Here is a 60,948-nt window from a genome sequence, read left to right as displayed (position 1 = left end):
TCAAGGGCACAACTGTCTTCCCAGTCCCTCAGGCTAGAAAGCTTAGTGTAGTCCTAGACTGCACTTGCTCTCACTCTCCGTATCCAATCTTTGGCCAAGGCCTGTTGTTTCTACCTTTGCCACATCTCTCATACACAGCCTCTTTTCTCCTCTGACATTGCCACTATGCTGGTGCAGGCCCCTCATTGCTTCACATCTGGAGTATTGTGATAATTACTTTCTGAATGCTCTCCCTGCTTCTGGTCTCTCTCCCCTGCAGTTTGTGCCCCTACTCAATCACCAAAGTAATCTTCCTAAAGCACAGGTCTGACCATGTATCTCCCCAAAACGCCCCACAAGCTCGAGTGGCTCCATATCACCTTCCAGGATAAACTATAAAATCCTCTGTTTACACATCTTCCTACCTTTCTCAGTTGCATTTGTTTTCTTAGACCCTAGGCTCCAGTGACACATCCTTGCACAAGATACTGTACCTCCTGACTTTGGTGCCTTTTCACTGGCCTTTGAAGCCTAAAATTTTCTTCACCTCCTGGAATCCCTGGCTTTCTGCCTCAGCTCAAATTCCACCTTTTACAAGAAGTCTTTCTTGATCGCCCTAGAACTAGTGCCTTTCCTTGGAGAGTGTCCTCAATTTCTTTTATGTGTATTTTGTTTGTGTAGAGCTACTTTCACATTGTCCCTCTCATTAGACTGTGAGCTCCTTGTGAGCAAGGGCTATCTTTTACTTTCCTTTGTATCTCTACAGGTAACACAAGGCCTGTCAGCTTGACAGGTCCAGCAATGACAAGGGCCTATTTACTGAGAACAGTCACTTGTTGCAGCTAAAATTTTTTTCTATTTTTAAGAGACCATTACTAAACAATATCATTTAATACAAACCCTAATTAAAATTTTCAGCCAGAAAAATATAAGGCATTACCAAGTGCTGAAGTGATAAGAAAACGCTATTGTAGGTTTTTATCCACATAATGTTATATGAACATTATCCCCTTATACTAGAAGACAATTATGTGGCTAATGGATACAAAGGAATCTGATCCCAAAAGGCACTGTTGTTTTAACTGCTGGTTTGCAATCAGTCATAACTATGGAGACTCTTTTTTTCTTTTAGAGTATTTACTGACAACTGCCACCCAAGTAATACAAAAGAACCTGTCATCAGGCAGTAGAAGGAGTGCTAGATTTGGAGTCAGAGGACCTATGTTAAAGTCCTGCTTCTGTAAGATTTTGGGCAAGTCACTCAGACTTTCTGGGCCTCTGCCAGTTTGGCTGAACTGTTTCAATTCTAGTCTTTTCCACCTATAACTCTGCTACACTGTAACAGTAAAGCACAGTAGTGATTTGGCATACAATCAGAATGTGAATCTGAAAAATGGCACATGATTATCATTTATGTCATTATGGCATGAGCACAGTGGTTGGAAAGGGGAATCCCCTATACCTAAATTAAGCCCTTCTCAGACATCAACTAAGTCCGAGTTGGCAAGAACAAAAGAAATAGGAAAAGATATTCCCAGGAAGGACATGTGTACATCAGGAGCAAAGCTGAACTCTTTACTCACCATTTTAATACTGCTGACAACTCTAACAGATGGAAATCTGTACAGACTGACAAAATAGAGGTGGGGATGTGGGGGAAACCCAAATTGCAAGTTTTGGCAAAAGAAGATACTGACTCAAGTTTACTAGAACATCACTACATCACTACTACAACGGCAAACAGGGATTTGGCACCACGCTGACAAAGCAAAGGCATGCACGGTTAATACAGATTGGATGTCTCTCAACAGAAGAAAGGCCATGGCAGATGGAAAACAAAGCGCACCTTTTACAAAACTCCCCCACTAACTTAAGACAAACACACAAGAATCAAAGTGGTCAATTTAGTAGATGTTTAGCAACAAAGTCTTTCTTCCAGTTTGAAATTTAGCAATGCGTCTCTCTAATCGGCAGCTGTCCAGGGTGTTCCTATGCCCAAGAAGCTGGCTTCTGCATACTACAACAGTCTCAATCTGAAAAGTAGTAATTTGGTAATCAGCATAAACCTCAACCATAAATTTAAAAAAAGAGCTATAATCCTAATACAGAAATCTTCAATATCATTTCCTTTTAGAAATTATTGTGGTCCTTGGAAACAGGAGGGAAACACAAGCTTCATTCAAAAGAGCCATCATTGCCACAAGAACTCAATACAACTTCCAGCTGTGGTCCCATTAAATTCTGACCATCCCAAGAGTTAAAAACAAAGAGTTCCTACTAAGAGGAATATTTTCAAAATGATCTGGTCATATCATGTGCATAGTTAGGTGTTTGGTTTTTTTGCTGTAGTTCTGTTTTGTTTTTTAATAAAGTTTCTTCTGCAAACAAGGAAATAAAATTTAGTAAAGTTATATTTCTTAGATGGAAAAAACTTTAAAAATGGACTAGTGGTGGTTTGCTAAAAGAAAAAGAAACAAGAATAAGCTACTTATTGAAGTTGTGGAATGCAGCACCTCAAATTTACACCAGCTGTACACGCCTGAGATTGTGAAACTCTCATGCTGTGATGATCAACTCATACGTTAGAGCTGCTCCATTTCCAATGTCTGACTTTAGCATGTCATGTCAATCAAGAGATCCCTATTACAGAAGATTGTTATAGAGAATGTGAAGATTCTGCATGTTGCTGTCACTCCCCTGGTCCCGTTCTTGCTTGCACAGCTGTCTCATGAGGCAGCAAAAGAAGTCTGGTTCTTACATTCCACACCATAATCCCTGGGGAAAAAGAATATTATTTTAGACAGCGAAGATTTATCAAAGCAGGCCAAAGTATTATTCTAGTATGGATACTAAGAACATACACTAGAGTTTTACCTTTACGAATTCTATTTAATAAAGCCCACATTCCTTTAGGTTGTTTTTAATGATGACATCTGTAACAGCATCAAAAACAAACTGCACATTTTTGGTGTCCGTGGCACAGGTGAAGTGGGTATAGATCTCCTTGGTGTCTTTTCTTCGGTTTAGATCTTCAAACTGACACTGAATGTACGCAGCTGCCTCCTCATATGTATTAGAACCTGAAAAAGTACGAGATACTTGATACTTCTAATTCATGCTATTGCACCTACATAAGCTCAATTAAATAAGACAAAACTTCTAAATACTATTACCATTTATTTGTAATATTGGAATATAGGACACAACATCAAGATGGCAGTCTATCTTTTTGTGAAAGGATCGTGTGAATCTGAATAAAATGTAGATACCATTAAGTTTTTTGCATCTACTTATTAAATTCAGTTTGTTCAACACTTTGCTAGAAGTCAATAATTTTCTCATTTATCTTTTTTGTTTGATTTGTTATACTGTGACAGTTGAATATTGAAATAATTTATCGCGATTTTCTATATGTTCTTAAAACTATCGCAACCTATTCCTTTACAAATTTGTCTGATATTATTTGGTGTGTGTTTATTTAAAACTGGTAAGTTCATTCTGAAAAATACCTTCAAATACATTATGATCTCCTTGTTTCTCTCTTGTACGTATTTTTTTGCACTGTTAAATGTTTTCTGTAGACAATATTACTGGGATTCAGATTTTTCTTTAGTCTATTCCATAACTCTTTTCTTTTTATTAAGAAATTAAATTCATTCACATTTAGAGCTAGAACTGCTAGTTTAAAGCCTCTACTATTCTTAAAAAAACACACTTTATAGATACTTAATTTTCAATGTTGAGAATCATTCTTCTTTAAATTATTTTGTCAAAATGAAAAACAAAAATCCTTTCTTTTATTTCTACCAGTAAATCAAAAATAGTAAATCTTTTTAAGGCTATTTTGATCTACTTCATGAGTCACCATAACCAAAGAACTGATCACCTACAGGCCAATCTAGAGATGTGTGTCTCTTTACTTGGCTAGACTAGATAATGGTGTGTAGATATAATCTATTTCCAAGATTAAACAAAATCCCTATATTCTATATTAAACTCTGTGAGTCTCTTTAACATTTGGATGTCTGCTCCTTTGTCAAAAATATGAGTTTTCCCTTGAAACAGTTGTTATCTTATATTAGCTACCATTCCCCCAATGCCCTCTTTTCATCTTTTCCACCTTTTGTTAATCTGGAATGTCTCGGTCATCTATATATTTTTTAATCAAAAGGGTTGATGGAATTAAATAATCAAATAAGAAATTCTATTAGAATAGTAACAGGCTATAATAGATATGAAGACTTTAAGCTACTAACAATTACTACAACCCTACAGTCTCTAAAAAGTGAAGAAAAACCCTTACATAATAAACAAAAAGGAGAAAAAAATGTGTGTGTGTGTGTGTGTGTGTGTGTGTGTGTGTAAAATTGCTTCAGATCTAGGGGAAAAAAAACTGGGAGATTGGAAAATGGTATTTCTTGAGTACCAGTTTACCCACAATCAGAAAATTCAGTGCTGTGCATAAGTGTATATGTAATAAGTCTTTCCCAGTATTAATAACAAGTGAATCAAAACTAGTTTCTAAGTCATGCACCCCACCCCCACCTTCAATGCTCAGTTTAGCTAGTACTGGAGCCTTATGTTAATTGAGGAGAAGTTTGATAATTCCTTATTTCAGTCACACCTCCAAGTCCTACACACAATGCCTCTGTTACATGTTCACTACTTGTGGAGTCATGACTACAGTCTGAGAGTCAATGAAGATCAACCTAAATATCAAAATGATGTTTCACTGTAATTTTCATCACAAATGGTGTGACAAAACACAGATAAATAATTTTATAAATGGGATCATATACCAAAGGTAGAGAAATAAGCCACAGTGCAGAAGGGCAGTTGCAGTGCTCAGTAGAGGTTTATGAAAGCTGGAATTCAAGTTCTATTTAAGACAGAAATGCTTTAAGAACAAAGGCTTTCAAGAACAGAAGGAAAAAACTCTGGGGAGCATTAACTAGGGAAGATCTTTCTCAAGGTATGAAAAGAGCTTGATAGTGGTCAGAGGGAGACAGCTGAGCACACTGCAGGGCCAACGAGTCAGGGCAGGGAGTGTCCATATGCAACATGCAAGCAATATTTAACAGACACTAAAGTCCATAGACAAGAATTTGGATTTAATACTACAGGTGACTTCTTTGACATATTTATAGGAGAGAAACGATGTGGTCTGAGTGGTGTCTGAAGAAAATTATTTTGCAGCAGTGTTTTGGATGCCTGGAACTGGAAGGAGTGAGGCTTTGATCTGGATAAGCATAAAGCAGTTGCTTCTTGAAAGAAGGCGAACTAAAGTCTCTAAGAAAGTTTCCTGAAATTTCTGGTCATTCATACTGATGGATATCCAAAATTATAAAAACTCTACAATCAGTTCTGAGCTGGTTTTTTCCAACATGTTACACTTGGCCTGATATGCATTTGGGAGCATGTTTAAAATACAATGTGATGCAGAGTGAAGTAAAGTTTTATTACATAAAATGTAAGAGACCATTAGATGCATATTCTGAAATAATAATAAAGAAACTCTTGAAGAAGAAATGGAGATTTGGGGGGGGTGGGGTGTAAGGGTAATTGAACCATGTGATGACTACTCTCTTCTCAAAGAAAGAACACCCATCATCTAAGTCTTACTATATGTTTCCTGGAGGGCAGATACGTTGAAAAAGGTGGGCAAGTTCGAAAATCTAGACCTAATGGAAGAAATGGATTATAGTCAGTTGGAAAATGACCCCACCACCTAACCAAAACTTCCCTCTCCATGATCACCATAAAAGTTCTAACCTAATAATCCAAAATGGCCCTTCCTCAGAATCTCCTTTTATCTTCTGATATGGCTGACTACTACCTCCTCTTGGACACCCTCCCTTCCATGACATTTATCTCTCTTCCTACTATCCTACCCTCCTATCTCATCATTCCTTCTTAGTCTTCTTTACTGGACTATTGCTCACATCCTTCTCCTAAATTCCAAGGCTCTGTCCTGGGCTCCCTTCTTTACCTCTCTACATCCTCTCAACTGTCTGTTGCCCATCTTTTCCTGGATGTCCTGTAGACATCTTAAACTTCTTTAGATTTAAAATGGAACTCGTTATCTTTTTCCACTAACCTTTCTCCTCCTTCAAACATTTCTACTTCTATTGAGGCCACCACCTTCCCAGGCTTCTAACCTTGGAATCAGGCCTGACCCTTTTCTCTCCAACCTTCACAGTCAATTGTCTGACAAATCTTATTGCTTCTACCTCTGCAAGACCTCCAGCACCTATCCCCTTTTTTCTACTCAGCTATACTCACATCTCTCACCTAGAATGCTGTCACAGCTTCTCAACTAATCTTCCTGTTGCAGTCTCTCTTCTCTATAACGTTTCCACGTGACTATCTAAACAACTTTTTTCTAAGGCATAGATCTTACTTTGTCATCAGCTCCCCACTGCTTAAAGAAAAAGTCCCAAAAAACAATTCTTTTGCCTTAGCATTTAAGGCCTTCATACTCTTGTGGCTACCCACCTCTCCATATTTACCTACTTCATATTCCTCTTCTATATTAACTCTATATTCCAATCAAACTGGAATACTAGTTATTCCCCAAATCCAATTCTCCGTTTTCTACCTCAGTGCATTCTGCACAAGCCATCCCCATACCTTAAAGACATTCCCTTCTTATTTTTAGTTCTCAGAACCCTCATCTTCCTTTAAAGGTTACCTCAAGTGCAACCTCTTCCACACAGACTCTTCTGAAATCCTAGTGGTTAATATTTTCTCCTCCCTCCATTTTTCTTTTTACTATATGTTTGTTTATGTAGATTACACATCCTGACCAAAGGATATGCAGGTTCCTTGAGAGCAAGGAATGTTTCATTTTTATCTTTGTATCCTCAGGGTCTAACACAAAACTCTGAACATGGCAGATATTTAACAAATGTTCAACTGAATTGAATTATTGAAGAAACAATTAACCAACTGGAATATATGAACATATAGAGTCACTGGTATACTGGAAACAATTATTAATCAAATAAGGTAACATTTATAAAGCGCTGTGTAAACGTTAGCTATTCTCAGTAGTAGTAAAAATCTCCAGTCAGGGCTACATTTACATTTTTAATATTTACATTTATTAAATAAAAATGTCTGAAGTAAAGTTTACTCTGTTTATAGCACTTTTATGCTTCTTATTAAGTGATAATGAATTTTAATTTTCTAAGTGTTTTTCACATCTGTGACAGGTAATCTACGTTCATATTTATACTGTGTCTATATTTTATCAATGTCCATTCACCTCAAGATGGCAAATTTGCTGAAAGTAAAGATTATGTATAAAGTAAATCAGTGAACTCTACCATGCCAAGAATAACACCTTAAGGGGTACTTAAAAAGTGCTTGGTGTTTTCAATTGCACCAACTACTGCCCCCTAGATCAGGAGACTTTATACAAAAAAGCACATACAGAATTCACAATGAGATGTGGTTCATATGATCGGAAATGCTGACCTAAAACTATTCTTTTGAAGCTAGTGTTTTACTGATCTTTACCTGTATACTCTGGGTAACAGATAGTTAGTGGGCTCCTTTTTATCTTTTCCTCAAAAAGGTCTTTCTTGTTAAGGAAGAGAATGATTGATGTGTCTGTAAACCATTTGTTGTTACAAATGCTGTCAAACAGTTTCATACTTTCATGCATTCGGTTCTGGAAAATTAAACACAGGATAACATATCACTTAACAAAACAGGCAAAAAGTTGACCACTTAGCAACTTAAAAATAGTATTGAGTTTTAAGAACACAGACTATCAGAGAATAAAATTCAAAGGAATTCAAGTCAAGCAACAAGTTACACTAAAGATCATTCCCCAATTACAGAAATTCTTCTGCATTTTTGCAATGAAAACAGGATTTAATCCTGTCTATATGCTGAATGCTATCAAATTTCTCACTAAATATTACACCAACAAAACCAATCTTTGTACTAGATAACTTGTAAAACTGCTTCTAACTCTGTAAATTACGGTTCATATTTAAAACTTAATCTCACTGAGCAAGAAAAAAAGTGTTAGAATATGTTACTGACAGTAGTGAACAATAATGCTTTCTGAGCAGTTAACACTATGGGTTCTATGCGGAGAAGAAGCAGGAGGCCCAGGCACAAAATTACCAATGATAAAAGGGAAGAGATGAAGAAGCGAAGCCTTTAGAAGTACAAAAGAAGAACAGTCAGAGAACCCAGAGGCATCAAAGCCTTGCTGATTAGAGAATGCTGTAGATGGAAGAGAAATAGAAAGAAAACATAGGTATCATTCATTCAGTAGTAGATTTAGGGAAAGGTTAAAGACTCTGATGGTCACTGCCAAAATAACTACAATTAGCAGAATTTATAGTATTATATGTATAGACTATTTACCTGTTAGTAATTAATAAAAGTTTGTAATTGGTAGGGCACAATCAATTAAAGCTAAAGACAGGCCTCATTCCATTTGTTATATCTGTATTTCAATCAGTATAGAATGGTAAAGTGAAAAAGATGCTTCAAAGGGGAGTACCAGCATCCCACTCAGGCTCACAACAAACAAAGAGACAGATGTGAATAAACATCATTATCTACATTTATTTGTTCAAAGGGATCCTTGCATAGCACTGAAGACCTATACCTGCTCAGATGGAGCAGATTATCTAATGTTCACATATTTGACAAGGAGAGGAAGCAGAAAATGCATAATCATGTGGCCGAGTCTCCTGCTCTTCGAAGTTTAACATAAGGGCATTAGTCTTCAGTTCAGTAAGAAATTTATACACATGGAATAACAGAGGTTCTACATGAGAGAAGACTTTTAAAAATATTCTTTTCCTCCTCTACTCTTCATGCCTTACATTTTGGCGCTACTTAGAAGCTTATTCACACTGTAATTTTCTGCAACATACCATCTCTTCATCTTCAGCTAAGACAAGGTCATAATCGCTGAGGGCCACACAGAAGATGATTGCTGTCACACCTTCAAAGCAGTGAATCCACTTTTTTCGTTCTGATCGCTGACCCCCCACATCAAACATCCTGAGAGAGGATAAAAAAGAATTCAGTAGAGTTACACACCACCCTTGCCTAGATTTAAATGGTCAGACAATTTCCCAATGAAATTTTCAAAAATCTTATTTAAGGGAAAAGAAGACCAAACAATGAGCTAATGAAATACAGTCAATCCCAATTATCTAAGATTATGGAAAAAGGGAATTGCATAAGAAAATGAAATGCAAAAATAATCCCCATGCCTAAAATGGTATTTTTGTTACATCTACCCACTGCTCTTGATTTGGTCCTCTAGACCCAAAAAACATAAATCTAATTTCTCCTTGATATGACAGCCCTTCAAAGAATTAAACACAGCTATCACATCCCATCAACTCTTTTCTCTAGACTAAATTTTTCTGGTTCCTTTGACCCAATCCTCTTATGTTATGAACTTAATTCTAAATTCATTTTACCATCCTAGTTGCCAGCTTCTGGATATTCTAAAACTTAAAAATGTTTTTCTTAAACTGTAGAGCCCATAATTAAACACATTACTCCACATGAGATCTGACATGGGCAAAGTGCAGTGGGATTATCACCTCCCTATTCCTGGAAGCCATATTCCTCTTAATGCAGCTCAAAATTTCATTAGCTTTTTTTGGCTGTCATATCATACTGCTGACTCACAATGAGCTTGCTGTCAATTATAAGTTAGATCTTTCTCAGAACAGCTACTGTCTATCCATGCCTAATCTTATATTTGTGACATTGATTGTTTTATACCCAAGTGTAATAAGACTTTACATCTACCCTTACTAAATTTCATCTACTAGATTTAAACCAGTGTTCTAACCTATCAAGATTCTTTGGATTCTGACTCTCCATTATATTAGCTATCCATCCCAGTTCTGTGTTGTTTGCAAATTTGATTAGCATACTATCTATATCTTTATCCAAATCATTAATAAAAATGTTAAACAGTGCAAGGTCAGGCACTTAGACTCCAATGCAGAACTCTTGCCACACTGACACTGAATCCTTAACAACTATTCTTTGAGTATGGAGACTCAAATAGTTTCTGAATGTGTCTAATTATATTCTGATTTTTTCCAGAAGAATAATGAGATGTTTTATCTTTGCTAAAGATTTGCTAAAATCTAGGTAGCTTTAATTGACAGATGATGTCCCTCCTCTATAAGAGTTTAGTTTTACAAGAGTTTAGTAATACTGTCAAAAAAGGAAAAATAAGATTAGTTTGACAAGGTAAAGCCATGTAGGCTCTTTGTAATCACCATTTCCCTTTCTGGGTATTCACAGTCAATCTCTTTAAACATTCTTTCTATAATTTTCTCATGAATCAAAGTTTTCTCACCTGTAATATGCAGATTCTACTCCCTTTTTAAATTTGAAAATCAGGATATTTTCCCTCCTTCAATCTTGCTTTTCCTTTCCTATTTTTCAAATATCACTGTCAACGGCCCCAACATTTGCATCAGTCGGTTCCTACAGGATCCCAAAATACCTTTATCTGATCCTGGGTATCTTGAATTCATCAAGAGTGGCTAAGTGTTCTCTTCCTACTTCCAAAAATTATCTAGAGAGTCAACTTCCCGTTGGTCATTTTTTTCCTGTCATTTCCAGTACAAAGGTAAAGAGAAAGCAGAAACAAAAAAGACTCAAGCAGATTGACTTTATTGTCTGTTACTATTATCCCCTCTACTATTGAGTAATTCTGCATGGAGGGGTGGTCCTTTCCCTGGGAAGCTCACAAATCTACTACAGCAACACACTATGTTATTCCTTGCTAATCAAATTCGAGAGAAAAGCTGCCTTGCTTATTCCATAAACATTCAAGTGAGTCACAATCTTACCAGCAGGACCTTTCTAAATTTCATACATTTCAAAATCACAACTAATGGCTAACAGTCCCAAAAAGCCTTCTGTAAACTCTAAATTCTACAAAGGAACCAAAAAGCTTTTGTTGTAATGATAACAGAATTGCAGTCTCTTAAAGTGGGACTACGGTGGCCACTGAATCCGGCCTATTTCTGAAAAGGAAGCCCTACAATAAATCCTCAGCAAGCAGTTATTCAGCCTGGAGACCTCCACTATGGGAGAATCCATTCCCTCCCAAAGTAGCACATCTCACTCTGGGATAGACATAACTGGGAAGCTTTTTCTGACTTGAAGTTGAAATTTGTCTTTCTATGACTTCCACCTGCTGCTCCTGATTCTGTATGCTGGAGTCAACAGACCAAGTCTAAATCCTCTTCTACTTAAACAGCCTTCAGATTCTTAATAATGGCTAATACGTCCCACTAAGTCTTTTCTTCTCCAGATAAAATATGCCCAGTTCCTTCAGCCTATTCTCATCTGACATGGACTCAAGGCCTTTTAATTAGGCTGAACTCCTAGCCTCTCTAGTCTAATGATGGTCTTCTCAAACTGTGGCACTCAGAACCAAGCACGATACAGGACTCTCACCTCCTTCTTCCCAGAAGTTCTACCTCTTTCTCCCTTTCCCTCTCCCTCTCTCTCTTTAAAATGGCAGGGGAAGGGTGGCACTGTAGGGGAGGAGAGTGATTACAAAATGACTAGACAGAGAAAAAGAGACACATACACAAAAGAGACAGAGAAGACAGCTTTAGTTTTTCTATTAAAAAAATTTATATTATTTCTGGTATTCTTTTCTTTTAAAAATTTGAGTTCCATATTCTCTGCTTCCCTCCCAATCCTCCCAAGCTCTGTCCTTTAGTGCAGATAAAATTGGATTAACTTTCTTGGCTGCCACATCATGGCATTGTCTCCTACAGAGCTTGTGGAAGAGCTTCCAGATCTTTTTCAGACAAATACTGCTGTCTAACCATACCTCTCCAGTCTATTCTTGCGAAGCTAATTTTTTTTGGACCCAAAAGTAAGGCTTTACATTTATAAGATTTTTTGGATCCTGACTTTGTAATACTGTTAGTCTTGTATCATTAATCACATAAAAATAGGAAAAGTATGCCATCAATGGCAATCTAAGACTTCAAGGGAAATTATTTCATGAGGTATTATGAATTAACTATCTTATACATAGTAAGCATCAATAAATGATTTTTTTTATTCATTCATTATTGAAGAAAAGAATTCTACCAATAGACAACAGCTTAATCAAAATCTGCATGTTAAAACAAGAAATTTATTTAGGAGTGGAGTAAGAACTGCATTAAGGGTGAAAAGAAAAGCATAGAAAAAGTGACTTCCAACCTTAGAAATAAAGAATGCAAACAAAAAAGGAACCAAAAGCCAGTTCTGACACATATAAAAGTTGTATAACAAACTGTCTAAATCTAAAGTACCTAAACTGTTTGCACTGACCTACTTTATGCAAAACTACTGTATTAGACTAAAAAAATTTTCTCCATCAAAATTTCCCCTTTCCCCAAAATAATTAAACTCTTAAGCTATCTCAACATATTGTTGGAGAACTTTGCCACACATGATGCCGTGCATAATATCAGTCCAAGGGCCAAGACAATATCAGCTCCATTAGAAGTAAAGGAAAAAATGCCGAGCAAACAAGAAAAGGATAAAACAACTGGCAAGAAAAAGCACTGATCTTATAAAAGCAAAAAGGCAGGACAATGAAAGCTAAATAGTTAAACCAGAGAACTGATAATCAAAAGTTCCCTTTAATATTTTTACCCTGTGAAACAGCAAACCATTCAATACCTGTATTGATGATTCCAACGAAAAAGCAGCTGAAAAGATTAAAATTAAAATAAAATAAACTAGTATTCACAGGAATAATTCTACTTATAAATTTAAATTTCATTAACAACCTAAATCCAAAGAATGAAGTTATTTGAAGTTACCTGGAGGTAGAATAAGTAATGAATGCCTGCTTCATTCAGCATCATGAACAGAATGAGAAGTAAACTGCTGATTGATAATTATAAAAATAATATTCAAACTAGGTGAGAATATCCCCTGGAGAATTTTGCCCCCAAATAAAAACTATTCAACAGGAAATACAGTCCTGGATTTAGCACACTCAGGAAAACAAAAAAGTCACTTACTTGAAGTACAGGTCTTTGAAAGTGAAATGAGTCTCAACTATGCCTGTGGTTTTCACTCTTGTCCGTAGGACATCTTGTTGAGTTGGAATATAGCTGGTTTGGGATATTCTATCCAAGTCATTTAGGTAACTAAATTAAAATACAATATACTTTATTTTTAATTTGTGACATCAACCACATATCAAACAAGTTAACAGAAAATGCTAGCAAACTTGTCAACCAGACAAAAGCATTCTTTCTTTATACTTCACTGAGGCAGAAGTACAAATGATGTACTTTAGTGTCTCAAAATTAAAATAAGGGAGGCTAAAGCTCAACTGTGGGCTCATTTGCAATCTTACATCATTTTGAATCTTGAAAGTGAATTTCATGATGCATCAACTTTACTCAACACTCACTACCTCTCTTTCATAAGTCATCCACTTGTGACCAAGATTAGGGATAAGATTTATTTACAAGCGATTAGTACAAGTCACAGAGAATGGTCAATGAGAGAAAAAGAAAACATAATGATAATTTCAGTCCATAGCTGGCTGTTAGTGTGAAGCGCTGATACGCAGCAGTCCTTAGTGAGCTGGAAGATAGCCAAAATGACCCAGCTACAAGGGATTTTCCCCTCCTCCACGTGTTTACAAGAACACAGAGGTTGTATTTTCACTATGTCAACAAGCTTCCCTTCATGCTCGTGGAACGGTTCTACAACACTAAAATGAAACAATTTTCATGAAGGATGCTATATGGCTTTTCTAAAAGATGTCTATTATGCAGATTTCTCTTCAAAGATGAACACTGGAACTTCTCTAGGGTTCGGAGCCATAGTTATTTCCTCATAACATAGTTACGTCATCATCAAGGAAAATTACTTACTATGAGGCAGAGTCATTGAGCTGATATTCCCTTGATCTGCTAAAGCAGGCTTGCACCCCACCATCTCGCCATAAACGTTTAATTACTCCTGCTAGTTCTGGAGTCATGACTCCCTCTTCAGCACTACCAGCTAAAACAAACAACTGCCGAGCATCATCCTGAGGAAAAGGGTTTAAGGCACAGAGAGAAATAAATGTTAGGTGAGTCTTTTATTTCCTAAAATACTTCAGAGACAGGTTCAAGTTCTATATAGAATAAGATTTGTCTCACTGAATCAGAAAGGTATGAAACAGATCATTTGCCTCTTCTTCCCTAGGAAGACAGTTTGAGAACTTGAATCCACTTACCTTGCTTCTCATAAATCAGTTACCATTTCTACCTAGAAGATATATTGCCATAGGGAAAAATCTTGTGCTGAGTGGAGAAATGATGATCTCACTAAAAGGGAACCAGACCCATGGATTCCCACTGTGGTCATTCAGGGTTATTTATATGATACAAAACAGAAAGACTGAAGGCTCAATATGCCCTCTTCCATTTTGCTAGTGGGAAGCAAGTTTTATTTTTTTTTGCAACAAGTCTCCATGCAAAAACTGAAACAGAATCTCCAGACCTCACGAAAGGGCTAAGTAAATTTCTAATAAGATGAGAATACGTCATGGCTTTCAGGTAGTTTAATAACTCTTAAGTTATCTCTCAATCTATTTTCCAAGCCAATTTTTCTTCCTATGAGATATTTCATATTTTCTTCTATTTTTTCAGTGTTTTGACCTTGTTTTTTATATCTTGATGTCTCATGGAATCATTGCCTTCCACTTGACCAATCCAAATTTTTAAGAAATTATTTTCCTATGCAATCCTTGTCCTGAAGAATAAAAACTATTTAAAATTGGTACCATAAAAAAAAATTATTTTCCTCAGTGAGGTTTTGTAGTATCTCCTTTACCATCTGGCCAATTCTGATTTTTAAAAAGTTATTTTCTTCAATCTTGTTCAATCTTGTGTGTGTGTGCACATACTCTTTTACCAAGTTATTAATTTTTTTTAACAATTTCCTTGCATTGCTCTAATTTTTTGTCATTTTTTTCTCTACTACTTTTATTTGATTTAAATTTTTTTTTTTGCTCTTTTAAAAAATCTCTTTAGCTCCTGTAAAAATTCTTGTTGGGCTTGTATCTAATCTGCATTTTTCCTTTTGAGGCTTTGCTTGTAGATGTTCTCTAGTAATTTGTCTTCCGAGTTTGTCTTGAGCTTCCCTGTCACCATGGTAACTTTGTAGGATCAGGTTCTTTTTTTTGTTGTTTTCTTATCGTTCCAGCCTATTTCTTGGCTGCTCAACTGGTGGTGAAGGAGATTAATGACTGGTCTGAGCTTTGATTCTATCTTTCTGCTTTCACAGCTCAGTCTGGAGGTCTATAGGTTTTTGGTGCCTTCAAAGTGACAGGAGCCAGGGAGCTGTCTGCTCAGTGCCCTCTTGGTGTGCATTTCAGTCCTTACTCAAGTAGGGCCCCTGCTCCCATGTTACTGTTCCCACTCCTCTCTGCCCAGAACTGTGTGACAGCCAAGCCAAATGCCAAATGCCACCTGATCCTATTCCCAGTTCTAATACAAGGGTCTCCTAGGATCTCTTTCTGACCAAGTATTTGGTCCCCAGGGTTGTGTCTCCCTGTCGATGCTACCTCATCTGTTGTTCTCAAGGCTAACCTCAACCCTGGTGTCCACAGATCTTTCTTTCTGTCTTCCTAAGCTTCCCTGGGCTAGAAAATAACTCACTGTGACTTTTACTTGTCTTTTCCGCTCAGAATTCTGTTCAGTGTTTTCTGTGGTTGTTTTGTAGGAGAGGTTTTGGGGGAGGTTTGGCTGCATAATCCCTTACTCCACCATACTGACTCCACTCCCCCATAGTATGGGAATAGAGAAAATTTTAAAAGAAATAAGACACTACAGCACTACAACAGATCCACGTAAACTGTTAATTCCCCTTAAAGAACTCAAGTCTAGAACACTTAAAAGTAATGAGACCAGAAAGAGAATACTGTGATGATAATTTTAATCTCATTGCTTTGTTCCTTTCCTAAATAAACAGACTTTCAGAAGTTATTTCCCTAGTTAATAGCCAACACTTTCCTATATCAGAAAGAATAATGTCTAACTAATCTTAAAAGTATACACAGGATTCTCAGAAAAAATATTATGCACTAAGAAGAATGGGTATAGGAAGGAAGGCTGATTTATATCTTTTATATATAATTCTAAGAGAAACATGTTACTCGTTTAAGAGTAACACGTTCAGAAAAGGCATAATCAAGAATGGGAGTTATTGTGACTTGCTTCTTGCAAAAGTTCATCAAAATTACTTCTAACACCAACTTTTCCTTCTCTTTCTATTAGTACATTACAGTCAACTGCCAGATTCAATTTTTGCCTTGATTTTTTTTATCTATTATAACCTCCCTCCTCTTCTATGTGTGAGTTCCTGTTCCTTGTTTCAAATATTACTACAAAGCCCCTCTCTTTCAAAAAAAAAAACAAAAAACAATAAAAAAACAAAAGTTCTCTGATACTTGCAACATATACTTTCCTCTTTGTGTTGATAGGGAAAGTTGGAATGAAAGTATTAATCATTAGAAATGTTGAAAAACCAACCTACAGTCTCAAAATACTATGCATTTACTGTTTTCTTCTATGGGTATGGTGTTGTACCTACACTATGAGGCTTTGAGGGGAAAGCCCCTCCCCCACTTTGGAAAAGTTTGAGCCATTCCCAAAACAGTTCAAAATATGTTACAAATAAATCTTACAATCATAGTATTCTATTTTAGAAACTGACTGTAAACACTTCTCCTTTACTGTCCACCAGCTCCCTTCTGGCTCAGTAAGACTTCTAACTACAAACAGGCCCCTTCCAGTACAAGAAACTCCCTACCTGTAAGAAGATAAGCAAGAGCAGCCCCATCCTGCAGCTGGCTTCACTCCTGGCCTTCTCTCTTCCAAACCAATCATAAAACAGCCCAACTTCTGACCTCTTTTAGGCAGAGTTGGGCAGCCAACAGGGAAGAACAGAGAGAGGATAGAATAACACTGTGTGCATGTATAAAAGAGAGAAACATTAAAAATAAATTATAAATGACAGCAGGGAGTACTCTGTGTGTGCTAGAGAGCTTAAGAGGCATACAAAGTCTAGGAAGGATTAATGGTATCAACAGTGTTTGGTGAAAAGAGTGGCCCACAGATTAATAAAAAGTAATTTGATCAAGTTGAAAAGAATGAGAAAGAGAAAGGGGTGAAAGAGATAAAGAAAGAGATGAATAAAATCGTGGGTGGAGAGGAAGAGATGGTTGTTGTGGCTCAGCTGTTTCAGTCATGTCTGACTCTCCGTGGCCCCATTTGGGGTTTTCTTGGCAGAGATACTGCAGTGGTTTGCCATTTCCTTCTCCAGTTCACTTTATAAATGAGGAAACTGAGGCAAACAGGGTTAAGTGACTTGCCCAGGGTCACAGAGTTAGAAGTGTCTGAGGTCCAAGGTCACATTTGAACTCAAGTCTTCTTGACTCCAGCCCCAGGAAAGGGAGAGAACAAAAGGTAAATACAGAAGAGGAAAAGGGAGTGGGGGTGATGAATCTACTTTGATTACTCTGATCATGTAAATTTTTTCTTCTTTTATGAGTTTAGAAAATGTGGTGTCTCTTAATGTGATACCTACCTCCTGCAAAAATGGTTATTCTAATTAGGGGGGAGGGAGAAGGAAAGGGAACATATAGCGTCTACTACGTATCAGGCATTGTGCTAAGGACTTTGCAGATATTATCTCATATGATCTTCATAACCCTGGGAGACAGTAATAACCAGTAGCTAACAGGTACTGGAGTCAGGAAGACTCATCTTCATGACTTCAAATCTGGCCTCAGACACTTCCTAGCTATGTGACCCCAGACAAGTCACTTAACTCTGTTTGCCTCAGTTTCCTCATCTGTAAAAATGAGCTGGAAAAGGAAGAACAAACCACTACAGTATCTTTGCAAAGAAAACCTCAAATGTGGTAACAAGAGTCGGACAGGACTGAAAGGACTAAACAACATTTGTATAGTGCTTACTATGTGCTAATTTCAGTGCTAAGCACTTTACAAATATTCTCATTTGATTCTCAAAATGCTGAAGCAGGTGCTCTTATCTCCATTTTATAGATGAGGAAACGAAGGCAAACAGGTTAAATGACTTGCCTGGGGTCACATAGTTAGTAACTGTTGAGGCCAGATTTGAACTCAAGGCTTTCCAAATTCCAGGTCCACCACTCTATCCATTGTGCCACCAGCTATCACCTAATGCTTAAGAGTACAAATGTGATTTTTCCTTCCATTTATTAAATCTGTCTCTGTTCATATTTGTTCTTAGCACTAAACTCTCTGGTTCGTTCTTCTCCCCTTCCCACCTACCAAAAGCCTGCTTTGACCACTTGGTTATAATTGCCTTTCACCATCTGCCACCAGCTCACTCTCTCCGTCTGCTGCATTTATAACCGTTTTACCCGAGCTACACTCCATATACACTGGCACACTTGCTGTTCTCCACACACTATCTTCTCATCTCTACCTCTCAGAGTCCCTGGCTTCCTCTAAAGGTGAAGTTTAGGTGCCACCTCCTCTTGTCTATTCCCCCAGAAATTACTTTGTATTGACTTTTCTACATTTTGAACATTTTGTTTCCCCCTAATATAGACATCCTTAATCTTGGGCCCATGAACATATTTTAATAAGAATTTTTGATAACTAAAATATAATTTAGATTCCTATGTGATCCTATGTATTGTCTTCTATGCATTTGAAAACATTATCCCAAGAAGAGGTCCAGAGGCTTCACTAGGCTGCCTGAGTGGGCTACAGCACCCAAAAGGTGGAGGAATCCTGCTCTAATTAACAGAACGTAGGATACCTGAGAACAGGAAAGGTTTTGCTTCCTGCCTTTGTACTCCCAGAGCCCAGCATCATGCCTGGCACACAGAAAGTATTTAATAAATTCTTGCTGAATGAATGAATGACTACTAACCCAACCTGACTCAGACAACTTCTTTATTTTACCTCCCGTCAGCAATTACATACTCAATGTGTAACTAAACTGTACTTTTTGATGCAGTGCTTTGTGGGGTACATATTCTTAAGTCGTTTCATGTATACAAGTTATGCTCCAACAGACTCAATGTTAGGACAGCAACTCAAATAATGCTGACTGACCATCAGTTTACAAGGGGTTATTCCAACACACCCCTGTCCTCCTGAACAGCTGTTTCTAGCCATCACAATTACTGAGGATGTCAACAAAGCCCCACACTAGAATGAGGACATTTTGATTCAAGACTCAGACTGCAAAATCCCAGAGCTGGAGTCAGAGATCGCAAAGTCTAACCTGTGAAAGTCTAATCCATAGTCTGATTCCTATAGGAATCTTTCCTATATAAGATCCCCAGCAAGTGGTTATCCAGTTAATTTGACCTCTAGAGATAGAGACCTACCACCTCCTAAGGTTAAATTGCTCCATTTTTTAGTAACTCTAATTCTTAGGAAGTTTTTCCTTACATGAACTGAAATCTGAATTGTGCCCCATTAGTCCTAATTAGTCCTAATTCTACCCTCTTGCTTTATTACAAATAAGTAATCTCTCTTACATGACAGATCTCGAAATATCTCAAAATAAAACTTTCATAGCCCTATAAGTGTTCTCTTTTCCAGACTTAATGTCCCCAGTTCTTTCGATGGATCCTCACATGACATTATTTTCAATTTCTCTCTACAAAGCTGCTCTCTAGAATCCCAGCTTAATATACTTCTTAAATATACTCCTTCCAGAATTGAACACAATACTTATGTGTGTTTTGACTAGTAAAAAGTAAAGTGGGACTCTCACCCAAGTAAAGTGGGACATTATACTTTTATTAATGTAGCACAAGACTTAGAGCTCATTAGTAAGTCAATCAATAGATTATGAATGCATAATATAGTCTAAAACGTAACACAGTACACTACTCTTAAAGTCCAAAATTTTCCATTAAAATTTAGTTTTATTTGTGTACTTTTCAAATTTAGCCCCAATCTGTCTTTTCCTAGAGATCAATTTTTACCTCCACTGCCTCCATTCAGAAGACTGAGTGCTAACACTTCCTCAGATGACAAAATTATTAAAAGAGGTCCCTTCAAATAAAACGAAGGCTGACCATGAAATGAGAGGAATGGTTGAAAAAACTGGTTAGTTCAGGGTGTTGGAGAGGTCTGGTGCCATTCTAAGAATTACAGACCTTTGGGACACCTTGCAGTGAAACATCCATTTGCACTTTTCAGTCTCCTCTTTGTAGCTGGTGTGTGGCACCAACTATGCTGGGCTGCTAATGCTTGCCAGGTTGCCACATACTCCCCACAAGGCCAATGCTATTGCTTCAATTCTTTTTCCTGACAGATGAAGCAAGCTCTACCTCTCAATGAACAGGACCTACTGAACAAGAGGAAGCTAAAGAAAGTGAGAAACACTCACGGCTCTGGCAGCTTCCCCAAAGTCAATCTTTAGTCGTCCCATGGCTCTTATGATAGCAATGATGGACTGGATGGTGTTGCTGTAAACAACTACTTTATATTGTTTGCATTCTTCCTCGGAATACCCATCTTCATGGATGATTCTTAACAACGAAAAAAGAAAACCAAAACCCATTACTACTGCGAAGATGAAAAAAAAATGCCATCAATTTTTAAAATACTAAGTGAGAAAATTTAGCTTTACATAGTCACATTCTAACTTACTTCATTTGTTTCACAATCGTGCTTTTACCAGATTCGCCAGCACCTGAAATACACAGAAGATATACTTTAAATTTCTCAATTATCAAACATTTTAGGTATGAAAATCTTATTCAAATTATCTGTCACAAAACAATATTTATTAGACTTCAGTATGTGTGGTTCACTCACAAAATTCAACTTACCACAGTGTCTTAAGGCCCATTTCTTGGTTATTATTAGCAAAATATATATACTTGCACATAAAAGTGCTACCACAGATAAGCAAATAATAGTGGTTCTAATCTGCATAGCGCTTGAAGCTTTAAAAAAACAACTCACACCAACTTTCTGAGATAGGTAATCTAAGTGTCATTGCTTTAATTTTACAGATATGAAAACTGAGACCAGTAAAATTAAGTGATTTGCCAAGGGCAATAGCTAAATAAATGTCAGAACTGGCATCTGAATGCATGTCCTCTGACTCTATCCAATGGTTCTTCTACTACACCCGAAAATACTATTTTCTATGCTGGTCACCTTTACCATAGTCAAGTCTACTACTACTGTATGACCTAAAACTGAGGAGTCCCTGACTCCCAAGCACCTCTGTTATTCACAAGTGGATAATGAGTCCACAAGTGACCCAATTTAGGGTAAGACTCTACTGTACTCTACTCACTACACATTTAACACCACTGCCCCAAGTCAAGGCAATGCAATCACTAAGGTTCATGTTAGTTATAGGTATCTGCCTCAGTTTACCCAACAGAAGAGATAACAACTCAAGAGATACTCTTTTGTCTATCAGTACACACACATCTATCTCACCCTGTTCTTGGTACTCAGAGTTCTGGAGTTTAGAAGTTAGGAATTAAATGACAAGGCAGAATAAAAAATATCCAGCACAAAACGTGTAAGTAAGTTAATAGCATAGCAGAATTTAGAGTTGAATGGGATCATCTACTTCAACCTCTTCATTGTACAGATAAGAAAACTGAGGCTCAGAGATGTACAAAGACTTGCCCACGTAGCAAAACTAGTATTTGAACCCAGGTTGTGTAAGATCAAACCCAGGCATCTTTGCACCATCCGTAACACAAGGCTTCCCTGCTCACACACTCTCATCTATTTTTCTCCCTGATGATCACTAAAAATGAGACAGATCACAAGTTGTTCAGTTCTCTGATATCCAACAATTTGATATTAAGAGTGAAAGGGTTCACTTTAATATAGTCAAAACACCATGATGTATTTTTGTACAAATATGTCATGGTTATAAATTGTGTATTTTTTCCCCTAGTCTTAACTATAAGAACAATATGCAGTGAGAATGGTTATCTCATTACAGCACTCAAATTTAGTAGAGAAAGAGTGCTTCCCATAAGTAGTGTTAAACTCAAACAGAAACACCTCCAGCACTAAATATTGATTTAGAAAAACCACAAATTAACATTATTTTTGTATTTTTATTTATTTGTATTTGTATTTTTTATTGTGTTGTATTTTTATTTATTTTGTTAATCATTTCCCAATTACATTTTAATCCAGGTATTCAAGAACCCTGTACTTCTGTCTTACACTATTTATTCTATGCTAGAAAACTATCAGCAAAAAGAAGAGTACAGATAAAGCACACAGCTAGCATCATCAGAATAACATTTAAGGAGCATGTGGTATACGTCTAGTATAGCTTCAATCACTACTTTATTATTTTCTGGCAAAGCTAGTTAGTTACCTTCTGTATATATAGCCTTAAGACCAAAAACAGCGAATTTGATTAAAGGGCTACAGAATACTCAAGTTGCTGCTTACCTATTACTTTCCGGAACAGCTTGGACCACTTCACAAGTCTATCAACAGTCCATTAGTGTGTCTGTCTTCCTAACAGTCCCTTCAAAAGGTGCCATCTTTGCCCATTTGATGAGTACGACTACTGATAGTATGCATATCTTCTTTTGAGAAATGCCTGCGCATACCCTTTAATCATTTATTTACTGAGAAATGGCTCCTGCTCTCAAATTTTAATGAGTTTCTTCCATATCTTGGATATGAAATCTTTATCAAAACAACCTGCTGCAAAAGTTCCTTTGTGGGCTCCCCCATCCCAAATTAACTGTTTCCCTTTTGTTTCTAACTTCATTCATTTGTTTGTGCAAAAAGCTCTCTCAATTTTACCTAATCAAAGATATCCATTTTATTTTTCTGCGATCCTTACTATCCCTTTTTTGGTCAAGAACTGTTCCCCTGTCAATAATTGCAAAAGGTTATCTCCTTCCCTAACACTCTACTCTGTTTATGAGAGGAATTTCTATATCTAGGTTGTAAGTCCATTTGGAGTTCTCTGTGATATATGGTGTGAGACGCTGGTCTAAATCTCATTTCTCCCAGACAGCTTTCCAATTTTCCCCACAATTTTTGTGTGACAATGAGCCCTTACACCAGTAATTGGTCTCACTGTTATTATACTCAATGACTCCACAGTCAGTTCACTTTTTATTATGCTACGCTACATTCCCTCTTTTTCTACTTTTCCATTGGCTCCTCCTATCTGTTTATAAACTCACCTTTCTTCTCCTTTTCAAGGACAAACTTCTTGAAAAAGCTGTCTACACTAGAGGCTTCCCTCCACTTTCTCATCCACCTACTACTGTCTATTAAACTTTTTACAACTGATTGTTCATTTCCACCACTGAACTTAAATTGCTCTTTCAAAGGTCACCAATGACTTCTTCACTATGAATGTAACAGCCTTTTTTCAGTCTTTATCCTCCTGGATCCTTGGTAACAAAGGATAGTGCAGACCACTCCCTACCTAGGCTTTAGACACCACACTCTGTAGAGTCTCTACCTCTCTACTAGTCCTACAACTCCTTACAAATGTGTGTTCCACAGAATCTGGCTTTAAGCATCTCCTCATTTTTCTCTACACCCTCTTCTATGGCAATCTCCTTCATTCTTACAGCTTCAAAGACAGATTCAAATTAGATGCCTCCCAAATCTGTATCTCCAGTCACAGACTCTAGACTTACATCACAAAATATAAGAATAGAAAAGTATTGTCGAGGCCATCTAGCACAATCCAGGAACAAGAATCCCCTCTACAACATTTTGTTGTTCAGTCTTTGCCTGAAGACTTTCAGTGAGAGAAAATCCACTAACTCCCCAAAATGTCCATTACCCTTCTGGATAGTTTCATAGTTGAGTTTTTACTTAAATCATTCCTAAATCTTCCTCTCTGCAACTTGCTCCCAATGTTCCTAGTTCTATGCTCTAAAGCTTTGCAAACTAAAGTACAATCCCTCTCAACATGAGAACACTTCAAATACCTGAGAACAGCTCACACAAGCATTTCTCCTATGCTTCCTCTTCTTCACACTGAATATCCCCAGCTCTTATCTAATAACAATAAAAAATAATGAGGAATTATACAGCACTTTAAGGTTTGCAAAGCTTTAAATGTGTTATTTCATTGGAATCTTACAACAACCTTAAGATGAAGGTTATTCCCATTTGACAGGTGAGGAAACTGAGTCTGGAAGAATTAAGCCCTACACTGGCTGTCCCCATGCCTGGAATGTACTCATTCCCTCAAAATCTCTAGCCTCCTCAGCTCAATCATGCAACCTGCATCTGAGGTCTTCTTGATGCCAAACCCAACATTCTTTCCATGCACCACCTTGCTGCCTCTGCCGCCTGAATTTCATCAGCATCTCACACTCCATATATCTAAAGGTGAGCTGATTATAAATCTTTCCCCCTAAGTTGCTTCTCCTTCTGACTCCAATCTTTCTGACTGCAGCAGAGTCGTTCACTGAGACTCTCACACTCATAACTTCAGTGTTATCTCTGACTCTTCATCTACATCACTTCTCACGTGTTTGCTACTAAATCCATCTAATTCTGTTATTCCACATCACTGCCCCACCCCATATCATCTCTTTATTTCCAAGTGTACCATCCTAACACAGATCCTCCTTATCACTCACCTGCACTACTGCAATAACTTCCTAACAAATCTCTCTACCTTCCATTCTTGTCACCCTCCAACTCACTCACTCTTCTGGGCTATGTCACTGACAGGCTAACTTTTCTTCTGCACAGATCTAGTCATACTACATGTCAGCTAAGTGGCACAGTAGATAAAGGCCAGACATGGAGTCAAGGGGACCTGAGTTCAAATCCAGCCTAAGACACTTACTAGCTGTGTGACCCTGGACAAGTCACTTAATCCTGTTTGTCTTGATTTCGTCATCTGTAAAAAGAGCTGGAGAAGGAGATGACAAATCATTCCAGTCTGTCTCTGCCAAGAAAACCCCAAATGGGGTCACAAAAGTCAGAAAACTGAAATGACTAAGCAACAACAACCACAAAGTCATATTATTTCTCTGATCGATGATATTCTACTTTCTACTGCCTGCCAAGTGAAAATTTCCTTGCCTGATACTCAAGGTTCTTTGGGATCTCCTTACCTTTACAATTTATTTTATATTATTTTCTTACTATATAGTCTATATTTCAGTTAAGCTAGACTACTACCTGACCCCTGAATGTGGCCTATGTTATTTATGTCAAGTATACCACCACCCTTCCAATTATCCAGGTTTATTATCTTAATGTTATCCTAGACTCCTCACTCTACTTCACCCACATTTTGTTATTTCTACATCTACTTCTCTTGTATCAATCATTTTCTCTCCCATCACCCAGTCATCACCCTAAATTCAGAACCTCATCAACTCTCCCCTGGCCTACTGCAATAGCTTTCTAATTGGTTTCTCTGCCTCGAGACCCTCTCCACTCTACTCAGTAATACACGACACTCTGATCTCACTCTCAGTGTGCTCTTACACTGGCTGTCCCCATGCCTGGAATGTACTCACTCCCTCAAAATCTCTAGCCTCCTCAGCTCAAGCACCATCTTTTACATGAACTCTTCTCTAATCCTCTCAGCTGATAGCAGCTCCCCTAGTCCCTTGGATTAACTTACATTTATTTTGTACATACCTGTATACGTACATGTCTCCTCTGATAGAATGTAAGCTATTTGAGGGCAGGGACTAATTCACTCTTGTTTCTATATTATCAATATCTAGCACGATGCCTGGTACATAGTAGGCACTTAATAAATGTCTGTTGCTTGATTTTGCTCTTCTGTCTTTACTCATCCTGCTCCATACATTTAGTACGTCTTCCCTCTTCTTCTGTGTCTGTTGAAACCTTACCTATCCTCAAAAGCCATATTTCCATGAAACATTCCAGTTACCTTTTCCCCAGCCTTGAATACTACTTTACTTTGTACTGCTCCAATACACTCATTACGTATTATTGCATAATTTTATCTGTACGCATCTTATTCCCTCAACTAGAAAGTAAACACCATTAGGACAAGGACCATAGCTTATTACTGAACTCTCTATCTCCCCCAGTACCTAAGACAGTACTCTACATAGAATAAGCACTTAATAAATGCCTAAACAAATTTCTTTATCCCTTTATTAGTTGTTCATTTCCACCATTCATTAAGTCAACATCTCCAGCTACCTGAGGATTTATTTTCAAACTACATCCCATGACAATTTAAAGATAAATTATGCCTTTTCCTTTATCCCCAAAACTTTTTACCTATTCAGCTTCTTTCTTGACACAGGAAATGCCTCCATCAAATTCCTTGTCCTTTCAAGCATGAAATCTAGTAGTCATCTGTGACTCCTCACTTCTCTTCTTTCCTTACAGCAAACTGTAACAAAATCTTGCCTCCTATGTACACTTTGCTTATCAATCCCCTCTTCTCCATCACTCTGCCAAGTCTCTGAGCCAGGCTTTGGCCATACTGTATCTTGTACTACTGTAACCTTTTAAATCTCCCAGCCTTACGTCTCCCTCATCACTTCAATAATGTCACTATTAAATGAGTTGAGCTATTTTATTTAAATAATCATTCTCTAAATTCCTTGAGGGGTCCCCAAAAATCCTCCGCACTAGATTCAGGCTCCATTTTTATTTTATAGAATTCCAATGCTTCCCTTCCAAACTCAAGTCTTTGCCCAAACTCTCTGCCCTATGTCTACTTTGTATTGCACATTTATTTACCTCTCTTTCAAAACTTCCTACAACACGAGAACATTCTCCTATTTCCTAGACTCTAAACTATTCCTCAGGTGTCTAGAGATCTCTTTAACTACTTACCCAATTTCCTCCTCTTAGCCTTTACTCACGTTATATTCTCCTCCTGCTTTATACCTGACATATTATTTCAAGCAGCTCCAAGACTTTTATCTTTGTCAGGATATTTTCTTAAACAAATCCGAGGGAATGCATTTTTCCCCCATCCCTTAGCCTGCCTTATAAAACTCTAGTAACTTATAACCTCATTTCTTACTGTTTAAATATGGTTACTCTTACTGTACATAAAGTATAAATTCTTAAGTCTATTTAACAGGGTTCAGTTATTTAATTCCTTATCTAGTTCACTTGGTTCACTCAAGAATGCATCCTGGAAATGAGACCTTTATCAGAGAAACTTGATGAAAAAATCCCACTCTCATCTGTTTCCCTTCTGATTTTTACTACATTAAATTATGTAACAACTTTTTAATTTTATGTTGTCAGAATTGTACATTTTATCTTATGTGATCCTCTTTCTTGAAGTATACCATATCATCTTTAAAAAAGATAATACTGCTTTTTCTTTGCTTATGTTTCTTTTCTCAATTTCTTTTTCTTGTCTTATTTCTATAGCTACATTTGTGGCACTATATTAAATAGCAGTGATAACAAAAATGCTTGCATTTACAACCCTGATTTTACTGGAAAGACCTTTAACTTTTCTCCATTTACATGAAAGGTTTGTTTTTCTATTTAGATAAATACCACTTACTACAATTTAGGAAATGTCCTTTTATTCTTGATTTCAAGTTTTTAATTATCGAGATTTTTGTCAAAAGTCTTATCAACATTTATTGACATAATCATTTGCTTTTTGTTATTTTTAGTTAAAATGATTTATTATATCTATAGTCTAATATTGACCCAATCTTGCAATTCTGGCATAAACCCAACTTGGTCATAGTGTATAATCCTTTAATGCATTGTCATAGGCTTCTTGCTAATATTTTATTTAACAATTTTGCATCAACTTTCATTAGAAATATTGGTCTGCAGTTTTCTTTTTCTTCTTTGGTTTAAGTATCAAGACTATATTTGTATCACAGAAAGAGATCAAAAAGGTTCCTTCTTTTCTTATTAGTGCAAATAGTTAAGATAGTATTGCAATTAATTTTTCTTTGAATGTTTGATAGAATTCACTTATGAACTCCATCTGGTCCAGAGATTTCTGCACCTCTCCTTCTTCACTTTTGGAATTCATTTATAACTTGTTCAATTTTATTTTTCTGATGTTGAGCTATTTAAATAGTTTATTTCTTTTGTTAATCTTATTAGTTTATATTTTAGGTATTTATCTATTTCTTGCAAATCATAAGTTCTGATGGCATATAATTGGGGAAAAATCTCTAATAATTTATTTCTTTTCCAACTGCTTGAAATTCTTCTTTTTCATTTTGATACAATTTGGTTTTCCTCTTTTTTAAATCAGGTTAGCTAAGTATCTATTTTATTAGTTTTTAGACCTCTAATCTTATTTATCAACTCAATATGTTTTTTCCCTTTCAATTTAATTAATCTCTTATTTAATTTTCAGAATCTCTACTTGTTATTTATCCAAGATTTTTTAATGGTATAACCAACTACTCTCTCTCTTTTGTTGACAAAAGTATTTAGAGATATAAATTTCCCCCTAGGAACTGCTCTATTTGCATCTCCTAACTTTTTGTAGTTGTCTAAATATTGTCATTTTCTTTGACAAAATTTTCTATTGTTTCTATACAATGTTTTTAAATGTATAAAATAAAATGCACAGGATTACAAAGAAAATCAATTGAAAGACAAAATCTTAAAAATAACAAGTTTCTCTGACCCCCAGGTTAAGAACCCCTGCTCTATTCTTATACCAGGCTTCCTTTAAGATCTGGTAGTAATGAGATTAAAGTCAATCGATCAACAAACATTTATTAATCACCCACGTGCCAAACACTGTGCTAAGCACTGGGCAGACAAAAAGAGGCAAAAGACAACACAGTTTTCAAGGAGCTCACATAAAACTTCTAAGACCACTAAATCTTTGACTAGCAATCTCCCAAGTGAAAGAAGTGTGTGTATGTTTAGACAAACTTAAGACATGCCTATAAAAACAAACCCAAGCACATGTTGGAAATCCATTGGTAAATCATTCACAGACAAAGGAATATAAATGAATGATCTGGACATTCTCTCTGCCTTGGTATAATTTAGTGTTGTGTTACTTTATAAGCACTGTGAGTGTTAGAGACTATTTAAATAACTCTGAAAAGACCTCATTCTTCCACATTCTTCCTCATTCTTTCAGACAGTATTCTAAGCACAATATTCTAAATACTCTATTGTTCAAAAAAATTTTTTTAAACCATTTATTAAATGCCTACTATGTGTAGGTACTATAGTAGGCAGGGTTACAAAGCTAAAAATTAACAAGTATCTGCCTTTGAATAGCTTATGGTCTGCAGAGCAGAGGTGTCAGGTGCCTGCAAAACTTCTGAATTTAGGCAAACCAGGTTAAGAAATATTTAATTGGGAAATATTTAACAAAAATAAATAAAAATATAATTCAACATATATAACATTAATATGCAGTTTTCTAAATCAACAAATGTCCTGAAGAGATTTATTTTTATTGGAGTTCCACACCAACACCCTAGTACAGTTAACTAAAAACAAGGAGGAAGAAAGCACTAAAAACTGAGAGATCAGGGAAACTTCAAAAAGGACATGAAAGCCTAAGCTAAGTCTCCATGGAATTTAGGTTGTGAAGCGATGGGAGATGGAATGTAGGATTTGAGGAACAACTAATATTTCAGTTTGACCAAAATGCAGTGTCCATGTAGAGAAGTAATGCAAAACAAGGCTGGAAAGGTTGGCTGAAACTAGACTGTGGAAAAGTTATTCACTCACCAAGCTTTTAAAGGCCATCTGCTTGTAAGGTAACATACCTGATGTAAAAGGACAAGTACCTAACTAACAAAAGAGAAAAAATTTAATGAACTACAGAGGAGAATTTTTTTTACTATTGTCATAACAAGTACCAATTAAGTTTCCTAGGCAGATGAACATCATGTTTTTAAAATATGAATTAAACAAATGATTTGCAATTAAGATTTAAATTAATGACTAGGCTTCAATGATCTCTTCTTTATGCAATCTAAAAACATTTTATAAAAAGCCCATAAAATGGAATTCTTGGAAGTTGGTTAATTGAAAGAGAAAAAAAATTCCATCCATCTGCTTCCAGCTACTGCTGAACTGCAAGATCACTTTAGGCTTTGCTCTCAACCCGAACCTTCTTTGATTCTAAAATGTTAGCAGCACTCCTTCACATCTCAGTTCTGAGCTCCACTTGTACCTCCTTGCTCTAATTACCAAATAATTTTCTGGCCCCTAAAGCTACCTTGTATCTCTTTAAAACTTTAAGGAGTTTTCCATGCCATACCAACCAAAAGATTACTTCAGGGAGTTAGGAAAAAAAAAATGAAATTTGGAGGAAAGAAGGTCAATAATCTCAAGGAAAATAACCAAAAAAAGTAAGAAAGAAGGGGACTTAGCAGTACCATGTATCAAAATATACTGCAAAACATTAATCATTAATCATCAAAATGATTTCATACTAGTTAAGAAATGGACAGATCCGCTAGTGGAGTATATTAGGTACAAAACCTATAGAAGGAAGTGAGCCCAGTAGTCTAGTGTCTGATAAATCCAAAAATCCCAACTACTGGGGTAAGGAATCATTTCTGACAAAAAATGCTGTGAAGAGTGGAAAGACAATTGTTTGGTAGAAGTAAGTTACAGAGCAACATCTCGTGTATACCAAGACAAGCTCCAAATAGATAAATATCAGATATACTGAGCATTCTCTTCTTTGTTTTGTTTTCATTTTTTTCCAATTAGCAAAAATTTAATTTTTGTCCCTTTCCCCAATCCAGTGAAGAAAACAACACAAAATCTTTTTTTTAAAGCATTCATGTGTACATATTCAAGCAAAAGAAACTCCCACATTGGCTACATCCAAAAAATGTTTCTCTAACTGTATCATAAAAGATGATAAATTAGAGGAACAAGGAGGAAACTGTCTTTTGGATCTATGAATAAGGGGTTTATGATCATGACATGATGGAGAGGAACACAGGAGATAAGATGAATAATTATGATTACATAAAATTTTTAAAGTTTTTGCAGCTAAAATTAGAAGGGAAGGTGGTTACTGAGAAAATATCTTGTACTAAGTTTCTCTGATAAAAGTTTCACTTCCAAGATATATGAAGAACTAATTCACATTTATAAGAATAAGTTATTTCCCAACTGATAAATGGTAAAAAGTTATGAATAGGCAATATTCTAAGGGGAAAATCCATGTTATTAATTACCTATATAAAAAATGAACCCTGGCAATAATTAGAAAAATGCAAATTAAAGCAATGTTGGCAAAACTGATTTAAAAAAAGAAAATTACTATTGCTTCAAGGACTACAGTAATATAGGCACACTAATATACTGATAGTCAAGTTATGAATCAGTCCAGCCATGCTGGAAAGCAACGTGAAACTATACCCTATACTCTCATACTTCCTTAGAGCCGCTGTTCTAGCACTTCTATGGTAATTAAAAAAAAAGTCCTATTTCACTTTTACAGAAGTTCTTAACAGTTTTGTGTCATGATAGTTTGGTGAAACCTATGAATCCTTCTCAAAGTAATGTTTTTAAATATATAAAAGATACAAAGGATTATAAAGCAATCATACTATAACATTATCAAAAGTTCACAGGCCCCAGAATAAGAACTCCTGGTTTAAGGAGAGACTCTGAAATCTCAGAAGTCTCCCAGAAATGCTCTAAAACCAAACTTTAGGACCTGGGACATAGTATCAGCTATGTGCAGCTCCTATTTTGACTGGCACGGTGAAATGAAGCCAAAATTGTGCCACTTCAAAAGTAACCAAGAGAGATATTAACAGGAAAAGATCTTTTAAAAAAGGCATGAAAATTTTAAGGATCTTCAGGGGAAGTTTTGTGGATTTTCAAAGCAATGAAAACACGAGAACAGGAAGTCTAAGTCTTAGGGTGGGGGAAGGGAGTTGATTTCAGAATCAATAAATCAAAACATGGTGAGGAAGTGTTTTGGGACTTAATTATATGACACTTAACAAAGGCAAAAACATTTTATTCCCATTGAAAATTATTCCCACTTAAGAAGAATTTGTTTTGATCTTTTGTACTATGCTACTACTTCAATATTTAAATGACTTCAAGAAAAATCATTCTTATAATAACTAGTACATAGTATAAGAAGAAGAATTTCTGTTTTGACTTTTAGGACTATTACTATTTTGAGACATTAAGTACTTTCTGAACCTGATGCAGAGGTTAGCCTTGATATAAGTTAATGCCACTAAACAAAGAAAGAATTCAGTTTTAAAGGCTGAATCCTCCTGAAACATCTAAGAAAAGAACTGGGCCATAATTCAAGAACAAGCCCAACACAAATTCTTTTGAAATCCTTTGCTTAGTTCACATCAGATACATTAACTCCTATTACAGCACAACAACATGTCATGGAAAATAGGACATTTCATTTATATAGGGCACTGTACCAAAACCAGAACAGTTCAACAGTGATCCTAACACAATGTTATTCAGCTCAAGCAGCTTGAATTACAGAAATGATATGATTGGTCACTAAGCAGGTAACAGGATAGCCAGGGATAGATACAAGGGTTTAAAGATGACTAGTTGTTGAGTGCCAAAATAAGAATACACAAACTGAAAATAGAAGGAAAAATGAGAGAACAATCAGAGAACACTTCTCCTATAAACACAAAGTTGACAAGAGAAACTCTTCCAAAAAAGGCATTCCTCTTATGAACTCTAAAATTATGCCTTAGCCACTTTTTAAAAAAATCATCAGGTTTTAGAAAGCTCCTTAATAAGGAGCTTTGTAAGGAAATTACCACTAACTAATAAAGAGTCTAGGAGACTTGAAGTCAGGAGAACCTCAGTTTAAATTACAGTTCCCAAATCCTAGCTTCTTCCTCTGTTGATTATTTCCAATTTATTTTGTCTCTATCTTGTTTGTACATAGTTTTTGACTACTTTCTCTCCCATCAGACTGTGAGTTCTTTGAGAAAAGGGACTTGTTTTTTGGGCTTTTTTAATATTCTCAATGCTGAGCACAAAGCATATGCTTAAAAATGCTGTTTGATTAACTTTTCTTTGACAAGATGTGTACCATGGGCAAATCACAACCTACCTTTCTCCTTTTCTGATCTATAAAATGAACATAATTCTCTAGAATCTGTTTAACAAGGTTATGAAGATCAAATGAGAAATCTGTTGTACAGGAAGTCCTTTGCAAACTAAGGGGCCTATGTAAAAGTCAGTTATTTCTATTACAGATCAAATTCGAGCAATATTTTCAGAATCAAGACATCACAAAACAGATTTCAATAATAGCTAAATCTAGTTATAAATATTAGACTTATGAAAATCATAGAATTTTGTCAGTGAAGGGGGCCTCAGAGACCTACTCCAATCCCTTCCCCACATACTAAACTACAAGCCATGAGGTTAAACAACTTGTTCAGAGTCATAGCTAGTTAACAGTTGAGTTGTAAGAAAGAATGCAATCTCCTGACCTGCAGGTCAGTTAATGCCACAACATGACGTCACCTATTTAGAGGACAACACAGCTTCCAAAAGATGCTCAGTCTCTGAGTTTGAACAGACTACTCAATCTGCTGTATTTTACTGGACTTGGCAGAAAGACAAACAAAGTTTTAAAAACAAACCAGCATAACTGCAGAAAGTCAGTATCTCTATTGCTTTGAATATAATTAGCAGTACAGCTATAACGCTTTATAAGCACTTTTTTTTTGTTGTTCTGTATTACTATTTTATTCTGTATATATGCCTTGACTACTTAAAGACTCCCAGGTACAGAGATCAGAGGGAGTCTGGACAACTAATATTTACAGTTAATAAGAAATAAAGCTCCCTTCTTGAAAAATGATTCAAACTATTCCTCCATAAAATTTTTTCACCCAAGCTAACAAGGAGCAAAATTGAAAGTTTTCAGATTTGTTACTTCTTTAGCCCCATCCCCTCTTCTTGATAATAAGCAATGAAACTGAAAAAAGTAGGCAGGAAGGCATCTAACAAAGGGTTTAAACGGCTGAAAAATCAGCTTCGAACACTTCTGTGCTGCCTATTTGACACAATCAGTAAATAACTCTATTCTCTGACTCAAATTTAGTTACATGTATGCAATATAATGGTATAATACTTACAATTTACTGATACTGTTTTTATTACCCAAAAGAAACTAGGGCTATGCCATAATGTCCGATTCCACAACATCTCCATCTTAACAGTGGAAAACAGAACTTCTTAAACTTACAAGTGAAATTTGATAACATTTCAAGAGGAAGTAGTTCCTCTCCAGACATATGATGGATCATTGCATCTCATGTTTGTCAGGATAAAGTGTCTATGGGTTTATCCGACTCTTGCCTGTATCACTTTCCCTGGTCAAAGATAGAGGCGTTTGGAAGTTAGAGGGCAGAAGATTAAAGGAGAGACACAATCAAGGGAAAGAGAATAAAAGTGAGGGGGGGGGAGAGAGAAAAGAATGTGGAAATTTTCTCTCTTTTTCATTCACAAGCAGGCAGAGGAGAAACAGCTGGGCTGAAGACTGGGAAAGTGGAAATTACTATCACAAGTGCCTATCTAGCTAGAAAACATGGACAATTTTTAGGTCAAGGTTAATATCTTAAACCTCTTTTTGGCATAGTTTTTAATTTTTTGCAATAAAGTAAAAAAAACTAAGAACTGCCACTGAAGAAAATAAATTGCAAACCTGATCAGTACTTATTAAATATATTTGGTTCTTCTGTAATTTAAGTATGTTGAGCAACTACTATTTGTTCATCGTCCCTTAAGTCCTATGGAAGACAAGAGGTCCTCTATTAAATTCAATTCTGAAGGGAATTTAACATTCTAGTTGCAAAGATAAGGCATAGACATTAAACAGTTAAGAGCACGATATAATTAAATGTTAATGCAAGTGGCACAAATGATACGTTATGGGTGCTTGGAGGAGAGAATCAATGTGAGTTACAGAAGACTGTGATGACCTCAGTCTTCTAATTCTCCAAATGGGACTTACTTATGAAATATAGAAATATTGACTGAATTAACTAGACAGAACCCTCAGGAACCATATAGTCTGACCCCCTCATTTTACAAATGGAGGAAACTGAAACCCAGGGATGTTAAGTGATTTATTCAAGGTCATAGAAGTAACAAATATCAGGGGTGGGATGGACCTGAGGAACTACCAATACACAACATTACATAAGTGCTTCAGATTGTTACAAAACAAAGTGTTACAGGAAGCTGAAGGGCAGACCAGGAAAGGCTTCATGGAGGGGGTTTCTTTTGAGTTTGATTCTAAAGGATGAGTAGGAATGGAGAACATTCTAGTGCAAACTGCATACAAAAGAGATAAGAACAGAGTATATTCATGGGCCAATTTGACTAAAGCATAGAAAATATGTATGGGAATATAAAATAAGGCTAGAAAGAGAAGACAGCACTAGATTATAAAGGGTCTTGAATGCCAGGCAAATGAGTTTAGCCTTCACTTGCTTAGCATGCAGTAGTGAGTCACCAAAGATCATGGGGCAGCCTTCTCACTATGAAGACACCTCCACCCTTACAGCTTTCTTCTCCAATTAGAGAGTTCCTGCCTGGGACACCTATTTCAGGAAGTGCCAGGCCCACCAGCTCATTTGTCTTCTAGCTTTCATCTGGGCTCTCTAAATCGCTCAGGAACCCCCTTCCCAGTCCTCCAAGTTTTCTTTTATGTTGTTTTCCTTCATTAAAACATAAGCTCCTAGAAGGTAAAGACTGCCTTTTTCACAGAGTTCAGTATACTGCCTCGCCCTGAGTAAACTCTTAGTATCTATCTAGAAGAGTCACATACTTAAATTTACGCATAAGAAAACCTATTCGGAGCTTAAGCATGTGGGGGATGAACTGAAGGAGAGGAAGAGGAAGAAGTGTTAGGGAGCAACAATGCAGCAAAGTGACATTGAAAATCCCTCTGAGGGTGGATGGTGGCAATGGAAACAGGAAAGAAAGGACAAATGTAAGAAATTAACCTTCCCACAAATACTTACTAAGCACCTACACATGAAGTACCAGGACAGGCATTAGACACACAAAAACAAAACAAATATTCCCATCATCAAGGAATTTATTTTATAGACTGAAAGCATTTTATAAGTGAATGGATATAAGAGGTAAGTGAAGGAAAAGTCAAGCGCAAAGAAAACATTTTGAACAAGGAGACAAGATGAAAGGTCATGCCACATAAAGAGGAGAAAGAAAATAAATTCAATTTTAGTTGATGATTATATAACCTTAAAAATTTCCTACAATTAGAGTTATACAAAAGTGAAATGGGCTGCCTCAGAAGGTGGGGGGTTTCCTTTCACAAGAAATTTTCAATTAGCTGGATTTGTCAATTATGCTGGGTTGGAATATCCTTTTTTAGTCATAGACCCCTTTGGAAGTCTGGTGAAACCTATGGACCCTATTCTTAAAATAATAAATTTAAATTCATAAAATAAAGTACAAAGGATTATAAAAGAAACTAGTCTTAATAAAATAGATGTAATTCTTTTTTCCCCATTCAAGTTCATGGACCACCTGAAACCTATTCATGTTCCAGGACCCCTAGAGCTTAAGAACCTCTAGACTAGAGGGTCCCTAAGATCTCTTCCAACTTCAAGATTCTGTGATATTCATCTAAAGAAATGTCAATCTATAGAACAAAAGGTGACATTTTTATGAAATTATAAAGTTACTTCCCCTAATAGATAATGAGTAGAAAAAACAGCAAGCATAACTGGTTATTAGCATAACCAGTTTTACAATACAAGGATTTAAGTGAGTCAGAGGTTTCAGATTCTCTGTATATTACTTCATTTTGCCAAACCAGTCCAACAACAAAATCCCACAGAACTATTCATCAATTATATGATTCCCACATAGCAATGTTTTCCCAGAGAGAAAAAGGGCAGAGCAAAAAAGAAAAAGAATTTAAGATATGGTACCCAAAAGCTGAGTATTTAGCAGATACAACTACCAGATAATTGTTATCTGAAAAAAATCTACCAACCAATCAACAAACATTTCTTAAGAACCTATAATGCGTACATAAGCACTGAGGAGTGGGAAGGTAAGAGTGAAATAATCCTTGCCCTCAAGGGATTTACACAGTTTTTTTGTGTTGTTTTGTTTTTTTTTTTTTAAATAATGGAAGTTTCCATTCTAATGGAGGGAGAAATCTTGTGTAAACAAACACACCATATAAAATGAATACAGTATGAGGGGGTTTTAAGAGGGAATGTATTATTAGCAGGTAGAAGGAATCAAAGGATTCACAGAAACTGGTACTTGAGTTAAGTCTTGAAGGAAACTGGAATTCCAAGAGATTAAGTTAAGGAGGAATTCCATGCATTTCTGGGATGGATGACAACCATCATTTAAGGCAGTAAAATGAGATGGGCTGTTGTGCATATAGAACAGTAGAAGAGTGCAGCCAGATCACAGTGTGTGCAGGGAAATACTTGAGTTAGAGGATACTGGAAAGGTAGAACAGAGTCTAATTTCACTCATATTGCCAGAATAATTGAAAAAAAACAACAACCCACAAGCATAAAACTCAAATTGCCACAATAGTTATATAAATTCCCTGTATAACTACACTGAAAAAGATAAAAATGGGGGGGGGGAGTAAGAGGAGGAAGGGAGGGTAGAAATTAAAATGGAGTATAATGACAAAGATAAACAGAAAATCAGGCCCTGGAGATATAAATTTTCTGTAAGTAAAAGCTCATCCAAAAGCATCTTACATTTGACTAAAAGAACAAGAGAGTGAAGTACAAACATGATACTGATGACAACCAAGTTAATTATCACATTTTATATTTCCTGATTTTGAAATATAGTAATTTTACTTAATTTTCTGAGATAAAGTAGTCTTCATGGAGGTAACTACATTCATTGGCTTCTAAGACAATAGAGGATTCTGGATATCAGAAGAAATTAATTTCAAAGTACATTGATTTAAAATGCTAATGAAACTGGTTTTGTCTTAAACTCAATAGTAATAACTACATTATTTTATTGGCAAAACTGAATACTTTCAAACTTCAAGGATCTGTAATTTAATCAAACCACTGTGGTGTAATGGAAGGCTTGCTCCACTTCAAGTCAGGAGAGGCCTGGATTGGACTTCTGCCTGTTAAAATGAGGTATGTGGCTTCCGGCAAGTCATTTAATCTCTGTGTGCCATGATTTCCTAATTTTGAAATAAAGATAATAATACATGTAGTTCCTACATCACAAGGTAAGGAGCAAATAAGATAAAACAAAGCACAATGTAAATGTGAGCTCATGTTATTACTCCCTCCATTAACAACTCCTCCATAATTTTGTAGATGGACTTAGGTGCCTCACCACCCCAACCCACCCCCCTCCCCAGGAAAAGGAAAGAAAAAAATCATCATTCCGAAGCCAAACCTCTTAGAATGAGGTGGGTTCTCAGGCAACAAGCACACACTTAGTCCAGCACAGGAACACACTCATTCTGAGCTTTCCAGTGCAGCAGTACCTGCCTGCCATGGCTACTGCTCCACTGGCATGGCCTTTGAAGATCACCAGTATACCATAGCAAGGCATCATCACAGCATGACTTCAGTGCAATGGCAAAAGTGAATACTAAACAGTATACTTTCTCTTTAAAAAATACTAAATTACTAATGACATAATGATATTTTTTTTAGCAAATGACTTAAGGGCTGCTAACCAGCTTAGTGAATCATTTGCATAAATGCACCCAGCTTTCTAACACAGCTAAGGCTAATGACTACTAATCATTTTTAACCAGTCTAAGACTGACTACAACACCTTTTGTTAAAAATCTAAATTTTAAACTAAATTAGCTTTTTGTAAGTCTGCTGATTCACTGTTTAATACCTTTTTTGTTGAACTCAATTCTCTTTATCCCCAGAATGGCTGCATCTACAATCCCTAGCTCAGGGCAGAATAACCACAGGCTTCTCCACAATACAGAACTATCATGTTTGGAGGATTTAACGTGCTTCAGCATATCCAAAAGCACTTTTAGCCAACACAGTGCTAACTACCAAGACCATTCTACTCAGTTTTGTTGGTAATAAAATCTATAATCTATAAAGTTAATTCAGAGTGGAGATGAATATACTTATGTATATATGAGAATGAATATTAGATGAGATGTGATGTTTTAGTCTCATTTGAGGGCCCTTTCTACAGATCTTTCTTGAACACCTTCTTCAATTAACAGTAGCAACCACAAAGACATTTGACCACAGATGCAGCCCAAAGAGAAAAAGGGGTTCCCCAACTCAGCCTTCTGCCCCCAGCACTAGTTCCAGCTGCATTCCTTCCCAGCTTTAGCCTAGCACAACCAACATGACCTACATCACCCTCATAGGAGCTCTCCACACCAATAAATTAAACTAACTGCCTATCTACTTGTGAAGTATTTCTTTTATAATTACCCTAAGCATTTAGAACAATGCAGAGTAGGCTCACTCCTACCTGTGTGGGGCAGGTTTCGCTCATAAATAGAGAAAAGAAATCCATTTTGACTTTATGTATGTACGCTATATAAGAACACTGGGGAATCTGACTGGGTATCTGAAATCTAATCAAGTGAATCTGTCAAAGTACCACCAAATTTTTAAAAATGAAGTAAAAATTTTTAAACAAAATAAAACAATTTTCATTTAAAAAAAAATGAACTCATAAAAAACCTGAGTCAGAGATTATAAACTTCACCTGATTTTAGAAGTACATTGTGCATTTAAACTTTATAACGGTGCTTTCCCTACCATTGCCCTGTGAAGAAGTAATACAAGTAGAATGTGCATTTTACAGCTTAAGGACACTAAAACACAGAGAGGTTAGAGACTAGCCCAAGGTCTCTAAGATCAACTCTGATTTGAATCCCGGTCTCTGGACTCCAAATACAGCCCCTTTCCACTTAAATATACTGCTTCCTTTTGATCAAGGGTATACTGTATTCTGAAGTAACAGATTACATGGAATGGAAGACAGTGAAGTACAATGAGAAGACAAATCTATTGTCTGTGGCAAACTTAAAGGCAAAGAGGGATGCTCTTTCCTGGGAAACATTTGAGTAAGGATTAAAGGAGGGCAAAACATTAGTGAAATAGTGGCAGCTATTGAGGAATGGCTAAATAAACTGTGATAAATGAACTTATGTTTATTATTGTGTCACAAACAACAACAATAACAGCTAGCATTTTATATAGCATTTTATAGTTTGCAAAGTGTTTTAAAAACATCCCATTTAACCCTCACAATAACCCTGGGAAGTGGGTGCTTTTATCATCCCTATTTTACAGATGAGGAAACTAAAGGAGACAGGTTAATTCCAGGATCACACAGAAGGCCTTGAACTCGGGTTTTCCTGACTCCAGGTCCATCACTCTTATCCACTAGCTGTAGAGGAAACTGAGAAGGCCTTTATAAATTGATGGAGAGTAAAGTGAACAGAACTAAGAGACCAATTTATATAACGGTAATATTACAGAGAAAAACAACTCTGAAAGGATTTAAAACCCTATCAAGGCAATGATAAACTATGATGCAACACTCCACTCATTTCCTGACAAAATGCAGAGTCAAACGTTTTCAGAAGTAGCTAATGTAGGAATTTGTTTTGCTAGATTCTTTATAGCTATGTATTGAGGGATGGGGGGGGGGGGGGAGAACACTGTGTTTAATTTGCTCCGTGGAGAGTAGAACAGATTAAATTTTTTTAAAATGCCTGTTACTTGAAAAATAAAAATAATAAACTATGTTTTTAAAAAGATATAATGGTGAGAATATATTACAGACCATCCAACCTTGAGGAAATGATTGGATGATGCATGTCTGACCCAGCTCATAAAATTGGTAGAAAGAAGAGTTGTGATAAGGGACACATTAGTAATCCTGCTGGAGGCCTCTCTGCTAAAAATGAAGTAAATGATAAATGTTTTACTCTCCTTAATGATCTTTCAAGAGAAAAAATGAGAGGTGGGATTATTATGCTGGACCTAATTAACAACAATAAGAAGGTAAAGAATGACCGGAACCTTGGAAGTTGGTGACCATTCCATCTTAAGAATTCATAGTAGATAAGGAGGTGAATATCACAGCCACACAAAGGGAATCCATGGATTAAGACTCTAGAATAAAAACCTACCAATATAGTCAAAAATGATCCAGATGAGAAAGAAAATAGGGAATGGCTGCAATAGGGAGCTAGCTCATTTTAAACTCTGATTTCAAAAGGGTATGCACAAGAATCAGCACAAACCCCACCTTCTGCAGACCTGTCTTAGTCACCCCAGCTTTCAGGGCCTTCCTCTGGGAAACTATTCTAATTACACCTTTTATGTATATATTTATTTTCATGGTGTCTCACCATTAGAGTGTGAGCTCCTTGAGGACAGGGAGCATGTGGTTTCTTTTTCTTTGTATCTCTATGCACAATGCCTAGCACATATTGTTTAAGGAGTGTTTGTGGACTGCCTGACTCAAGAGGTAGAAGCAACAGGTAACTGAGGGAGAAAAAAAAGAATGGTATGGTTCTATTAAAAATATAATAAAACCGTAAACTCAGTATGAGGTTTATAATAAATACTGAAGGCTACAAAAGGCCTTTTTTTTTTTTTTTGGCCCAGGTGGGGGTTAAGGAGTGGGGAGATGCAGTATGTTGAAAGCAAGAAGATCAGGAAGACTGGTGTTTCTGCTTGAAAGGGAAGACAAAAATGGACCAGCTATACCTGTATTTCTACTCAATTTGCTTTTTTCTTTCATTTTTCTCTCCCATGGGAAATAATCTTAAGATTGAGAAGTACAATACAAAAACGATTAACAGAAACTGAAACTCAAAATACATGATGAGATAGCAAAGGTACGCAGCAGGTTAGATCATGGTCCACACAACCCAGAAGGTTAACTGACTTAAATTAATTAAATCCTAGGATACTCAAAGGACTATTGGGAGAGACTGCCTACTATCAGTGATCAACAAACTAAAAAGCATTTTTTAAGCTGTGTAGGCATTGTGCTAAGCACTGAGGACACAAAGACAAAAGTGAAACAAATGTAAATCTTTTCAAGTGTTTACATTCTAACATGGGAAACAATGTGTATGTGTGTACCTCCGTATATACATACTTGCACACAGAGACAAAATTAATACAATAGCAGCCATGGGGAATCAGGAAAGGCTTCATGTAAAAGGTAGTACATGAGTCAAATATTGAAGGAAATCAGGGATTTCAAGAAGTGAAGATTGGGGAGGAAGGAGAACATTCCAGGTACAGGAGCTAGCCTGAAGTACTGAGAAAGGAGAAGGATTGTGTATGCAGAACGACGAGCAGGACAATGGTCTCTGAATAACTGTGACTGAAAAGGAGAGGCACCAGGGGGCTGAGAGTCATATACTATTCCAGTTTTCAGAAAGGGGAAAAACTCACAAATGTCTCAGATTTTAACTTGGGGGCCCAAAGTTGATTCAAGACAAAATTCTTAAGCAGATTATCAATGAGACAACCTGTGAACACTTAGAAAGGAAAGAGATGATTCTAGACCATAAGACTTGGAGCTGAAAGAGATATCATCTAGTTCAACTCCATCATTTTGTAGATTAGAAAACAGAGAACCAGGGAAGCAATGTATCTTGCTTACGGTCACAAAAGTAGTAAACAGCAGGTCCATGATTTGAACCTACCTCTTCTGACTCCAAATCCAATGATCTATCCACATATAATGCTGCTTCACAACTAGGATTTATTAGGAACAAGTCAAGCTAGCCTAACCTAATTTCTTTTTTTAATGAATTAGGGGAATGATGTAGATACAGAATATCTAGACTTCGATAAAACACTTGACAGCTTTTGTTATTCTTACTGCTAAGTGTAGGATCAATACTAACATGGAAGGCCACAGGATTTGTTCCGGGACCTGTTTTGTTTGACATTTTTTTTAATCACCATTCTGAATGAATATATACATGTACATACACACACACACAAGCTTATCAAATTTGCAGAAGATACAAAATTATATATATAATACACTGCATGGTTAAATTAGGATACAAAAAGAGTCTGACAGGTTCAAATGCTGGGGTGGAGCCAATAATATGAAATATAACAGAGGTAAATGTAAATTCTCACACCTGGGTCAATTTTCTCAAAATCAACTGAACAAGTAGAAAAAGGGAAGGAGATGTTATGAGAAAATAACATATGTGAAAAAGATGCAAAGATTTAATGGGCTTACTAAAAGTTAGTTGTGTGTTATGATAGCCCAAAAAGCTAATAATGATCATATTGAGTCTAAGGTGCTGTTTTAGAGTAGGGTGACCAGGATGATTAGGGGACTCAAAACCATGCAATGAGACTCAGTAGCAGGAAATAGAAATATTTAGCCTAAAGAAAAAAAAAAGACTTAGAGGGACAAAATAACAGCTTTCAAATGTCTAAAAGGCTGCCATGTTTAAGAATTATTTGTCCTGCTAGACCCAAAGGCAGAATTAGAAACATTAAGCAGAAGTCAGAAGAAAGATTTCAGTTCAACAGCAGAAAAAATGTCCTAATAATCACAGACACTAAAAAATTGGAATGGACTTCCTCAGGGCACAGTTAGTTTTCTATCACTAGAAATCTTCCAGAAGAGGTTGTGGAAAGAGCATGGCATAGTAGATAGAGCACTGGTCATCTTATCAAGAAGACTTGGATTCCAAGATTATGTCTAGTTCCACCTGCAGAATCATGGGCAGTTCTTTTAACCTCTCTCAGACTCATTTCTTTGATCTGTAAAATGGACATAATGGTAGCTTCATGTACCAGTAGAGCTTCCCTCAGAGGGGTTTTGGGAGGTTCAAATGATATAATATATGTAAAACACTCTACTTTAAAATGTTATATTAGTCAGTTATTACGATCATCATTATCACTGTTACTATCGTTAGGCATGTTGTAGTGGGATTCATAACTTCAGTAAGGATTGAACTGAGGTTCACTTTCTAGGATTCTATTATTAGTTTGGTCAATTAAAGTGCTTTATATCTCAAACGGGGAAGGTTTTTTCGTAGTCTAATCTATAAACATGGAAAATTAGACTGACTATAAGGTCAATGTCCAACAGCAGCTGGTCAATCTTGCACTACATCCACTTTAGCACCAAACAGTTGTTTAAAAAAAGGGTGGAGGGGGAGTGAGGAATACTTATGAAATAGTTTTAGGATTAAATTTGAGATTTACATAGTTAAACTTTAAGATAAGGATTCAATACTTATTTTTAGCAGTACATTTGAAAAAAGCTTTTACCAAAATAGTGTTGAGGGTGGAGCAACAGTAAATCTAAACAATACAACAACATTAAAGGATAAAGTTTTGAGACTTTAATAGCTGTTAACACTCCCCATAGACACCTCATTTCAGACAGGTTTTTACACTTGGTCTGGGTAACCATTAATATGTCATTGAGGCTGAATAACTGCATGATGGAATGGGGAAGAGGGAAAGGGATGTTTTGACTGGATTAGGGCTTTCATAGATTCACAGATCTGAGCCACAGTCTAAGATATGGACTTATAAAAAGAAGCAAATGGATCTATAACAGGAGATTCAACTGAGCCAGGACAGGGAATAAGAATGAACGTGGGTCCCTGGGAGAAAAAGTTTATTCATAAAGTCCACCCCAGAGATACAGAAGGCAATAGCCAAAGCAACAGTAAAACAACAAAAACTCCTTGACCTAGCCTTCTGGAGCACAGAAGAGGACTTCCACTGGAGTTCCTAAACCAAGACTCTTGTATAAGAAGAGTAGTACCCATGTGGCCGTAGCAACCAGCAGAACAGCAAGAGACCAGGATGTGACATGATAGAGCAACCTACATCTTTTCCTCTGCTACTGGGCAGGTGTAATGGGAAAGAGATTGATTTGACTTGACTTGATTTTCTTTTTTTGAGGAAGGAGGGAAGAAGGGGGAAGTAAGGGAAGGCATGACTGGGTTGAGACTGCCAATGAGTTCAACTCCACTATGGATAGGCACTGGAAGTTACCAGTGTGGGTCAGTTCTTCCCCATAACCCAGGTCCACCCCATATTGATGCCAGGCTTCTTGCAGACACCAGAACAGTTTTAGCCCTATTGTAGCTCAGAACTCCTGAGCTCAAGTGATCCACTAGCTTCAGCTCCCCCCCAGTAGCAGAGATTAAAGTCATATGCTACTATTCAAGACAGGGGTTGACTTGAAGAGTAACTGCAAGTGTGATATTTTCTTCTGCGGCTAGGGTAACATTCCAAGTCTAAAAGTCTGTAAAAGTTCCTTGGGAACAGAGGGATAAATAAGTCTTTTTCCAGGGTGTCTCAATCATAGCGTTGTAACTAGAACCACTGCAGAAAGATAGGACTCACACGCAAAAAAAAAGATGAATGTATCTTGAATGTGTATTGATTTCTATGAATCATTTATTTTAAGTCTTTCTACACGACAAAATAAAGGCTGTTCTATACTTGATATATATTGTCTTCTTTAGTAAATGCACTGGAGTTGAGGGTATTTTTATTCACATATATAGAGATCATAACATGAGCTATATTCTGATATAACTCCTAGGCACAAAGCTGAGTAGGGAGATGAAAAGTCTAATTCTGAGGTTCCCGGGAGAATCTCAGAATGAGTACCTGAGCCAAAAGGTGAATTATGAGAACTTCCAGACTGAAGCCAGTTATGTAACTCCAGAGCATGGAGTAGTATACCCTAGTTTACATCTGTAACCTGCAAAATTATTCAAACCATGAAAATAAGTACAGTTGGGGTATCTGGTAAATCCTTGAAGGTCTAACACAACTACAGTTATGCCCTTTACTGCGTTCTCTAAAGTTATTTTACAACATCATGAGATTTATGTAATTTCCCTTGGGGAGATTACCATTCTCTAGAGTAATTCAGTTTCAAAAAAGAGGGGGAAAAGCTATTCCAAAGCTTCAGATTCTTTTACTCCTCTCTAATGAACCTATAAAAACAATAATATTAAATTAATATGATCTAATTTACTAGAACCCTAAGTGCCAATATACTCGAGATGATTTTTAGAATCTGATACCAAAATACCTCAAAAATTCAAGGACAGTCTTGCTGAGTGAAAACCATATCTGACTTCAAAGAAATACCACTAAAACCAAATTTCAGGTATTAGAGCCATTGATTTGAGGCCTTATTTTTAAGGCTATCAGGAAAGATAAGAGAAACAGTCGTCCAAAAGTCTGTCACTCTTTAAAGAAAAAAAAAATCAATCACTTTATAGCCGATATTGGCTATGATAATGGATTTATGTAAATTATCCCTTTCCTTCAGTTTAACCCATTCTTACAGGAAAGCTATCTTATCTCTTCGCAATCGCCTTGAATAACCCCATTCACTCCTTTAAGTTTACTCATCTATCCTCCCCTCTGTAATACAAAAAGGGGGAAAAAAGACAGGTCTGATGGAAAGTTAAAGACTATCGCTATTTCGGCAGCAACTGCACCAGACACACCAGCAGCAGTACCTCTATACCAAGAGGCTTCTTCCAGCTGCAGAGGATCCTGTCATTTACCGACCGCATTCATCTCTCATTCCCAAGCAGGGACTGATTTCTACTTTTCCTATATTCGTCTTCATCTTACTAACTATCCCAAATACAGAAAGAGAGCTGCACCTGAAGTGGGGAATGAGTGGGGTTTAAATCCTCCTGCCTCTGACACCAGCTCATTGAACCTTCTCGGACCTCCCTCCCAACGTCGTAGGGAAGCTCAAATGGGATTTTTTTTACCCACACAACAAAAACGCTAGAATCCTCCTTTACCATGTTGTCCCCTTCTTCTGCCCGGTCCACCTGGCTGCCAGAACATCCCTCACGACGTTTACAAAGTATTCTGCAAGTTTTAGCGCATTCCATCAACAAGCGTTTTGCGGATCCAACTCCTACCGGGTGGCGAGGCCCGGGGACGTTTCTGCTTTCGGGAGCTGACCGAGGAGTCAGCCGCTGGGAACTATTACTACGAACTGGCCCCGCTCGAAGCCCCTGCCCGGGTCACCTACTCGGGCTCGGCGGCCAACCCGGGCCTGGCCCCACCGGCCAGCGCCGGGACGGTCCTCCCTCCGCTCCAGTCACGCCCTCCCGGGGAGTCGCCCCCACACACAGACACACGCCCACGCACACCCCGGCCACGCCCTCCCCGGCCCCTACACACTCACACACACACACACACACACACACGCACACACGCACGCGCGCCCGCACACACACGGTCACGCCCCCTCCCCGGCCCCCCGCCGAGCCTCCTCACCGAGCAGCAGCAGCTTCACCTCCTTTGCCGCCTTCTCGCCGTCCTCCCGCAAGTTGCGGTCGATCATCTTGCTCCGCTCCACCGCCGCCTTATCCTCGGCGCTCAGCGTGCAGCCCATGGCGGCGGTGGGAGAGGGGACCGGGCCCGGGGTCACTCACAAAGCGCGGAGACTCGGCTCCGGCTCCGGGGGAAGGGCGCTGAGGCGGCGGCAACGGCGGCTGCTCTCGCGGCGGTGGCTGCTGCTGGGCGGAGGCCCCGACCGTCACCTTCCGTAGCGCCCGGGGAACCGGAAATCCGGCGGTGACGACACTTCCGGCGACGCCCCGCGGCCGTTAGCGTTCTAACTGGGCTCGCGGAAGGAGGGAGGGAAGGGAAGGAAAGGGAAGTGTGGGCCGGCAGCCGGGGTGGGGAGCGGCTCCCCACAAACTGTCGGGGTACCCTTAGGGAGGGCACGGTAACGACCTGAGGCAGGGAAATGGGAGTGAACCGAGGGCTCCCGGGGCCTCGCCCTCCACCCCAGCCGACACGGACGGGCCCAGGCCTTGCCAGAGGGGCGGAAACTGAGGCCCACTGAGCTCGAACCCAGGCCCTTTGCCTCCAGACCCAGGGTTCTTTTTCATACGCAGCCAAAGACCCAAACCCTCCTCCCCAGGGGAAAAGCCTTTTGTCTGTCCGGCCACCACCCTCCTGTCAGCGCATCCCTGGGTGTCAGAACTGGAAAGCATCTTAGAGATCATCCCTGGTTTTAGAAGGGAGAACCAGAGAGGTGAATTCGTGCAGACAAGGCTGCATTCCAAGTCAGAGACCCTGGACTCAAATCCTGGCGCCGTGACTTCGGGAAAGCCACCAAACCTTCGCAAACCCATCTCTGCCAACACTCCTAGTCCCAGAACTGGAAGACACGTTTGAGTTCAAATCCCTAATTTTAAGGGTGAGGAAACTGAGAGGTGAATTAACTTGCTCAGGGACACAGGTAAGCAAGCAGCAGATCTGGAATCTACATCCAGTGCTCCTTCCACCATACCATGTGACCATGGGCAAGTGACCTCACCTGAGCCCCAGTGCCCTCATCTGTCAAATGAGAATAATGGTCCTTGTAATGCCTCATGGGGTTCTTAGGAAGATCAAATGAAAGTATATGTGTGTGTGTGTGTGTATATAATATATAGTATGTGTACTATATATTATATACACACATATATACATACACACACACATATATATAGCACTATATAGATAGTTATTATAAGACATATAAAGTGTTTTCCAAACCTGAAAGCACTGTATTACAAATACCCGTTATTATCCTTACTTGCCAAAGGTCACACATCTAGGGTTCTTGCCTACCTCATACCACACTATACATCATTCCAAGCCTGACTCAACCCTGCCATAAAATCTTCCTTTGTCTCAGCCAGTGAAGAGCCTGGTGCTTTGCCCAGGGAAAGGGATTGCTTTGGAAGTCCATCAGATACTGCCAGGTGGGGGGCTAAGTCTAAGTCCCTGCCCCTTAGCTCACATCTTGTCCCAGTTCACACTTCTCATTATTAACAGGCAGCACTAGACCTCAAGTCCAGTGCTATTTTTGTTACTCAAGGATATCTTACCATCATCATTAATTGAACTTAGGTGCTTTGTACTATGAACAATTCCATAGTTTCTATGCTAAGTTCCATACTTCCTTAACATGGTCATATTACTTGTAGTACAGTTAGTGCTACACACTGTGGGTGCACTGGAAGAACTTTGCAAAGAGACTCGTTTCTGAAATAGCCTAGGCCAAAAGAGTGGGAAACCTATGGCCTTGAGGCCACATGTGGCCCTCTAGGTTCTCAAGTGCAGCTCATTGACTGAATCCAAACTTCACAGAACAAATCCCCTTAATAAAATTACTTGTTCTGTAAAACTTGGACTCAGTCAAAAGGCCATACCCAGAGACCTAGAAGGCCACATGTGACTTCAAGGGCAGAGGTTCCCTACCACTGAAAAGGGATGAGAACAAAAGGGTACTTTTCATAGGTGCCCAAATACTTCAGGGCAATACAGTCCGTTATGTTTATGATCCATTTATTTTGCTGTTACCAGAGCACTACTTGTTAAGTTGTGTCAATTTCAATTCCTCAACAATGTTGTAAATTTAAAGTTAGGGACCATGTTGACTAACAGAAGGTTGATTCCTTCAGAAATATTTTAGGACAACCAAAGTGCCATCACCACATCTACTCTAATTGTAATCCAGCAAAGACATTTCTACCAACTTCTCCACATTCAAACAGATTTCCTTTCATTCCTAAGTGGTCTTCAGGCTGAGAAGGGCTGGTCCAGGTAGATTAAAGAAAAAAAAAGATCTGATTATAAGGCATTTGTATTGGATAGACAATTGTTATTTTGGGTTGAGAGTAACTGCAACATTGTGGTCATGCAATAAGAGTTGGCCTTTGCTCTTCTTGGTCACTTCTCCTTTGGCAAGCTATTGAATGAGATGTGTAGGGATTGAGGCAAGAATAGCTTTCAGAATATAGGAAGACAACAATACTTCTTCATTAATTGGTCATCTTGGTGACAGGACAGTATAGCAATATTGACATTTATTAAGCACATACTATATGCAAGGCACTGAACACGGGTAGGACAGCTGAGAGGGCATCTCAAGACAATCGATTGGTCTTCACTTTTCTTCATGGTCCATCCAGACAGGGACAACCTAAATAGCAAACTAATCCATGCTTCCCTGAAATGAACAAGGACTGGTTCTAGAACCAGAAGACCTGGGTTCATATACTGTCTCTGCCAGTCACTACTTGTGTGACCTTGGAGAAACCTCTGAGCCTCTTTTTCTTCAACTGTAAGAAAACGAGGGAACCAGATTAGATGGCCTCTGAGGTCCCTTTCAGCCCTAGATCTTTGATCCTATATGCTTTTCTTATAGCATAGCACCAATAATAATGCCTCATGTTTGTCTTTTCTGTTTACAGAGCACTTTCATATACTGTATCACTTTGACTTGTAATAAATGTATAAGGTAGGATAGGTGTCATCTCCATTTTTTGCAGTTGAAAATAATGAGGTTTTAGAGCAATTAAATATCCTGAAGTCACGTGACTAATAATGGCAGAGCCAAGATGAGAACCCAAACACTGCACCTAGTCTAGCGTAGTTTTGAGAACACTACACTGCCTCCCAACACTGTTCGGATTGTGATGTGGGAAAACTTGAGGTTTCTTGTGCTGAAAGATTAGAGAAACCCTCCCACGTAATTAGTTCCTGGTAAATGTAAAAGCCAAAGCTTGGGTGAAATAGCCAACTGAGTGGGCAAAACTAGTTAACAAAATGGCTGACAGGCATTGGGGGCAAGGGCGGAGGCCACTCTTCCTATTCCTGTGTCTTATAGCGCCACCTGCTGGCTCTTCACAGGAGCTACAAGCTTTTGCTGTAAAAGCTGCAATTGTTCCCCATCCACTGGGAAGGGTATCATCACCACCCTTGTCATAGGAGGGAAGAAAGGGCAGTGGAGCTCTGTTTCCCAACATAAACTCCCTTCTTTACTGGAGTTCCTCAAGAGGCTAGACGTGGAGTAGTAGGTGCTTAATGAATGCTGGAGAGCCTACTACTTTCTGGGGGTCATCTCCCAGATCTCTTTTTTGCCCTACCTATCTTTTGCATGTTTACTTTTACTACAGCCCCCAGAGCTCCTTATGTGAATGCCTTAAAGGATCTGTAAGCTCAGAATGCTGGATAAAAGAATCCAGGCAATTCTTGACAAGTGGTCATTCAGCCTCTGCTTAGCCTCTGCTTGAATGTCTGGTGAGGGGGAACCTACCAAGCTGGGAGGCAGGCCATGCACCTTTTAGACAGCACTAATCATTTAGAAAGTTTTTTCTAACATTCAACCCAAGTCTTCCCTGTAACAGCTACCCTTTGTTCCTGGTGCTGCCTTCTGGGGACACACAGAACAAGTTAATCACTTGCACTTGACAACCCTCCAGATGTACCCTCCTCACCCCATTTTCTCTCCACAGTAAACACCTTCATTTACTTCATCTGAATCTTATGGCATGTTCTCCAGTCTTTTCACTACCTTTGACCTATAATACTATGAACAGCATTAGTTCTTTCGCTTTCATGTTATACTATTGACTGCTATCAAGCATGCAGTCAGCCAAGCCCCCCAGATCTTTTTCACATGAACTATTGTCTAGCCAGTACTCATTAAAAGATTAGTTCTTTAACCTGACTGTAAAACTTTGCATTTATCTCTGTTTAATTTTACCTTACTCAATTTGACCCATTGTTCTAGCCTGGTGAATTGTTTTGGGTTCCAATCATCATTCAGCTTATTAGCCATTCTTAGCTTTGTATCATGAAAATTTGACAAGCATAATTTCTGTGGATTCATTCAGATAATTGATGGAGATGTTGAACAGTATAGGGCCCAAGACAGTTTCCTTGAGCACTCCACTAGAAATTTCCCTTTTAAGTTGGCATAGAGTGATTGATTACTCTTTGGATATGATCATTCCATCAAGTCTGAATCTACCTTGCTATAGTCTCATTTAGCCCACATAGCTATATCTCATCCACAATAAAAGCATGAGACTAACAAATGCTTTGTTGAAATGGCGTGTATACAGTATTCTCTGATATAGATATCCCTTAAAAAAAATTTGGGTCATTCAGCACCTTGAGGGCAGGGACTATATCTGTTCATTAACATGTCTCCCAAATGCTTTTCTATGCTGCTTCCTAATTTGTGAATAAAATTACTTTCTGACTTATAGATTAAATTGAACTTTTAATTCCTCAGAGACAGGAATTATACAAGCTGTACCCCCTGCCCAAAAATATTCTGTGGGTATTTAATAGGTATGCGTTATATTAAATTGATGGGATCATTGGGTTGCAACAATTTTTTTTTTAAAAGAAAACATTTATTGACTGCTCAGAGGTAAGAATGAGCCAGAAATTTGGTCAGTGCTGGCCAGGTCACCCTCTAAACTTGACAGGGCCCTACGGCCATGTTGAGATCCTGTGGGCTCACCTTCTCCACCAGTTACTCCAGGAAGAATGGAGTGCAGAGAAGGCTACAGATAGTTTTTCCTGCTCACACTTGTTATCCCTCCTTCTACGCTTTGGCAGGTCCATGCTCCGGCCACCAGTAGAGACCACCAAACACACTATTATTCAAGTCCCAGTTGGTGAACATCTGAGCCCAGTGTCCTTCCCCTGCCCAGCGCTCTTGGTAGGAGAGACATTTAAGTCTTTGTCACTGAAGATGGTTCTGAGATTGATGGGCAGGAGTAGAGAACTAACTGGCAATGTCTGGAAACCCCATTCTCCCCATACCCCACCTTTGTCTCTTGTACCAGATTGTCCAGGGGGCTGGAGGTGGGTCACTGCCATGAGGAGGGAGATCAGAGAGGCCAGTCCTGGAAGGGAAAGATCATCATTGTTACTGGTCAGGGTGACCACCTGGCTACTATCCTGCAATTATTCCCTCATATATTTGTCCCCATTCTCTGCAGTATCTAGTTCCCAGCCTCCCAATATCCCTGCCTTCTAACTCACCAGTTCCCCAGTCTCCCCACCTAAAAGTTAACATGCTGTGTTCTCTTAGTTAGATAAACACCCAAGCTTTTTGCCCTCGTGGTAAAAGGAAGACAGGGACAACAAAAGGGTTATTTTGATGGGATAGAAGAGAAGGCAGCCAAAGGATTCAGAGGACGTTGACAAGACCAGTAGGGGAGTGTCTGTCCTGTCTGGGAGCCTCTTTTCTCTTCTTCAGGGAGTCTAGATTTTTTTCTACCTCATTCAGTACCTTCCTTACAGACCTAAGAATAGGGTCTAGGACCCACTTTTCCCTGTGTTCTATCCCTTAGTTCCTCCCTACTTCCAACTCACTTGGCTGTTGGAGGGGATAGCTCCAGCCAGTCCTGTGAGGGAAGAAGTCTTAGATATTAAGCTAGAAGAAGTTAAAAACTGAAATAGAAACAGCTACAGTTGTTTTTGACTTAATATGGAAATGAAAGGAGGCCAGGGGCCATTCTTTCCCTCCTTTGGTGCAGTTCTTGATCTAGAAAATGCCACTAAAAATGAAATACCTCAGCTGAGTCCAGCGTAACTCTGGAAGTCATTGGGTATGTATACTCTAGCATACCCTTCAAGCCTGAATGCTAGACTTTCCCCAGTCCTGGGACAGAAAGGGAAATTCACTAATAGAGGGGTTTTCCCTTTACGTGTCTCTCCTCTTTTCACAAACTTTCACCACACCCAAGCACCTTCCTTTAGAGATCCCTAGCTTATCTCTCTCTGAGCTCTGCTTCCCTTCCTCTCTGCTCCACAAAGATGTAGGCACAAGCCATGTGCAGGACCCCATTACTGGCCACAGCTGGCTAAAAGAACATCCAACAGAGCAGTCCTTGCTGTCATCCCCTACCCCCAGCCCCATCTCCCTCCAGGTGCTCTGGAGCGCATCAGGGTTCAGGCTGGGGTGAGAGAGTCGGATGGAGGTAGCCATCTGACACAGTGATGTCACTAGGCAGCTGCTGCTCCAAGAACTCAGAAGTCTCTTCGGCAATCTGGCCTGGGATTCGGAAGTCCACAGCTGGTGGCTCCTGCTTTGGGCTGATTGGGGTTTGAGGAGCCCAGGGCTCAGTGGCACAACCAGTCCCCTGAAGGAACTGCAGGAAGTTCTCCTCTATGGAGCCCTCCCGGCTGGGCAGCCTCAACTCTTCCTCTGGGGATGGCTTGAAGAAGCAAACAAACTGCTTGCTGAGCTCCCCCCTGATCTGTCGATTGAGGCAGCCATAGAAGAAAGGATTGGAAGTGAAACAGAAGTAGCCAATCCAGGTCACCACACTCTCTACCTGCTGTGTGGGAAGGGGCTGGGCACTCAGAGCAACATAAAGATGGAAGGAGAAATAGGGCAGCCAGCAGAGGAGGAACTGACCCCCGACGGCCAGCAGGACCACAGCTGCCTTCCCCCCACCAAAGGTCCTATGGGGGGTGGTCCGTGGGGGCCCCGAGCTGGTCACCATGGTAGAGCGGCTGCTGAGTGACTCAGATCGCCGGCGCGGAGTCTCCATCCAGGTTGGCAAGGGCCCATGCTGCATGGCAGCCACCCGGGCCACACGGAACATACTGCAGTAGACCACAAGAATGAGGAGCAGGGGCAGCAGGAAATAAAGCACAGCAAAGACCACCACAAAGAGTTGGCAATAGGCACTGTGGCTCCACTGGAGGGAGCAGCCAGAAAGGAAATGGGGGGGCCCACGCTCTGGCGAGGCCCTCCCCAACACTGGCACTGAGGCCATGGCTACTGCTTTCACCCACACACACACCAACACTGAAGCCACCAGACCCAGGGTCATGCGCACCTCGTAGCGCATGGGGTGCACTACATAGTAGTAGCGCTCCACATTGATGGCAGAGACTGAAAGGATGGCCAAGCTGACGAAACAGACACTCAGGAACAGGTAGAGGCGGCAGGCAGTCTCCCCAAAGAGGGCATGGTCAAAGAGAGCCGAGCTGGAGAGCATGGCCAACGGCATGAGGGTCAGGGCAGCCAGCAGGTCCACCAGGCAGAGGTGGAACACAAAGACAAATTTGCGGAGGGCAGGCGTCTTGGCGATGACTGTCATCACAGCTGCATTACCTGCCACAGCTGTGAGGTCCAACAGGAGCATAAAGAAGAGGGCCACAGACTCTGAGGCCACATCCCGATGCCCTGCCTCTGGGCTACCATTGACCCTTGGGGGGCCCTGGGGTAGAGGGAGCAAACCCAAAGTAGAGGAGTTCCCTGATGGCTGGGGGAAAGGGGAGGATTCCATGGGGCCAGAAGGGGATGACTGGGGCACCTCCTGTCATAAGCCCATCAGCCATCCTAGTTCCGTGCCCCCTGGGGACCAAGGAAGAATAGACATGCCCAGAGTTCAGCCTTCTTAGCTCCGTGGTGGGTCACTTCTCCAGTGGTCTGTCCCACAATGCTTTCATCACCAGCCTTCTTGCTAAATGGCACTGTCGTGGCAGAAGGTCTCTTGGTCCAGGTCAGCCATGAGTTACAGGCAGTACCAGACCAGTCAACTGAGGGCTCAAGGGAATGTGTACTTCCACCTTAGCAGGTATAGTAGCTTCAGGGTCTGACTCAAAGCCTACAAAGAAACAAGATATGAGTGACTGTGGGCCCTCTAAACTGATTGCCCGATCCCCACTCCATGCCACTACACAAATATAACCATCCTTCCTCATTTCATCCATTCCCTTGTACTCTCTCTAAGGACTGGCTCATAGTGACCATAAATGCTTTGTCTTTTTTTTTTTTTTCACAAGAGCGCTGAAAGCTTTGGGGGAGGACTGCCATTGTTAGGACTGCAGAAGAAGAATGGGATTATCTCCTCTATTTCTAAGGACAACCCACAACAATACTGTATGTTCATGGCTTCATATGTCCCTAATAAACCAGCCTTCTACCCCAAGGGCATTACTGGGAACATACAACCTCAGGAAGGGGAAGGGGGTGCAGTAGGGGTTGTCCTGCTTCCTCAAAACCTCCCTGTCATACAATTAACATGGTATGGATTGCTAAAGGCAATTCATAGTTCTTCCTAGGAGTTCTTCAACTTTAAAAGTCTACTGCTGCCCTCACAGGCAGGAGAAAACCTGAACTTCCAAATCTCCCATTCCCCTGCTTCTAAAGTCTTCTTCATTGTAAGGAGCAGAGGGAAAGGAAGCTGTTTTTTGGTGTTGCCAATTATTTTGTTGGTCCCAATACCATGTTACCCTAGGGGTAACATGAGAAAGAGCTATACCCTATAAAGTCTATAAAGAAAGGCATGATTGTGAATGTGGGCAAATGATTGTAATCTTCAAAGTATGTGAGTGAGTAGAAATCATAGAGGAAAATATGGAAAGACTGAGAAGAAAGTTTCTGTCTTGTTTCCTGATCCAAGATAGGATAAAATATTTGATCTGCTTTTATATATCTTTATCCCTCCTATGCAATAGCCCTATTTTGTATAATCATTCGTGTATCTGTCATCTCCTAAATTAGATTATAAAGTCATGGAGGACAGGGACTGTGTCTGTCTTCCTTCTTTTTTTAATCCTCTGGCATCTAGTACAGAACCTAGCACTTAGTATGCACTTAATTGGTGGTGGTTCAACATATCACTACTGGATTTTCATGCAATTACAATAGATAATTTCAATAATTTGTTTTACTTTACATGTACTATTCTTGAGTCAGGGCCCTGTAAGTTCAGTATATAAATTTAGACAATGTAATATGCAAACCGAGGACACGCAATCTGCTTGCCTTTCTGCTTAGTTGCCAGGATCTAAAGGTCCTAGTCAGTCAATTGGTCATCATTTCATTGGAAGTGGTAGCTTATGCCACCATAATTCTTTGCTTTTTTCATTTCCCCTTCATGCTGACATGTCCTCCACCTACCCTAGAAAACATAGTAGGGTGGGAAAGTTTAGGGATACAAGGAAAGATGAGCAGAGTTCTTCCATTGAGGATTTCCTTGCTTCCAATCCAATATGAACAATTAAAACCTTTTGCCACCTAAGAATACTTGGTTATGTGTCAGGAGTATTCCACAGAGAACGTGGATCCTGAACCCCAAAATGTATTCACCACAAAGTTCACATCACAGCTAAAATAAATACTCAGATTCAGGCTCTACAAAGATAATAATTGAAGGTGATGAGACCAAGGGAACTACGGTAAGTAGGCCAACCCCCTAACCTAAAACAAACTCTTATCACAGTGGCTTATGGAGAAGCACAGAATAGGAATGTTTGGGGCCCTTCGTCTCCATACCAGTCAACACACAAAGCCACTTAGAATTGGAATTTGAGGCACAGTAAAAGTGGCAGCAACCATCCTGACAGCCACTATTGTTCAACTTGATGATACAAATGACCCTGTCTGGACAAATACCTTTGAAATGTTAAGGCCCCAACCAGAAAGTTGTCTACCCTAGTGCAGAAAGGTTCAGGTTAAGGGGGCGCAGACCAAGAGACCCAGAAGTCTTGTAATAGCAATGATAAAGGGAACAGGCAATGAGTAGAGCTCAAAAGACATCCTGAGAGGCCTCATTCATGCACATCTCTTTCTTTCACTGTTCCCATCAACATCACCAGTTTCTACACTGACTCCTGAGCCTCAGTGATTCCTGTTGATATTCTCAGTAAACCAATAGATACCCCTTGGCTTTCTGCACCTTCCTTTCACCTCTTTCTTCTCTGAGTACAGAGCAGTTCCCTGATAGACCATGGTAGTAAAGGTAATGACCACAACTTAAAAGGTTTAGTAAAGTGAACTATAGGGAACCTGGCTCCCAAAATGTCCAGCATAGTTCTGACCAGCCACGTTCTCCATTGGTTTCTCCCATCCCCCTCCCTGCAGATACATGGACTTGAGCTTCTGGAGACAGTTGCCACCTTAGGGGATAGGACCTGAGCCTTTCCCCAAGTTCCTGGTCACCCTACAGTTGTGTTTGTCCTAAGAATATAGATGTGCATACTGTCGAGATACAAATACACTCGGCTCCATGATACAAATGTGCCATTGGCATACATATATACCTATTTGCAGGTTGAAGATGTTTATCCTGAGGACACTAGAGGTGCCTACCCCTAGGCTAGAGAGCTGCCTGTGGTCTCTCCAGGGAAGAGATTTCTATTCCTGGGACTGAGAGAGGCACCTGTACCCAAACAGAGTTGCCCATTCAATCAGGCTTCTAAAGGGCCCATTCTAGGATACAGACAGATTAATCTCTGGCATACAGGAAGATCTGCAGAATAAACAGATTTCTGCTGAAAGAAACCAAAATTGCATCCCTAGGATGCAGATGCTGTTATCACTAGGAAAGATTTGCCAACTGCCAAGCTGTGGAAGTGCCCTACATACAAAATATCCATCTTTGGGATACCTAGGTACCCATCCCTTAGAAATGAAAAGCCCACCACAGGACACTCAGGTACCTATGATTTAGGTACAAAGATGCCTATCTCTGGAGTACCTCAGTGTCCATTCCTGGGCCCCAGGTTTGGTTCTGGGTCCTGGCCTAGTCATCGACTCCTACCTTTCCTGAGAAGCTTTCCGGTTCCCTGGTACCAGCCCCACTCAGCTGATGCTCCTCTATGCCTGCTGAAGCTCAGAACCACTGCAGTGAGGGGTGAGAGGCAGCAGGCAGTGAAGGAAGCATAGAAAGCTTCTGGGTCCTAATGACCTCCTTCTTCCTGCCCCAGCCCTTTGGATTAGTTGTCAGAACCATAAGGAACTATGCCAGCACTCCATGCAAGACCCCTGAGGTGGGTCCAGACCCTCTCCACAGTTCCCTGGAATGATCAGCCTGATGAGGGTAATTGATAAGGGAAGATCTTTTCCCTGTTTCTTCCTGGGGAATGAAACTAATATCCAAGAACATGGAGCAGTCATACAGCTAAATAAGACTGTCCCCTGGGATTAGGTATGCATGGAGTTGGGGACTCCAATGACTTTTCCAAGACCTTGCTTCTAGAGAGTGAAGTAGGAGCTAGGACCTCAGTAAAGAACAGAATTGAACAGGTCAATCATATATATCCCTTAGGAAGATACCCCAACTCCAAATAATGGAGGACCTCTACAAACCAAACTACTGGGCCATCTCCAGGGCCCAGAAAGGGCTTCTCTGGGCATAGTTATTGACCCCTCTATCCTCTCCCCCATCTGCATTTAAAGAAGAACAAAAAGTGCATGTAACAGACCTAAGGGAGAAATGATTATTATCTGGTAGATTCCATCCTGCTGATACCCTCAGGAAAGGGTAGATGCTGGAGGTTATGATACCTACTCCAGAACATACTACCTCAGGATCTGCCTATCAAAGATCCTTCCTCCTCTTCTACTTCCCTTCCATACATGGTTCGTTTTGGGGTTATGTCCATATTGTCAGGAGAAGGAACACATCCCTAGCTAGTTTAGCAGCAGCAATCCAGGTATCCTTGCTCCAGATTAAGCTGAACTAAGCCTCTGAGCAGCCTAACAAAACTGTTATCATCAGCCACTGTTTTTATTGTCTTTGCTGCCACCATCACCATCAAGGTTTTATAGTGGAAACCTCACCTGACTGGGAAGCAAGAGAACTGAATTTAATCCTGGCTCTGCCACTAAATAACTCTGTGACTTTGGGCAAGGGAACTTAATAATGCCTATGATGTCTAAAGGTCCTCTGGCTTTTTGATTCTCTCTAAGACCCCTACGGTAATTTCACCAGCAGGCTGCCTCTTCTCTGAAACTGCCCCTCCCTCCTACCTAACACTGTCCCCTCACTTCCCTTTTCTAGAAATGTCTATAACCAGCTCTTTGTTTGTGTAGTTAGGGCGTCAAAGATCAAATCTCCTGGCATCTTCCAGTCAGTTACATCAAAGATGGGAAACCAATAAGATGCTTTTAATAGAGAAAATGCCCCTTCTATAAACTCATGACTTTCTGCTACCTTGTCAAATTGTCCTAATATGGAGGAAAGCAAAGAACACAGGTATCCCAAGGGAAGTAAAGAGCTTGGTGAAACTTCTATGTACCAAGTCTAAAGGCAGCATTTCAGAAGGACCATCACTGATCTGCATCAAAAACAGTGTTGCTGTGACCTAAAAATCCTTGTATATGAGGTCCCCACACCCCAGTACTAAGACTCACAAGTATCATTTGCATTGAACCTCACTTAACTTGCCTCTGTTTTCCTAGGCCAAAGGGCTGGGTTGTCTCAGGTTAGGCCTTGGGCATTTTTTTATGTGAATTAAAACGTAAAATGATAAAGACTTGCTGTTATAAAAAAACACTAGTTTGACAATTTAGTGACAACCCCTCCAAAGTACCCATACCACTGTTACAGATGGAGGGGAATTCATGTCCTCATCTGGAAAATGGTAAGATTGGATCAGATGATCTCTTAAGTCCCTTTCCTCTATAAAATGCTTATGATTTCTAAGCCTGAACTATGATTACATATAACTACACTGTGTATAAAGGGAATTCTGTAGACCTACTTTTTGCCCTCTAGGAATTTAGTTTTAAACACACCAAGTGATATAGAGATACATATGTATCTGTGAGAGGATAGAGATAGCAAAATAAAAATGTTAAATCAAGAACAAATGCATAGCATGATTATTTTATTATAGTGTCCCCAAAGTCTTAGTTCAGCTTTAGGTTTTTAACTAGCTTAAAAGCTTTACTAAGACTTTGGAGACATCCTTTGTATTGTAGAGAGCAAAAGTTAATGGGTAATTAGATTAGAAAACAGTGGCACGAAGAGTCCAATTTTAGCTAAATCTTAGGATTCATATGGGAACAGATCTTACCTATGCTTATATGGGGGTTTGGAGGGAAGGGCTGGTCATCGAACCCAGTTCATCATGGAATTAATCCTCATCCAAGTAGTTTGGTAAATGGGCCCTGGGAAGCACCAAAGGGAGATCTCTGTGATGATTTCCATCAACAAGCAAGCACCAGACACTATGTTAAGCACTGGGGAAACGAAGGTAAAAATCACAAGTTCTGTCCTCAGAGTATTCCCATTCTAATGGAGGAAATAACATATAAATATAAAATATATACAGAGCAGATGTAAAGTAACCTCAGAGGGCATTGGGAAAGGCCTCCTGCTGAAGGTGGGATGTCTGCTGAGT

General features: G+C 38.9%; 2 protein-coding genes across 3 annotated transcripts; both read right to left on the bottom strand.

Annotated features, from left to right (window-relative positions):
- Positions 1-1,546: 1,546 nt before the first annotated feature.
- On the bottom strand, positions 1,547-47,574 carry GNAI3 (G protein subunit alpha i3). 2 transcript variants are annotated; one of them, XM_072644255.1, is made up of 9 exons: positions 47,275-47,574; positions 20,678-20,720; positions 20,415-20,556; positions 13,896-14,053; positions 13,029-13,157; positions 8,883-9,012; positions 7,501-7,654; positions 2,854-3,059; positions 1,547-2,754 (listed from the first exon to the last, which is right to left on the bottom strand). In XM_072644255.1, exons 1-8 carry the CDS (start codon positions 47,390-47,392, stop codon positions 2,869-2,871), a joined length of 1,065 nt encoding a protein of 354 aa, XP_072500356.1. In that variant the 5' UTR covers positions 47,393-47,574; the 3' UTR covers positions 1,547-2,754; positions 2,854-2,868. The 2 variants fall into 2 exon arrangements, with proteins under 2 accessions (XP_072500356.1, XP_072500357.1); XM_072644256.1 differs by lacking the exon at positions 47,275-47,574 and adding an exon at positions 46,791-47,134.
- Positions 47,575-53,744: 6,170 nt separating this feature from the next.
- GPR61 (G protein-coupled receptor 61) lies at positions 53,745-55,437 on the bottom strand. The gene has a single exon (XM_072644254.1). It carries the CDS (start codon positions 55,098-55,100, stop codon positions 53,745-53,747), a length of 1,356 nt encoding a protein of 451 aa, XP_072500355.1. The 5' UTR covers positions 55,101-55,437.
- Positions 55,438-60,948: the final 5,511 nt, after the last annotated feature.

Source organism: Notamacropus eugenii, chromosome 2 (genome assembly GCF_028372415.1).
Source record: "Notamacropus eugenii isolate mMacEug1 chromosome 2, mMacEug1.pri_v2, whole genome shotgun sequence".
In the NCBI taxonomy this organism is placed as follows: Eukaryota; Metazoa; Chordata; class Mammalia; order Diprotodontia; family Macropodidae; genus Notamacropus; species Notamacropus eugenii.
The sequence above is the reverse complement of the archived record's forward strand: the minus strand, read 5'-3'. Positions and strand labels throughout refer to the sequence as shown.

Bases quoted from the DNA above. Each gene is read 5' to 3' on its own strand.
- GNAI3 (XM_072644255.1), bottom strand. From the start codon at position 47,392: ATGGGCTGCACGCTGAGCGCCGAGGATAAGGCGGCGGTGGAGCGGAGC. The intron at 14,054-20,414 runs GTGAGTGTTTCT...CCTTTTCCTCAG, and splicing joins TTGGGGAAGCTGCCAGAGCC to GATGATGCTCGGCAGTTGTT. The intron at 9,013-13,028 runs GTAAGTGACTTT...ATCCTCTCTCAG, and splicing joins TTCAAAGACCTGTACTTCAA to GATGTTTGATGTGGGGGGTC.
- GPR61 (XM_072644254.1), bottom strand. From the start codon at position 55,100: ATGGAATCCTCCCCTTTCCCCCAGCCATCAGGGAACTCCTCTACTTTG.